The sequence below is a fragment of the Papaver somniferum genome, chromosome 10, assembly GCF_003573695.1.
Source record: "Papaver somniferum cultivar HN1 chromosome 10, ASM357369v1, whole genome shotgun sequence".
NCBI lineage: Eukaryota > Viridiplantae > Streptophyta > Magnoliopsida > Ranunculales > Papaveraceae > Papaver > Papaver somniferum.
Window position 1 is genome coordinate 85,696,812 of NC_039367.1, and position 72,089 is coordinate 85,768,900.

General features: G+C 36.9%; 4 protein-coding genes, 1 long non-coding RNA gene and 2 pseudogenes across 14 annotated transcripts; 3 read left to right on the forward strand and 4 right to left on the reverse strand.

Annotated features, from left to right (window-relative positions):
- Positions 1 to 2,105: 2,105 nt before the first annotated feature.
- Positions 2,106 to 12,213, reverse strand: LOC113317856 (annotated as a pseudogene).
- An 11,539-nt stretch (positions 12,214 to 23,752) lies between these two features.
- Positions 23,753 to 25,772, forward strand: LOC113317309. Its single transcript, XM_026565438.1, has 4 exons — positions 23,753 to 24,091; positions 24,676 to 24,886; positions 25,099 to 25,268; positions 25,380 to 25,772. The coding sequence occupies exons 1-4, from the start codon at positions 23,834 to 23,836 to the stop codon at positions 25,404 to 25,406; spliced, it is 666 nt and encodes a 221-aa protein (XP_026421223.1). The 5' UTR covers positions 23,753 to 23,833; the 3' UTR covers positions 25,407 to 25,772.
- On the reverse strand, positions 25,711 to 28,587 carry LOC113317308 (pyrroline-5-carboxylate reductase-like). Its single transcript, XM_026565437.1, has 7 exons — positions 28,267 to 28,587; positions 28,085 to 28,133; positions 27,534 to 27,625; positions 27,130 to 27,202; positions 26,708 to 26,828; positions 26,399 to 26,504; positions 25,711 to 26,205 (listed from the first exon to the last, which is right to left on the reverse strand). Exons 1-7 carry the CDS (start codon positions 28,465 to 28,467, stop codon positions 26,017 to 26,019), a joined length of 831 nt encoding a protein of 276 aa, XP_026421222.1. The 5' UTR covers positions 28,468 to 28,587; the 3' UTR covers positions 25,711 to 26,016.
- A 65-nt stretch (positions 28,588 to 28,652) lies between these two features.
- On the forward strand, positions 28,653 to 30,238 carry LOC113317310. The gene is made up of 3 exons (XM_026565440.1): positions 28,653 to 28,925; positions 29,003 to 29,048; positions 29,179 to 30,238. Exons 1-3 carry the CDS (start codon positions 28,797 to 28,799, stop codon positions 29,232 to 29,234), a joined length of 231 nt encoding a protein of 76 aa, XP_026421225.1. The 5' UTR covers positions 28,653 to 28,796; the 3' UTR covers positions 29,235 to 30,238.
- Positions 30,239 to 30,951: 713 nt separating this feature from the next.
- On the reverse strand, positions 30,952 to 32,496 carry LOC113317307 (annotated as a pseudogene).
- A 25,265-nt stretch (positions 32,497 to 57,761) lies between these two features.
- Positions 57,762 to 60,416, forward strand: LOC113318965. 4 transcript variants are annotated; one of them, XR_003344977.1, is made up of 4 exons: positions 57,762 to 58,001; positions 58,067 to 58,471; positions 58,700 to 59,156; positions 59,602 to 60,416. It is a non-coding gene; the product is annotated as an uncharacterized LOC113318965 (long non-coding RNA). The 4 variants fall into 4 exon arrangements; XR_003344978.1 differs by having other exon boundaries at positions 58,700 to 58,774; positions 58,950 to 60,416; XR_003344979.1 differs by having other exon boundaries at positions 58,700 to 58,774; positions 58,954 to 60,416.
- A 2,994-nt stretch (positions 60,417 to 63,410) lies between these two features.
- Positions 63,411 to 67,737, reverse strand: LOC113317958. 7 transcript variants are annotated; one of them, XM_026566072.1, is made up of 10 exons: positions 67,523 to 67,737; positions 66,425 to 66,494; positions 66,286 to 66,331; positions 65,610 to 66,176; positions 65,251 to 65,511; positions 64,947 to 65,165; positions 64,756 to 64,848; positions 64,237 to 64,669; positions 64,086 to 64,148; positions 63,411 to 63,933 (listed from the first exon to the last, which is right to left on the reverse strand). In XM_026566072.1, the coding sequence occupies exons 4-8, from the start codon at positions 65,757 to 65,759 to the stop codon at positions 64,514 to 64,516; spliced, it is 879 nt and encodes a 292-aa protein (XP_026421857.1). In that variant the 5' UTR covers positions 65,760 to 66,176; positions 66,286 to 66,331; positions 66,425 to 66,494; positions 67,523 to 67,737; the 3' UTR covers positions 63,411 to 63,933; positions 64,086 to 64,148; positions 64,237 to 64,513. The 7 variants fall into 7 exon arrangements, with proteins under 7 accessions (XP_026421857.1, XP_026421850.1, XP_026421852.1 ...); XM_026566065.1 differs by having other exon boundaries at positions 63,411 to 63,989; XM_026566067.1 differs by having other exon boundaries at positions 63,411 to 63,989; positions 65,610 to 66,182.
- Between the last annotated feature and the right edge of the window lie 4,352 nt (positions 67,738 to 72,089).

The window sequence follows — 72,089 nt, forward strand, 5'->3', positions numbered from 1 at the left end:
TGTGGTTGAAAAGGAAGAAGAAGTTGAAAATATATTTTTCATAATTCCACTGTTCACCGAGTCTGAAATCATACATGAAGTATTGCAGGTGAGCTTTTTATTTCTCATACTTCAGGTTCAGGTTTGATATGTGTAACTTTTAGTTGTTAATTTTTAGATTTAAGTTCTTATACTTCAGCTAAGCCTTTTTTGCTGTTTAATTTTGTTTTTCAGATAATTTTTCGTGCTAAAATTGTTAAAGCAAATAGGAATGCAAATTGTTAGGTTCAAGATACTGCAAAACAACTCTGGGAGGTAAAAACTAAACTCCAAGAACTTTGATTCTCTTATCAATTCTTAACATTCTGTGAACATCTGTAACTCTTAGAAACATGAGGAAAATGCTTGTGAACTCTGAGTTACACTAGGAAAATGCATGTGTAATTACCAATTACAATAGGAAGATGTTGATGATTTTGCTAGATTCAGTGGTGAAATCTAATGTGATTGTGGTTAAAAAGGAAGAGAAATTAGAGCCAGAAACAGAATTAGTGGTTGTTTCTGGTGTTGAATTCCAATATGAATGTGTAACTCCTAGTTACACTAGTCAGTTGCATGTGTGACTGCTAGCTACACTAGTCAGATTCATGTGAAACCGAATATACATTGTTGTATGTACTGTTCATTTAATAATCTTATAAAAACTGATTGCTTGTTGTTATATTTCAGGTTTCTAATAACTTCATAAAATCTAATTTTTTATTTGTTGTATTGGTCTCGCTGGAATTGGAGTTGACGCTGAATACACAAGTCAGATGCATGTGTAGCTCTCAATTACAGTAGATGGATGCATATGTAACTCCCAATTATACTAGATAGATGCATGTGTAACTTTTGGTTACACATGCTAAGAAATTATTGTAAATAAATATCAAAGTAATACATGTATTTTTTGTATGTTTTCTTTTTGATATTTATTTTTTGATGTGTAACTTCTCATTACACATGCCATATGGATGCGTAACTTCTGGATACACATATCATATGCATGTGTAACTTTTACATACACATGTCGTACGATGTGTAACCGTTTCATGCCATACCCATGTGTAACTTCTGGATACACATGCGCATTGCATGTGTAACTTCAGATTACACATCCATATGTTGTTGGTGGGAGGCGGTGGTCGGTAGTGGTGGACGGCGGTGGCGGTTGGTAGTGGTGGCCACCGGCGGTGGTTGGTGGTGGCCGCCGGAGTCAGTTGGTGGTGGTGGTGGTTGAGGGCAGCGACGGTAGTTGGTGGTGGTAGTCGGAGGTGGCGGTGGTTGTCGGTGGTGGCGGCGGTTGGTGGTAAAGAAGGGTGTGACGTCATGTTTACTATATTTTAATAATTTTGGGCTTAAATTTAAGTTTTAATTAATTAGGGGCTTGATAATATATATATAAGGGTATGAACGTCTTTTAATAATTTGAGCCTAGATTTAAACTTCTTTTAATTAAGAGATTCGTATTATGGATAACCCATGGATGGGACCTTAGCCTAATTTTCCCATATTGAATTGAGGTCGGGTCAGGGCACAATATTTGGTAGGGGTGTAAATAATACCCGAAAATACTCGGCCTGCCTGTATCCGCCCGAGCCCGCCTGTACCCGAAGTAGCCAAAAGCCTGTTATGGCCCGTCATGGACCACCCGCCCGGCCTGGATTAAATTATTGGACGGTCTCGGGCTTTGCGATTAATTATGATGCCCGGCCTGATACCCGGCCTGGTGCCCGGCCTGAAAGCCTTCTATGTGCCATTAATCATTTAATATCCTCTTAAAAAGACTTAAAAGTTACAATTTTTTAATTGTCAACTTTGTGTCAAGAAAAATAAAATATATAATTTTTTTTACTTATAATTAACCTTTTCAAAACATTAATGGTAATATATTTTCTTATTAGAAAGTTTATTGTACTCTAATTAATTATTTATTATAGGCTAAAATTAAAAATTTGTCAGTGTAATTTAAATATAAAATAATATTATCACTTACGATATGCGATGTTGGAAAGGAAAGGATATTGTATTTAATACCATTCATTTGAAAATTTAAACTTAAAAAAAAAAAAAATAGTGGCTTGTCCGGCCCGATCTGACCTGCCCGTATTGGGTAGCAAATTATCTACTTGTGCACGGCCTGTCCGGCCTGAATTTGTTTACGGGCTCACAAATATTAAGCCTGAATTTGTTTTCAACGTCACATTTGACGAGATACAAGCTGGAATGAATGTCCTCCAACTAGGCACAAATACAAATAAGTAACCTTCCGACAGATGAAAGAAAATGCTTTCCACCTAAACCATTAGATAAATAGCAAAATAAAAAATTTAAAGAAGCTCTGTTAGACAGAGTACAAAAGACGTACCTTCAGCCAATCATACATAGTCAGAGATGTGGTTGTACATGACCAATCAAGTACACCGTAATTCATACAGGAAGGGAAGGGCGCGGTAAAGACGGAATCCCAAATAATTAATATGTGAAACCTTACTCCATAGCGAATCTGTATGGCCTGTAGAGAGAAAGAAACTGCCTTGGTGAGATAGATAGCACGGAGTGCTAACTCTCCCGCGTGCTTATGTGAAGATTCCATGTTCCAAGCATACTGAGTGACCGAGTAAGTAAAGAGGATGAGGTTGAAGACATAGAATACAACTTTTCCGGTGGGGAACGAACACAGGTATATAATGCGATCAAGCACAATCAAGAAAAAGATGATCTGCACAAAAATTTCGTATTAGAGATATTATTTCTAACACAAAGGAAATACTCGAAGCTTTAAAAAGGAGAGGAAGGTTACCATTAGGATAAACACAAATTCTTTGGGGAATTGATCTTCAAGTTGGTAAACTTCTAGAAATTCGCTGTTATTTTTAATGACAGATTGATAGAAAATGGCAATCAAAAAAAGAACAACCAAATCTGCACAAAATATGTAAGCATACAAGTCAAGTTCTCTTTTCCCACCGCCAATGACAGAGACTATAGGGTAAGGGAATGCAATCTCGTCAAATAAACCAGCACGTTGGGCTTTGATGATCTCTTTGGCTACATCCATTGCTGGAGTTAGTGACTTATACCATTCTGTTGGAGGACACTCAGTCAGATCAGAAGCATATATGACTTCGAAAACTGTCAAAGCTACATTAGGGGTTTCTTGACTTCTTTCGATGCTCTGCACACGAATTCGACTAGCAGAAGTGCACGTATTAAGGTTCGTGTTCCTGCATCTCTCATCGTGAACAATCTTAAGCAACTTATTTATTCCCGACTCGATCCTTTCTGGCTGAATTCCATCATCTGGCCACACCTTAACTACCATCGACAGCTGTACAAAGTAAGGGGGTGATTCTGCTCCCCGTGTCAGTGATTTCCAATGCCTAGATACCAACCTCACCATTGCTTCGATCACATTTCTTACCATTAAAACCAGTCTCTCTGCCCTCTCTGTCAAACTAGATTGCAGCACAACCTCTTCGGGGTAACGACGATGACTCCTAAAGAATTTGAATTCCATAATAGATACCCATTCACCGTCCTTCGCAATTATAGAGCACTGTAAGAGAGTAAACACATACAGAAAGAGAGGCAATGTACTCACGACGAATGAGGACATGATTGGATGACTGGGAAACCCTAATTCATGCAGCAGGTCCCACTGTATGTCCAACCCCCAGTGTTGGATAATGATTTGATACACATAGAGGAGTAAAACATAAACCTCGGTGTAGACTAGCATAATCACCCAGAAAATGTAACTTGGACCAGAATTCACACAGAGAGCATACAAAAAGAGGGCTGTGAGATAGACCATAGAAAGCAAGCTGAAGTTCCAAAGGAATACAATTACGAAACAGCAGTAGCACACAAAATCATTATTTGCTCGCATCTGAGCCCATACGTAACGGAAAACTCTCCCAATCTGCCGGCTTGTCGATTCAGGCATAACAAATTCACTACCAGATTGAACAGAAGAGAATCGACCCAAGTGCTCAAACCTTCTATTCTGACTCTCTATCTCTTCGTAGGCACCATCATCTGCAGAGGAATACTCACTTGTTTCTGAATCTTCATGGGTTATGTTCAGTAAGTTCACAAAGTTCGTCATAGCCTGATTCCCAAGGGACTGTACCTGAGATACACCATCACCTATCAACTGTACAGCAGAAATCAAAGGACTTTCGAACATTCGTTCTTTCTCTCTTCTATTTGAATCCATCAGCAAAGTTTCTTCACCAAGTTCTCTAATTTCACAAATTGGAGAACCAACACCATGACCCATGGATCCCACAGATGACGGACTTTCTACTTTTGAGTCTGTAAGATAATCATTTGTTTCACAAACAAATGAAGAATCAACAGCATAACTTAGGTCCTGTTTCTGGTCGATAAGCTCCTTGTCTAAAGTCTGTGTCCCTCCATTAGTGCGCAAAGAAGTGTATCTTCTTTTTCTTCTTCTGAGGCCTTCGCGTTCAGAAGAACAATTAACACAGTTCACAGTCGAGTTCATACCATGTAGCTGGGTTTGTAGGTTGAGCATCTCTGATTTCATCTTCTCTACTTGCAAGTTGCGCTGACGTTTCTTTTCTTCAGATTTACGAATATACTGCAATTGAGCAGTCTTCCGTGCAGCTTTCTTCTCTTGTTCACGCACTATAGCACCAATTTGCTCTGCCTCGAGATATTTAGATGCATAATCGAATTCTTGCGAGGAAAACATGTAAGACTGGAGCGACACTAACATAAATATGATAATCTCAACCAATGCAGATCTCGACGTAATACGAAACCCGTAATCATATTTATATAATCCAATCATCTCATAGATGTATTCAATCTTTTCAGGATTCTCTCCAGTAACATTGTCTACGAAAGGAGACTGATAGGCAAGAGAAAGAATGATAAGAGCAAAGTTGTACATGCGAAGAAACTTGAAGATTTGATTTTTCCTCTTTAGAATTTCAAGCCTCAACCGAAAGAAGATTAGAGCGAAACCAAGGTAGCCAAGATGCAAAATGTCATACTCTAAGGTTCCAGTAATGAGTATCAATGCAAGCACGACATCCAATAAATGACAATAAGAGTAAAGCCTCAGGTAGTCAAGAAATGTCCATAAACTTTTAGTTTCGAATGAGAGATCTCTCCATACTAATGCACTCCTACATTCAGATATCACTTGATGAAAAGTAACTGACCCGGTTAAACTGGTACAACGATCAGCACGGAGTTTGAAGCATGCAAGCATAAAAACAACATAGTAGCTGACAAGCATTCTAGGATCATCAACTATAACCCCTACAAAAAAGTTAAGACAGAAACAAAAGTTAACAAAAAGGAGTACAATTAAGTACTTTTTTGTACCTAAGAATAACTATATATATATATATATATATACACTTAAAAAAGAAAATAATGTACAAGGCACAAGCTTCAGAAGCCGTCAAACACAGTTATTTAACGGTAATTAAAAGCACTTATCTTAAGAAAATAAATAAATAAAGTTGAGAGTTATGAAATGAGTACCAAGCCAACAGCTTCTGCAGTGGTTGAAGTGAATAACTGAGCTTCTCCAACAGTCATGGCAATGCACTTTTTGTTCACTAGGAACATGTTGATTCCAAGATGTCAGATTCTTCCATATGGCCAAGTACTCAAAGGTGAGAATGGAGGCAAATGCAAAGACAAACAAGGGCCACAGCTTATGTATAACCTGCCTACCCAGAAGAACACAAGCTGCGAGGGATGCAATATAAAGCATAGAAATGATATTCAAGACAGCAAAGCTCGCAAGAAGTAACGCAATCATGTTTATCTCAAGTCCAAATAGGTTAAAAGCATTCTCGGTCCAAAATTTCAAATATACTTTTAGTGTTTTCTTCTGCATGTCCATCCTCTCTTTCCTTGAAGCAAGAATTTGCTTCTTATTCCATTTGTGATTCTCGTCATGACTTTCTGATGTGCATCCAACAGAATTTTTCGTGGTGGTACTACTTCTCGAGCCTCCTGTTGCAGAAGAACCAGGATCTTGTTGTTGAGATGCACTAGAGATGAAAGATGGCCATGATTTGCTGATAACACTCCTTCCCTTCACAGAGAGCAGACTCGAATTTTCTGAAGGTTCACTTTCCCCATCACAGATTGAGATGTTAAATGACATATCTTTTATAGAGAGAAATAGTGGGCAAGGCTCTTCTCATTTTTCCGTATTTACAAGAGCGGTTGGCATCATTTCCATCCAATGGAAGACATTGTATTGGAGAGTACAAGCAATTATCACCAAAACTTTTCCTCTGAAACCCAACTCCATAACCCAACACCCCGGATTAAATTGCTGAAGACCTAGAAAAGTTGACAGCCATGTGTATTTTTGACTAGGAAACATCTCAGCTTGCTTGCCCCACATCTGATAAAGATATTCAGCTATCACTAGAACTCCTGTATACACCAAAAACACTTTGGAAGGAACCCGAGAAGCTTTAGGTAACGTTGAACAGATAACCAGACCAAGGAGATATAAAAGTCCAAATGCACTGATTGGAGTTATAGATGCATAGAATACAGCAAGACACAGAATTTTTTCGCTGTGCCAAATCAGGAGACGCCTAATAAACCCTAGCAATCCCGTCTGTGACAAATGCATGTCATCTTCTCGGTTATACTTGAATATGCTCTGTCTCCTTTCGTAGCTATAAAGTTGCATCACGATTAGAACAGTCAGAGGTTCTCGAATATTTTGCAACAGTGATGTTTCAGGGTTGTAACCCAAGGTGGTAGATAAGTTTATTATTTCTGTTAGCCATGTCGTAAAGCTGGAGAAAATGCTCAAGCTGTAAATGAAGACAAACACTACAACAGAGTACACTTTCAAGGGAAACCATAAGCGCCTTCTTGTCACCTCAACAAGTTGTCTTCCAGTTATCCAAAACAGAAGGAAGAAAAGGAAACCAAATGATATATAGTTTGGTTTCATCCGATACACTGTAATGAGGACTGTCAAAAACGAAATATAGGTCCCATATGAGCGGTAAGCAGACAAAAACATCTGACCAACTGCATTGAGATATGTTGCTATCTTCCTCTCTGACAAAAAATTATGAAAAACAAGAAAATCTCATAAATACTATCCACAAGATTTTGTACTTCCTTACTAGAAAGGAAAAGGTTGACTTCTGATAATTTACCATATGAAGATTTATTGGATCGGCTCTCTCTGCTTTTGGGGGAGGTAAAGACTGAAAGTAGAACAGATTTGTTCAATCCAGCCCTTAAATGCTAAACCCAACTGGAGTACAAGGCATGTGCCTCACAATTGCCGAGTAGGAGAAAAGCATTTCAAACCCGTGGTGATGAACCACACAGAAGCACAAAAGCACTGCTATTTGCAAGAAATCCCACGAGGTAGCAGGTTCCAAGAGACCTAAATCAATTAAAATTATAAGTCACATCAACTAAAAAATATATGCATATGACTTGCAAAGGGCAATCTAAATTGATAAATCCCTTTAAAAATGGTTCTTTCTTTCTTCTTCTTTTTTGTTCTTTTTTTCTTTTGCTTTTTAATTTGGTTGTTTAATACTTGGGAAGATATTGAATTAACCTGTTATCTTAAGAAATCTCACCCTAGAAACATAACTATATTCCATGTTGGCTTTTTATGGTTTGCACAACAAATGAAAATTAACTTAAGCCAATCCTTTATTAGATTAAGTAAAGCCGGATTTATAGTAATCCATATTAAGGTATTTTTGTGGTTTAATCATGCACTAAAGACTAGCTAAAGGTTAATGCTGGATAAGTTCAAGAAAACTAATGAGCTGTCCCACGTAGCCATGAGGTGTGCCTCTCTAACTCATGATGGGAAGGTTAGAGAGACATGTGGCGAGCATGACAAAGACTCTCGTCTAGCGTCCTTAAATAAAAGGAAAATCAGTTCTACCCCTCATGTAAGCATGTGGAAATAGAAGTAGAAGTCCAATTCATTAACTTATTAGTAGAGAGATTATCCATATATTTCTTCTTCTAAATCAGTTCATGGTAATTGTGTCGAAGCTACAGATCATGTTTGGTGCAGTGTAAGTTGTTTATAACTACAGAACATGTTAATACTAGGGTTAAATCATTTTTCGGCATATGGTTAAGTATATATCATGTTTAGGTCTAAGTAATGATAATTAAAGAGCTGAAGATTTAACGTTCCATACCTAACTGTGACAGAATTCCCATGCTTAACGATCCTCTTTTCTTTAAAGCTTTAGAGACCATATTAAGCTGAAGGATGTACATTAGGGCAAAATGTGTCTCACACAGAAGAATCAGGGATTGCCGTAACTTTCTACTCACGTTGTGGCTCATCAGAAACAACAAAAAGAAAATCACTGATACATGAAGAAAATGATTTGAAATCAGTGAAATGCTGCAGATCTTAGACCACATATTATTGAAAAATAAAGATAATCGGATCATTTGTACATGAAACGGTGGTAGGGTAGATATCGAGACAGAAGCAACTCCAACATATATCACATTAGTATATAGAATGAGTAGAGTCTTATTTTACATACTGTAGATGGCATGAATGAATCCAGGTTTAATGGCAAGAAAAAATATTAGTGCAAGAGTGATAGTACGAGAGCATCTCCGTAGTCCCCAAGCTAGTGTAGCGATGATTAATACCTTGGTCTCTTCTCCTTCTGAAATTTGAGAACAAGGTCAAATGAAGGGGGGTAAACCATGTAGCAGCACTGTAATAACTAAAACAAAGCCAAGCACCTACGCGGTGCATCAGTAGCCATTTCTAGGTACCGACTACTCACCTTCTATACTATAATCTTCAGCGGTAGCTCGCCTATCCACATCAGCCATGTACACAAAAACAGTATTGTTCACGAGATTACCAATGGCAACGAGAATTCCAAGACAAAATTGAGCAAGCAGAAAAAAACCAGGAATGGGGTAATGCCAGAAACCAATTGCTTCCCAAATTTCCATGTCCTGCAATTATACACCAAAAGCAACTGTACATTATAATGATGCTTACCTGTTAAATGCAAAATATAATATACCGTGAATGAGAAATACCTCCCAAAATTCCTTATTCAGGTATGTGAATGCCACATTGAAGACATAAGTGCAAGTAGCCCACAAAAGAATGAAGACAAGAAGCAATCCATTTAAGTGGTGTAACTGGAAAAAGGAAGGGAAGGCATATAGAGCGTAGGCAACATATGCGAGTAGCCAAAACGCACATACACTAGTGAAAAAGAAACCCCAAACTGAAAGAGCAACCAGTGAGACCTGTCATTTTGAAAAATGAAAGTTTTACTCAGCGAAATATACATGGGTGAATCGACAAAGTGAATACATTGTATTCAGGAAAAAGGAAAAAAGAACAAATGGAAGTATGTCTATTACCCAATATTAAAAACTCAAAAAACAGGTATTATGTTGTCACTGAATGCATACCGGAAAACCATATGTAAAAAAGTTGATACTAAAAGTTCGGAAAACTGCTCCTCTTAATAGCATATTTGTGTGCCTAACACCAGATCTGCAAATCATAAATTCATCAGGCTTTTAATCAGACAACCAAACTAAACTCAAAATTCACAATTCCAAGAACCGTTCTTATTTTATTTTATTTTATTCCGACAAAAACTAATACTTAAACTCTTTTATGTGAACCAGTACTCTACTAAAATCTCGATATTCCCATAAGATTAGAAACATCACGGATATGGCAATGTTGACAAGAAATAAAAATTAAAAATAAAATAAATAAATAAATGGTACCTTGATCTACGAATGAAAAATGAATGCCTTGATGGGAGAAGCTGCTCTGACAAGCTACTATTTCTTGTAGACATGATAAAATTCATTTCCTCGAGGTCGCACTTTATAATGGATAACTATCGAGAACAAAACTATAAGATTTTTTCTTGTAGATAAACTACAAGTACAAAACAAATTAGAAGTGCATACCATTAAGTAGAAAATTAGAAGAGAAATACAACAACAGATTCTGGTCCACTCTAGGGCTGCAGATACTTTGTATAGCCCAATAAACTCAGCTACCGTTTGAACCATAATTGAGAAATTAATGGGGAGCTGGTATGTATAAAGTAGAGCAACATAGAAGCCTGCATAGGCTAGCAGATGCCTCCACCACCTTGCAGACAACGGAAGCAACGGATTGAACAAAGAACACACATTCAGAGAGGTTTGATAAAAATACTAGTCTGGAAATAGAAGAAGAAAACAAAATAAAATAAAAGCACTTACCAGAAGAGGCCCAAAAAGTTGCTCGTTAGAGACCAGTCCACCAGACCAACACAGCTACAGATAAAGAATGGTAGAGAAACCCAAGATGGATGACTTATCCCAACAACCAGCTGAACAGCAGGCAAAAATAAGCAACAGGCAACCCTGACATGAGAACCTTCCACATGACAGAAAAACAACAAACCGAAATCAAAAATTGAAGAAAAAAAGACGAAAGTATCTCACTTAGTACAGCACAATCATCACCAAACTGATACAAATAAGTACTGAAAAAGAGTCACCGAAGAACTATACATTTAATATCTTGATGACCTAGCCAGCCAATAACATCGGTCTACTTATAAATAGGGATTCAAAAGAGTCGAGGAAATAAAGAAATCAAATTGTTCTGAATATGTATAACAGTATAAGTTCATTTTAATTTTTAATTGTTCAACATGCTACACTAAATACCTGATATAACAAAATCACCAACCATTGAATTCTCATTTAATAACCACATACAGATCAGTGAGTGAGGAGGTATTATAAGATATAGAGGAAACACAAAAGAGACTTTTTATATACAATATTGGAGGGTTAAAAATCCAAACCTAAATCGACAACATATGATGAAAAACTCCTCCAACAGGTACCTCTCCCCGAAACCAGACCAACTCTACTCCAATGAATGTCAAGTAACGCAACCAAAGCCACCAATAACTGTACCACCAAGGAATAAATTATAGTCGAAGATCCCCAGGGTTGCACACTGCAAAAAAAATCCACTTTAATATGCACAAATACACGGTTCTCACACAAAGTAGCCACAATACCTATTGTAACTTATGTAAAAGTACTATTCGCTTATTGATCTACAAGAAGTTTACCTCACAAAGCCAACTAGCTTCGCCCATGAAGCATCAGCTATACTCCATTCCTTCCCTTTAACAGCCCAAATAATATGAAAGACCATTTGTGAAGAGGTCGCTAGTACGCAGAACGCAATAATACAACATTGTGTAAATCGTCTCCGAGAACCCAATCCTGTAACGATGACATTTCATTTCAAATTATAACAACAACAACTCAATCGTGCTAGGCTGCATACCACTTGCACAATGCTGACATGCATGGTGGTGTGGTTCCCATCCATAAACCCTAATCCTTGGTATGGTGCACCCTTAGGGATGAATGTTATAGAATCTGATTGTTATAAGGGTACCATGTCACCAGCCACGAGTAACTAAGTAGCAAATGGCATGTGCCCTGTCATTTCTTATAGCAATAACGATCTCACCATAATCATAAATTGGGCGATATAAGAACTGACCAAGCATGATACTATTCGATCCAAGGATAATGTAACAGTAACATGAAACCAAAAAAAAGAATAACTAAATATGAAGTGAAAATGTTACCAGTGTTTGGAGAAGTAAATTGAATGACCAGAAAAATCAACAACTCAACCAAAGAGATTATACTCCAGTTGAGTAAAGCAGCTGCATCAAAAGTAATTTAGCTACTAGGGTAAATTTACATTGAAAAAATTAGGGTAAAAATTGAGAGAACTTGGGTGAAACTTATCAAATTGGAAATGAGAATGGAATGAACGAATACCTGTTAATAGCAGCAATGGCAAAACAAACCCATGCAGGAAATTCCCCATAACTTATCAGAATCTCTGGCTTTTCACAACTAATAACCCAATTCATGAGCCGGATTTCTCTAACATTTTGACATAAACATCACCCAGAAAAAACAGAAAACTAAAATATGTTAGATTGATAATGATGGGTTTCTTAAAAATAATTGGCGCTTTTTGTGAAGATTTGAAGATCAATGTCGTCTAATTAAAAAAAAGAAACGGAGGATGTGGTTTTTATTGTTAATTTTTCTAGGTTAAAATCGAAAACAGAATTTAGTGTGAAAAACGAGGATCGAGAAGAATGAAAAATAATAAACAATAAATAAAATAGTACTATAAGTTTAAAGCCCGTGAATTACGGGTTTAGAACTACTTCGTGTCAATTAGTTCTATTAATAATGGTACTTAAACCCCTTCATAATGGTACTTTGTGTTAAACTGACATCCTGTGCAAGTCTAGCAAGCACGGCCAGCTAAGGTTATGCTTGAAATGTAGCACATCATTGGCTGGAAAGAAAAAGAAGAAAGAAATTACGGTATATTTGGTCGGATCCCAAGCATCCGGTCAAATACTGTGAGGCAGTACGCCACAGTACCTCGGCACATTGACATTTTTTTTTCTTTTAACTCAAAAATGACAATAGATTGAAAGACAATTACACCAACAAGATGATGGTGACTGAAAAAAGCAAAATACAAAGCTCAATTATAATAGAGCTAAAGTTACAAAGGACCAAGCATGGCTTTCCAATTGCTTAGGACCAAGTTAATAGAGACACCTTCAAAATATTGGAACTTACATACCAGTTGTATATAAGAATTTTGACACTGTCATAATTTCACCCAAACTCCTGTATTTTCCATTAAAGAATCTGTTGTTTCTCTCGATCCAGATTGCCCACCAAAAGGCAAAAGGAATTAGGTCCCAAATCCTTCTTCTCCTCGACAGATTTACTCCTTTTTTTTCTATTCCACTCCCACAACGTCTGTCTTACGGAACTCTGAAATACCCATTGCAAATTGTACCCTTTCAAGAAGTAAAACCAGATATTTCTAGTTGTCTGACAATGAAGAAAAATATAATGATTTGACTCTGCATCTTTTTTACACAAAAGGCAGTCATTGACAATAATCCTCCCCTTTAGTTTATCAATAGTAGGTGCAGCATCATAGCACAGACACCACACAAAAAAGATAACTTTCTGTGGAATTTTTGGATTCCACAAACTCTTATGAGGAAACGAAATAAGTTCATCATCTTCCAAAGCCTTCCAACAACTAGCCACAGAGAATGAGTCACCAAACTGCCATACTCTTTTGTCATCTCCACCATATGTATTAATGACTGGCAGAAGAGGAATGAGTTGAGCTACATCATCAACTTCACTATCTTAAATCCCTACAAAAATTCAGATCTCATCCTTCATTTGAATACATGTTTGCATAGTAGCACATTGAGATTTTTCCTCGAGTATATTAAACACAGGAGACTCCCGATTTTATCTCACTTCTTCTTATCCTCTTTCTTCTTCTCCCTAAAACAAAAAAGAATGAGAACCTTCCCCTTCAGATCTTGTTGGTGTTATAAGTAGAATGTTCGTACTTGTTGGTGTTTTAAGTAGAATGGTTGTGTGATACTAAAAGAGTTTGTTCTCGGTTCAACATTCAATTTTGAATTTCATCCACAAACGAATCAATAGTTGGTAATATTATTTTCAGAGTCTCAAATGTAATTGTTTTTTTTAGATAATCATGAAATGATTAATGTCAGGTTGATCATCTATATTCTATATAACTCAATATTAATATTTGAACATGGACATAGTTAACCACATCTTGTTTATTACTTGTTATATGATCAATTGTTGATTAAATGATTTAAATGTGATGTTATTATTCTTATTTTGAAATTAAGATTTCTCAAACATGATATTGTGATGATGGATTCTTGTACCGACACACCATTGAAACATCGAGGTACATAAATTATATTAATAGTCTTGTATTTGGGTGACAACAGTATATTGTAAAGTACTTCTTTAGGTCCGAAAAATTAAAATCGTACAAGACGATCCTAAATCAAGAAATGGCAATTCACGTCTTGGTTTGGTCACAAATGTGGATTTAATGGGTTAATTTAAGCGGAAGGAAGCAGAAAATATTGAGAAATCATTGTGCGTTGAAATTTGCATTGTGAAGTTGTTGAACTACGATAAAGGCTAGGTTTATGATTGTTAATCTGATTATCTTAGAGATCCCCTTATGAATTGATGAAGTCATCTATTTATAGTTGTAGTGAATGCACATTGATTTCTCATAAGTTGTGGAAGTTGTGAAGAGATGGAGAAGTGATGATCATGGAGATGGTGGTGAAGTTGTGTCCGCTATGTCAGGAAGATTGTATGACCACTACGTACTCCCTCATCCTATCAACTGCACTTGACCGTCCAACTACTTATTACCTTCTCGTCATGGACATGTTTCCACACCGCACGTTGCTGTAAAACGCCAGACTGATACCCGCAATGAAAATCCTTTTATGCAACATATTTGATATCTCGTAAAAAGTAGTGAAGTGATAGACTGCTATTATTAACTCAGTATTTGAATAATTACATTTGATTTTGTTAAGTATAGTAAAAACAATAAGTTTAATGGTGACTTAAATCTCAATAAGTGTAGGAGTAAACTTTGTTTTCATGCCTTGAGCATTGAGTTCTGATGATATCATCGAGCAAGCAATAAACGCAAATTATTAATGGTGATGTTTTGGTGGCCTCGACCGAGAGGCTCATTTAACTCAGGGCATAAAGGAAATGGCTCAGACTTGGAATGTGCGCATAACCAAGGTAGTAGTAGGTAGCAATAATCCAACCATGTGAAGATTAATGACACTAGCACTAAGCTAGCTTCATAAGGATCACTGACACTAGCAATAGGATACCGCTATGATGCTGGTTAGCGCTAGCACCAGTCTTGCCACCGCTGCGATATTAGCCAGGCTAGCGCTGTGGGAAATAATGGAGTTGGCAATAGGCCAAGGAGCTTTTAGCCCTCACTTCATTTCGGATTGATCACTCAACGGCGCTGCCAATAGGCCAGCGTCGTGAAACTAGTTGGCGCTAACGTTAGGCTAGTGTCATATGAAGTATTGGCACTGGCAATAGGCCATTTCCATGATGAAAACAAGTTGACGCTGATCTTGGCCAGCGTCGTGGAAAATTTAACGTTATAACTTCGAGTAGTCATTTTTTTTCCGCCATATGCACTTGGTAACATTGTCACTTGTTTTTAGAGACATGAGCTCTTTCATTCGTGCAAACTTAAATCTGTGTAAGTCAGCAGGTGAATATACATTGATTCTTGAATTAGGCATGTAACCATTAAATAAACTTCAAGTGTTGAAGTTCCATATAATATTAGGAATTTATGTTGTTCAATTAAGAATCTGAACATTGATACATATACAGAAAAAGTTTAAAGAGTTCAGTCGTGGATGTTCTCCGACTTGAGACGAGTTCAATATTTCTTAGATGTGTATATATTGGAGTGGCTACAAGATCAGTACAGAGCACCTGTAGCTATTAACATTGTTTGTATTCTTAATTCCTTTGAGGAATATAAGATAGAGATGCAGAACTCATACTCTTGATACAAGGTCATAAATATATGTGAATATTTCTATATTTTCGCTACTGGGCAGAGGGCGATTTCATAATTTCGCCTTTGTCAAAAATCTACCATCAACAAGTTTTTATAGTTGTTCCAATCTTGATGTTAGGCAAGTGCTCGACAATGGATTTTGATTAATTTTTCAAATAGTTTTTATAAAAATTAAAGACACACAACTAAAGAGTGGTATAGTCGAACGATGGTGGCGTACCACCCGTATATGTCATATCCTTGCTTCTGAAATAGGTTTTACTTTAAGGAACTCAACACGACATTCATGCATAGCCACTTTTTTTTTTAAGATTAAGTCGGCCATGTATATTAATTAGGTAAATCTATTATACATCCTTTAATGTAGATATAAACGGAATTATGTATAAAATTACGAAAATTAAGCCACATTTATAATTCTTCAAATACCTTATAGTTTTTCGTTCGGTACTCATTGAGTTATCTTCTAGTGCTGGAAAAATGTATACCTCCACATGCAAGTTGAGAAAAATGAGCGCCTTTACTCGTGATAGAACTATCAAAATAGGGTTCTGAGTCCTTCTATCAAGTCGATAAAAGTGTCACAATGGCTTATACGGGATGAGGGAGTCTTCTAAATGATTGAAAAATACGTTTTATCCTTCTTTTAAATTGAAGATTTATAAGGGTGAAGGTTGTATCTAGAAAGGATACAAGCAATCGCGGCCCAGTTTATAAAATCAAAGTAAACTAATACATATCCGACATTGATTTCGACATCAAGTTGTTTCATAGGAGTCCTTGATTCCCTAATTAATTGAGAAAGACAAACGAAACTCTAAAAAACAAAAAGTATACTAAAAAATACAAATGTAAGTAAAGCAAAAATCAAATGATAAACTAAGTAAAGGAAGTTCATAGCATAAAAGGACAAACCTAGGTGTTGATGTGTAAAAACGATTTGCTGGTTTTTGAGGAACAATGGAAAGTTGTGCGTATAGAGGATCCCTGATTAAGCAAATTGTCTAAACCTTTAATAGATGCACTGCGTGAGAGTTCTTTGAGTTCGAGAGATCAATATGTATGAATCCGGCCTAAATCAAGACAATGGTCGTTCGAGAGTCAATTCGGTCACAAAGAGGGATGAGGGTCGACTTGTTGGAGGGAAGCTGATAATTGACGAATATGGTATACTATGTGACTCATGGATTGAGCATAATGTGTCTGCTAGGATAACAATAATACACAGATGTCGAGTCTGATGAATTGTGACATATCATTATACCAATTAAGGTACCGATTTAGATTGACGAACTTGGGTCTAATGAGATTGCTCAATCATGGACCTATTCTGATATGTCGAGCATTTGACAAGAAATCATATATTGTTGAGTTATGTAGAATACTCATTCATGATTTACTATGTCATGAATTGTCGAATGAAAAAAGTAAGAATTGGAGTATTGGTAAATATTGGATGATCAATAGTTGTCCAATGAAATATTGGATGGCGGTCCAATGTCATGTTGCCTCTCGGACAGTAGTTGAGCAACAAAGATGTTGGTAGTAAGATAGAACATTAAATATTAATTAAAATATTGATAGTTGGATCAATCATGAAAATTATTGATGTTTATCATAATTATCATAAGTCTGAAACCCTAATTTTAGAAAGCTCTGGATCGGAGAGTTGTCCAATGTGAGTAGAGATATTAACCAACTAATAAGTATGAGCATCGTTCATTGGTGGTGGAGAGACCGATTGAGAGGTGTATAGAGAATTGTCCAATTGGTGGAAGAGGATTCACCAAAATATGGAGGATTATCCAAAATATGGAGGATTATCCAAGTGGAGGATTGTCCAAAATGGAATAAGAAACGTGGGACCATCCATCCATGATGGCCAAGTGAACCGGCCAATTCCGGCCATGGTGGTGCACGGATCACCATTTGACGACCGTCCATTTATGGGAATTTTGGTATTTTTTGTTGGATGTTTGTGCAATATTTTGTATCTCTTCAGAAGAGTTGATATTGACCGAAACTCACAATTTTTGCATGGAAGAGCAAGTAGGGTTTTTCTCACATGTCCAATATTTTAGAATATTGAAATAATGATTTTTAATATTTATTGGTGAAAAAGACCTAATAGTCGTGGGATAGGCTTTTTTGGAGAATTGAGCAATATTTGAAGAAATATGGAAAACTAAAAGTTTGCACGAATGTGGGAGTCAAGAGTTGTGGAAAAATAATAATAAAAAAAGAAGTGGAGAGGCGTGGGACCGGCCACGGCCGCGGCATGGTCGGCCGGTGGTCCGGTGAGTTCAGTTCCTTGCACCTTTTTATTTTATTTTATTTTTTTAAAAAAATCCTTTTCTGTTTGGCATAGCTCTCCATATATCCACATTAGTCCATATTTTTGGGTGCTCGTTCGTACATCATTACTAAGTACACTCACACTATTTTCTCCAGGCTTACCCGGTGGTGGCCCATATGTCCGAAAGGTAGATATTTATTACTAATCCATGGAATTCAGTTGAGAAAGGCCGTGAATTGAAGTAATAAAATTTTGTGATGAAAATATAAATTTTCTAGGAATTCAATTGATGAATATTGCACTAGAATTAATTAATTGATGGCTCTATACTAGCAGGCAATCTGTCTAGGAGGATTATATTTATTCGTGAATCGAGGTATGAGATAGTGGAAGCATCATACTCGTTCTGATCATTTGTTTTGCATAACCAGGGAAGACTGCGACATCCTGAAGACGTTATTGCTCTATACTAATGGTCAATCCATCTAGGAGTTGTCCAATCATTCTCGATTCCATACAGAAGTGTGTACTGGAATTGCTCAACATAAATGATGAAATATGCAGAATATTGAAAGCTCGGCTAAGAGGCTTTAATAATTACATATTCATGCATACTCTGAAGAGGCTACACACTCAGTCAGACATCATCGTGACATGGACTTTCATGTCTAAGTTTTAAAATATGATTTCCATACATTCATCTGAAGCTAGATCAGAAATATATAAAATTATCATTTTACGATTTTAGCATTCATCAAGAATCCACCGTCAACACTAGGGGTTTCATATGTTATAATGGGTTAGGGTAATACTGAGTTTTATTTATTGTTGGCAACACAAATGTTTTTTTATTTTTCATACAGTCAATCTCGAAAGATCTAAGAATACACAATAGAAGGAATAAAACATGAATACAAGAATGTTAAAAAAATGAGAGGTTTAAGAGCCAGAATAAGGAACAAGACCATTAGAAAGAAAAAATGATCAAGACCACTCCAAAAAGAAACTCGAGCCCGAAGGATGGATCCGATAAACCACGACCCATTTTGAATTCAAGCAAAACCTAAATATCATTTTACCTTATATCTCCACAATAATGACGTCTTGAAAACTCAGAAATGAACTGATAAAGTAAGGATCTTGAAAAACAAGACATGGTCAAACAAGGAGGCGTAAGGAGCTAAGATCCAAAATAAGATCATTAAAAACAAATTTGGTAAACACAAAAGCATAAGAAAGAAATTTAAGAGAGTTAAGCGAAACCAAAACCTAAAAGAAAGATCACTGAGAAAAAAAAAAGTTAAGCGAAATCAGATGAAGAAAAAAAATGGAGGAGACACAAGCCTGTCTGATTATTGAGAAAAGAAAAGAGATTTCAAACAAAAAAAGAAAACCCCTTTTAAAACTCGAAATGCAAACCCTTAAAAAACACATCTAGACGGATAAAAAGAACACCAAAGAATTCAAGAAGATTCATACAAAAGAGGAGAATGATTAAGAAGAAATATTGTCTGAATCAGAAAAAAAAACAAAGCATATATAAGATTAAGAGAATAAATCACCAAACATCACAAACAAATTGATTTCGAGATAACCAATTTCCCCAAAAGTGATCATGAATAAAGTTTTACTTAAAACCCTTCAATAAATAGTTCTCAAATGCTTGAAACTGAAAAGACGAGGGCACCCAAATACACCACAATCTATTATTTATCAACCTATAAGTATGGTATCTTAAGTGATCGTCTATGGACAATGTCGAGACAATACAACTAAAGTCTTATACCTTGTGTGATTGTATATGGACGAAGTTGAGACAATACAACAACAAGATATTTACTTGACAATAGTTACGGTAAAAACCGATTCACTATTAGGATCAAAGTCAAGTAATTCGGATTAACGTACAAGTGAAATTTACTTTAATTATAGTAAAACAATTATAATGCGGAATAATAAAATAAATGGCACAACAAGTTTTTATTAACGAGGAAACCGCAAATGCAGAAAAATCCGGGGACCTTGTCCAGTTTTGAGTACTTTCATAATTAAGCCGTTATATGAAATCTAATACCAACTTCGTATAGTTGAGACCAAGCAGACTACCCCTAGATACTTAGTTTTGTCAGTATCGATCCCTGCGTATTCGACTTCGAGAGTCGCGACGTGAATCACTAGTCCTTTGGATCGTATTCCAAACAGTAAAGGATGAAAATATGTTTGGTAACAACTCTATTCAATCTTAGTGATAAGATAATGAGTTTGACAAAGACTCTTCTTTTTTATCTAATAAACTCCTTTGTCGGGTTAGACCAATCCAAACTTTGATTACCGATATAATCAAATTCAAGATTTGCAATCAATCAATATATAACTCAAATAGTAATTATAATTTGATGTCGATCTCAGACAACTTCACTATCAAGTTTATCAAACATAAACACGATTCTAGTTGGATCCCAGACGATCAAGATGTGTGTACAAGATTCACAAAGATACAAAAACTAATAAGAAAATCTTCTTCGTCTTCAAATCTTCAATCGTCTTCTTAAAACCTGCACAACACAAACTTGAATCCTCTTGTGATCAATCACACACAGATAGGAGTCTATTAACAATGGATTATAAAAAAATGTCATTTAGATCCGAATACTTTGATCAAGTTTGAGTGACCCTTATGTCAGAAGAGAAGGCTCTCAAGAATAATCAAACTAGGTGCAATCAAAGTTGCAAAAACTGTTAGTCAATCAAATCAATAATCGAAAATTAAAATAACAATGCAATTACCTAGTTTCCCACCAACAATACTCGCAGGTTAAACTTTTCTGATATACTTAAGTGTTGAATATAGAAAGTATCTAATCAGAGAGTAGGTTTCTATCACTATATAGTATTTGCACCAATAGAGCTCTGCGTAGTGTCCTCTTTTGAGCGGCTACTTCACTAAAGGCCAATTTCAACCAATAGGTACCAAAGGTTTTATCACAGTTCAACGTCGGAGTTCACATCGCTTAGAGTTAAGATAAATATAATAAGGAATTAGTACATTGAGATTTAGTTTAGTGACGGGGTAATTCATGTCCTTATGTTGCCCATTGTCATCATTCTCTACGATGAAGTAGTAACTCGATATTTACGGACCTTAAGTATCTTTGGAAAGTTTTTCGAAATTGACACCGCATTACAAGAAATTTATCAATACTAAATTATGAGGTTAATCTTTTTATTTTATTATTGCAGCATCGTTAGTTACATAAAAATTGATGTTACCGTCTATTCTACTTTCTTTCAAGATTGTGATTGAGAAGGCAGAGGCAGAAAATGCATCATCACTAGATCAATCAATAGCTCCCTAATATATTTAAAGTCATAATTACTTTAAGAGATAAAGTGGGAGTTTGTGATTCTTGTTATCACAATGAGAATCCAGATTGAAGATGACATCATCCAAGTTACTTGACTTAGAACATATTTGTTTTTTGCTAACTCGACGTATGGATCTGACTCGACCCATGACCCGACATGAGTCAGATGTCAGATCGTTTGTTTTTTAGTTTGAGTCAGATCTGTCTCGTTACCTGACTTTGACCTAATCCCTAACTTGGACATATTTGAATCACGGATTAAAATGCCCCTAACTCATGGAACCAAGCTACCGACTTGTATATTTTTCAGTCAGTTGAGTTAGATCTGACTCCAGAAAATAAACATATTGAATCAGACGCGTACGAGTCAGATCCAAAAAAATAAACAAACATGATATTACATTATTGCTCTACATCGAAGGAGGTGAAGGTATCAAAGATAGAGCTTTTGGTCATCAGAATTTTACATTTTATTAGGAACTTTTCCAATTATTTCAAATATCTGTTTTGAAATATGGTTATCATAAATAACGACATGATCCGATGGCATGGTTAGAATGACATTATCATGACATGGTGGAGACATTTTTCTAAAAAATCCAATCCGCAATGAATTTGAAGCTAATTTTATGGTGACATGTTCTTCTTATAAAGCTCCACACTCCAACCAAAAATGAGTGCAATCTGAGATGTACATGACCATTATCTACCATTGTGAATATTAATCGTTGAAGATTGATTAAAATTAATATTTTTAGATGATAAAATTTCGCGTTTCAGAATACTCTCATTTTTGATAGGAATGTAGAGCTTTATAAGAGGAATATGTCACCAAAATATTAGCTTCAAAATCATTGTTGATTGGATCTTTTATAAAAAAAATTGTGCCACCATGTCATGGTAATATCACTGTAACCATGTTATTAGATCCTTCCGAGTCCGACTATGTGCACCCCCTCCTAACCCGGGGTGCACATTCCTCCCTTGTTTATTGGTTTATACTTAACTCTAGTTATTTCTTATTTCTATACTCAGATATTAAATACCATGTTGAGAATTGGAATGTGGGAGAAAAAAGTTTATGCGCAAATTCAAGTTCCCTCTTGTCTCTTTGAGATTTTTCTCTATTAAAAACTCCAACCCAAATTTACTCTCTTTTTTGGAACACTTTCTATGTTACAAACTAATGTAAAGATTTGGACTGGCAGTTCATTTTGATGGGATCATATCTTTAAACAACTAATGGTATACCTGTGATTTTGTATTAAGATTGAAATTTACCGAACTCTAATCAGACCGAATGACTCCATCTTGATGGGATCGTTGATGTTTACCCTTACTCTCTACTGTATTCCAAAAGTTTTTGCTTCCTTTTGTCTATCATTAAAAGTTGATTTATCAAATCATCCGTCAAAATTGTAAGTTATAGAGACACATCGTTTTGAACCAAACCACTACTATCATTTTTCTTCTTCATCTTCTTCTTTTGTTAAACATTTATTAATCAATCTTTATTTTGATCTATTCATCAATTACATTTGCTCCCATAATTCTACTAAGATCTGTTTTATTATCAAAATTAAATTGAAAACCTTAGGGTTTTTTTTTTGCTTGATTTAATCGAAGAATTCTAATCAAGCAAACTGTAGTTTTTGATTGAACTTATTTTTCTTTATGCAGAGTTCAAAATCAATGGAGAGAGAAGACGGAAGTTGGGTTCTATTAGTTTTCGATTTTTTAACTAAAAAGTGATTAACCAGGGTTACATACAAACCAATAAACAAGGGAGGACTGTGCACCCAAAATTAAGAGGAGGTGCACATATTCGGATTCAATCCTTCCTCTCAGAAATATTAGACTTTATATAATGTATATTACTAAGTTTTCATCAAAGTATATAACGTGCTATTCTGATTTTATCTTACTAGAGTGAGTGTATCGCAACCATACATCAGTTTAATTTTTCGGTTAACCATAATATTATGGCCTATGTCAATTCTAAAAGTGAAAATTAAAACTAAATTTCTTAGATTAACCTAATCAAGTCCGAGTTGTAAGCCCCAACCAACCTATCAGCCGATTGCCACAAAAAAACTAGGTGTTGTAAATCGGGGTGATACCTACAATATATTTTTGCATCTGACTAGCGAACCAGGTCGGATTCGTCCCCTGACTCGCCACGAGTCAGCTGTCAGCCCACTTGTTTGTTTACATCTGATTCACTACCTGACTCAAATTTAACCCTTAGCTTAAGTCGAGTGACAAAATGTCCTCAATACGACCAAACTAGTGACTCGCATATTCTTAAGTCAGTTAAGTCACATATAACTTAAAAACAAACACATTGAGTCAGACCTAGCTGAGCCAGGTGATTTTAGGCATATTCGCACTAGTTACATGCAGAAAAGAAAAAAAAATGATAACGACTTGCATGTGGGTTCTTTGAAGGATAATATGGTAATCTGAACAGTTCCAATTTCCGAACAAAATCACACCATACGCTTCTCATCTCTGTTTCTCTCTCCCTAGACTCTCTCTGCAGCACTTTCTCTTCTCTCTCAAAACAGAGAGGGAAGAAGAATGTATCAGTTAATCTCAACGTCATTAAACAACAGAATTTTAAATCTTCCCGCCATTTCCTTGGTAACCAGAACTAAATGCATCAAAAATGAGATCAAATTCTGGAAAAGAAAGTTAATTATAAGAAAAAAAGTATTATTAGTAAGTTCAAATGATTCACCAATTGTCGAAGAAACAAAAGATGAAGTATCCAAGGAAGAAGATATCAACAAATCTGTTCGGTCGACATCTTCGTCAATTGATAAAGACCTCAAAAAGGTATTTATATTCTTATCACAAGTTCTGTCGTGTTGATTATGTAACTAGTAAGAACTAACTAAGAACAAGTTAGCTAGCTAGGATTGTAGTTAAGACGTTTAGACTGTTTATAGTGATAAAGAACTAGTTCTCGGAAAATTGCAGTCAAAATTGATTTCATAAAGATGCAGTGTACTGAGTGCAGCACTTCACCCCAGTTTTACCTCATTTATGCGGTTGGAAGTCGGGACCTTTATGGATAAATGGAACTGCTGTGTTGCTGAATGAGTAAAGAGTAGATTATGGTAATGACTAATACATATTTGAAAGTCTTAGTCAGTTTTTAGCACCTTTAGTATGACTGTGTATGGGGGTACACTCATAAGGCATAATGAAAATGGTAATAGCAGTCGACCTTTCTGAACAATGCGCAGTTGATCTTCTAGATTCGACTGTTTAAAATTCTAATATCATGGAAATACAATTAGCAAATATGTACTGGCAGCTGATGCATCAGCATAGCTGCATAGGGAGAAGTGATTAAGCTGTTTCTAAGTTTTCACAAGGTTGACTGTTATTCATAGAAATTTAAACACTTTAAACAGGCTGTTCAGAAGACTGCTGCAACATTTGCACCTAGGGCTTCTACTGCAAGTAAAAATCCTGCAGTGCCTGGAAGCACTTTGTACACCGTCTTTGAAGTTCAAGCTTATGTCTCGATGTTGTTAGGTGGGCTACTTTCGTTCAATGTTGTATTTCCATCCAACGAACCTGACTTATGGAGACTCATGGGAATGTGGTCATTTTGGATGTTCAGTAAGTTTTCCTCTATAAATCTCAGCACCGTTTCTTAGAAACTGTAAACAAGAGCAAATTTTGGCGGGGTAGTTGAATATTTCGTGTTTCATGTTCTTTCTGATCTTTTTGTTTTACTACTCTGGGATATCGATCTTCATAAGAATGTTAAAGCTGTGCAAAGGAAAGTTGTCTTTAATATTTTCCTAACTTCAGGGCTTTTGTTTTTGTAGCAATTCCATCACTTCGTGCCCGTGACTGCTCAAAGAATGAGAAGGAAGCTTTGAACTATCTCTTCATACTTGTTCCTTTACTAAATGTTTTAATTCCATTCTTTGTGAAATCCTTCTCAACCGTTTGGGCGGCAGATACAATTGCATTCTTTGGGATGTATGCATGGAAGGTATGATCGATTTCCTTGCCAATCACCAGGAGAACTGCTCATTTTGGTTGCATGTGTAAAATGTTGCTGCAGAAATTAAACCATATAAGTTGTTGTTGTTTGTGTCTGTAGATGGGGTGGCTTCAAAAGACGGAGTAAAATGCTTGCTTCTAGATACTAAGGCTAACTCTCAGCAGAGCTCTGATCAATATCCGATCAGACTTGTACATCAGAATACACACCATCAGGGTTACATACACCATTTGAGTTACTTGAGCAGATGAAAGAGGAGAACGGGGTATTGAATGGAGACAAGTATACACCAACGTGCTTTTCCACCAGAGACATTCACTTAGTTTTTTCTTTCTGTTTTCTGCATGAAACTGCGACATACAATTGTTCTCGAGCTACAACTTTACAATCCCTGTACATGGCAACTTCGAAGTTGATCTTTTATGGCCAGTCATTGAAAATTCTAATAGAGTCTAATATTCTAATGTAATGTTAACCGTTGTTTATTACAAACGAAAGAGACCCATTTATAGACAAACAGGACAAGATACCCAAGGATAAGCCTAACATCAGTTATTTATAACTTCTTAAGGCAATTACTGCAAAATGTTGACAGCTTCAAATGGTAACCTAATATGATACCAGAACTAAAAAAATGGTAAGGAGCCATAATCAATTGTATCTCAGATGTTTCTTCTGATTGGACACGTAACCAGAATGGTGGTGGGAACCTCGCAGAGACGAAAAAGGGGCAAATCTAGTTCTTAGACAACTCTTTACTACGGTTGGCTGCAGCAACAACTGCGTTCATCAGAGTCCCACGAAATCCACCCTTCTCCAATTCGTGAATCGCAGCAATGGTGGTTCCTCCAGGTGATGCAACATCATCTTTTAGCTGCCCTGGATGCTTACCAGTGTTGACGACCATTGCAGCTGCTCCCAAAACCTAGTGATTGGAAAAGAAAAATTAGCATAACTAGTAGGCCTGGTAACAGGGAATTTCTCCACCTACTTCGAAGTAATTTCATTTCTTTCTTTTTCTCCTAAACACCCTAGTTATTCTGATATTACATTTATAACCTGGTTAAAGGAAGTTTTTCGCAGAAAAACAAAAACACATAGTATCAGTTCCCACTTACAGTCTGAGCAGCTAAACCTGCTGCAAGGTCTCGTGGAAGACCTGCAGCTACTCCACCATCGGCTAGAGCCTCTATTGCCAGAAAAATATATGCTGGGCCACTTCCACTGTAAAGTAAAACAACCCTAATCAGATTTATCATTCAAAAGTGAGGTTATTTTTCAAAAGAAATGCTATACAAAGTGGCAAGTCATGACGTATAAAAGATGTCTCCACACAGAAAATACGATAGTGAAAATTCTACAAACAAGGTGCTGCAGCACAAGTACTGAAGGTGCATAAAACTATCATTAATCCAAGTGTCACATACCTCAATCCGGTGACGGCATCAAACATTTTCTCATTAGCTCTCCAAGTCTTACCAATTGCTCCAAAGAGACTATCCATAAGCAATCCATCTTCTTCTGTTGCAGTTCCTCCTAAGCTAATAACTGCATATTGTACACCAGTATTGACTTGTGGCTTTGATGTAAAGTATTAATACACAAATCAAGAGTAAGAAGACTGCTGTGAGATAGAACCATGACTTCACATATCAACTCATCATAAACAAGTATAGTAAATAAAGAGAAACGCAGACTCGGCCATGATTTACTTTTTATACTAGTTCAATTCTAAAATGGACATCTTGATAACCTTACATCCAGGATCAAACAACCATCTCATCCAACAGAGTTTGATTAGTTTCACTAATAAGTATTTAGAGAAGGAGAAAAAAAGAAGCACTTTTACCTGATGCTGCCTGACCTACAGCAGAAGGAGTATTTGGCATAACTCGAATAAAACGAGTATTCCCTGACCATTCCTGCATCAAACACCAATTAGTTTCGCTTTCATCAGAACAGAATTATTAATTAGGATCCCACATAGGGTACAAAGGTAAAACTGAAAACGTCAATGCAATAGACACGCGGGATTATATGAAATCCTCACAACAACAAGCATCACGCGAAAAGAAAAATATAGAAGTGATGAAAAGAATTTGGACAAGAGAAGGAATTAAAGAATAAAATGGTAAAGAACAGAGAGGTATGACGAAAATGAGTATGAAGAATTGTTGATTGATAATTCAATCTGTTAACAGATACTTGAATAACAAGAGTTTAATAAACAAAAAGAGATTTTCAGATGCTGACCTGTAGATCACACAATTTAATCCCAGCGGCAATTGACACTAAAAGTTTATCTCCTGTAAGCGAAGGTTTCAGCTGCAAAACCACCTCCTTCACTGCAACATTGACAATTTTAGTTACAAATCCAAAATAGAAGAGGAGAGAGAATACAATTACACATAGTGAATGGCGATCTATGTCCTGTAACTACAGAAACTGCATTTTGTATGTGACACCATATTAGTGGACATGAACACCTTATAGTTCTTGGTTACAACTCAAGCCACCAACCAGATAATGTTCATACTGCAATTAACCATTCTAGGTTGATTTGCTATATAGCCAACCTATGATACAAAATTAGGAAGACGCTAAGGCCCTATTGTGATGACTAAAAGTGATTCCTGGTGGTCAAACTCTCCTGATTTCACTAGAGTTTCTTCCAAATCACTCCATTAGCGAACCATGAGCATAGAAAAGATACTAGTATAGCAAACGAAATGCATCCCAAAAATATGTATAGAACTAGGAATTAAGCAATGAACGTAAAAGTAAAGAACAAGATAGAGAAGTACCCATCTGAGGTTTCACTGAAAATATGATGACGTCACTGTGTTCGACAACCTATTCATTAAGATAAAAACATTGTTGGATTATTAAATATGTGTCTCGAGTAACCAACACCTAAGATTAGTTTCCAAGTAATGAAAATGGTGATTCCAATTTACATTAAAAGGAAGAATATACAGAAAAAGACCTGATGATTATGTTCAAAGACTTTAACCCCAAAGGATGAAAAAACATCTCTACGATCAGAACTTCTATGAGCAGTACTAATTCTTGAAGCAGGTAAAATCCCTGATTTCACTACTCCTCTAGCTATATTCTCTGCCAATTTTCCAGCTCCGATAAACCCCAACTTAAATGTATCACTAGGAATTGCCACTGAAGAAACCATTCTCAGGTTTTTTTTTTGTTGCGACTGTGTTGGAAACAATTTAGGGTTTTGTTTATAAACCCGTAGAACTCTGATTTTTCTTTTTCTTTTTCTTTTTTAACTTAAAGCAATTTTTGAATATTGTTGGTGCTGGAGTTTGAACTAGCGACCTCTCTATCTACCGAGTGGTTCCACTTCCACTTCTCAAATGAGTTGGGTTAGGTTAGGTTAGATTCTATTCTGGAACCAGTGAATAAGAAGTACCAAGTTAGTCCCAATCCCAAATTTCTCATCCCTTTTCGGAAAAATAGTGTGGAAATTTTTCTTAACCAAAACATCTGGGATTGATTATGGAGGAATTACCAAAAGCGAAGAATGAAAAACCTACTCAGCAATCTCTACATCAAGATGATGCTGATGAGGAAGATGAAAGTGTTAAGCAACTCGAGGAATGTTCTGTTCTCTATTTGACTTTACAGGTAAAAACCCCTAAGCTCATAATTCAATATTTATCAAGTAAGTGCTTTAGAAATCTGAGATTTTATTGTTCATGTAGGATTGTCTAGTTGAAAATAACAGAAACTGGAAAGCTTGTCAAGCGGGTATGTCTTCTTTTTTCATCATATTCTAATTTGGTTTAGTCATAGTTCTGAATTTTTCAAGGGTTGTAGTTTCCAGTTTTTCATAAACCTTAAACCCTTGTCATCTTTTTCTTTGTTTGGGTCTATGCAGAAGTTCAAGCTTTGAAAGCATGTCATGAGAGGAAGAACAATAACAAGAAGAAGTGAAGTTACTGATTGGAATTGTGTAGGTTTTTGGTGATTTTTACTAGTTGTAGAGTCTTTGATTCTTTCGGACATTTTCAATTACAGCACCCTTGTTAGAAGAACGCTGAATACAGTATGTTTAAATTTTGATTCAATAAGACTGGCTTTCAGTCATTGACGTACAACAACAATTACTACATGTACTGTTAAGAGCAGCAATCATTTCACAAACCTGAAAGTTTAAGCTTGTCTTGAAAATTAATCAAAATGAACATTTACTTGGTCTGATACTCTTAAACTGTGGTTTGAAAGCAAAATTGTTTAAGGTAACTGATGAGTAGAGAATGCCCCAGCACCATGTTGGAAAAACAGAACAGAATAACAAGGCGATAATAGATGAACTCAAATGAAAGCAGAAGATAAATCAAAACTACCATTGGATTAAAAAGTGAGTGTAGTTTTGGGAGGGGTATTCACAAACTTCAACTGGAGTGGAATTAGAGTAGAGCATTTACATAAAAACCTGCCCATGTATTTGTTAATATTTATATGTAAAGAAAGACAACAAAAAGAAGAAAGCCTCCTCTGCAAAAAAAACAAGAAAAATGGTTTCTTCATATCCGATACTTCAACTTGATATATGGAAGCTAGGTCATTATCTCTCCCCGGACTTTTTCTTTCCTTTTTACTTTGTTCTGGATTAGTAGATGCGAGTTGAAGCAGCCCTTTTTTTCTTACTCTCTTAGACAGCGCTGAGTGGTTAGTTACAATGTTCATTTACAAGCATGGTGTGACAAAGTGTTTGCAATAGGGTATGTCAACAACTCAACATGGTATTTTATGCACTTGAACTGAAAAACTCGGAAGTCAAGATCCATTCAGTAATAAAGTATATGTGAGACTTTCCAGATTGCAGCCCGAAAAAACAACATTCAACTCCAAACAAAATAGGGCCTGCAGAGAAGATTACTGAATACCTCAATGCAGACAGGAAGGAATAATGAGATGCAAGGGTGTAAGGTCAACCTGGCTTGATGACTGCAAGGACAATAAATCAGGTAATCACGGTAAAGCAAAAAGATTACATCAGGAAGGACCAAGAATAGTATGAAGCACCCACCAATATTACGGAAGAGGGTTCTGCAAGAGACGGAACAACAGATGCATGATTTTGTTCAGTGAGCACAGTACGTTCGACTGCCTCCACCTCCGGATCTGTGGAATCAGAAATCCCGTTTTCCATCCCTTGTGGCACCGACTTGGTACTCCCTCCTTTTGTTCCATCAATAGCTTTGCATTGTGACTAGTGAAATCAATAAAAGAATTTAAGAATGAGTAAAATGAAATTAATAATGTCAGTGACATCCAAAGGGTCTGCTGAGACATGCGTGCATTCGTTAGTAAAAGCATTCCCGAGTAAAAAGTAGTAACCCAAGTATCTGAAATTTTTTCATATGGTCCGTGTACAGTCCAAGAGAGCATCTATATTCCATTTGGTTAACAAGATTTGATCACTATTGTGGTATAGTTCTACAGTGAATATACCAATTGGGACACCAAAAATCAATCCCTACGATTCACATTTATTTTATATATAGCTCTTTAAGTTTATTGATGCATTGTTTGCGCGAGCGCTATGTTTATGGTATACCACTTAGTTTACCCACCTGACAGGGGCACCAGACTATACTGCAAATGAAAAAAAAGCAATGGGGGCATCTGAAGGAAGTTATCTCACTCATACATTTTGCAGGTCTTTGATGCGCACAATGATGATCGTTATATTCGATTTTCATGCTCTAGCCATAGCTTGTACGATTCCCCAGTAATTGAAGCACATGCATCCCAAGTATCTGCATATTTCATCACCTGCATCCAAATGAGCGGGAAGAATAATAAGAAGAACCATAGGATAGTAGAGAATGAGTCCTGCCAATATTCAGGATTTTGGCTATTGATAAGAAGGAATTCGTTGGACAGATGGTACATTTGCAGAGATGAGACTGTCAAAGTGCAACTAAGAAAGGTACTATGCAAGGGGGGTCTTACCATATCGGTAACGGCTTGACTTGAGAGGAACTCAAAGACACCATCGCTAGCAATCACAAAGAAAAGATGATCTGGAGTAAGCTGAACAATTTTCACTTCAGGAACAGCAATAACACCAATCTTCTCAGCGAAACTGTCTCCCAAACTCCTAGTAAATGCAGTTCCTGGATACATACCATCTTGTACCCACAGCCTTGGAGGATCACCTCCATCACTTTCTTCATCACCCCAATTCTGAATATCTGGATCCTTAAGACCTTCCAACTGATCAGCACTCAAAAAACTCTAGCTCCACACATCTTCACTCTCTCACATTCATCCTTCCTAAACGGTGTTTGATCAATAGATAGATCCTCAGCAGTAGCACCACTCCCATCCTTCACAGCAATAACTGCCCTCGAATCACCCACATTTGCAACATAAACAGTATCACCACTAACAAGAACAGTAATTGCAGTGGTACCACTCATTGTATCATCAATTTCACTCTCATGAAGTTCAGAATTCGCAGCCAAAAAGGCAGAATTATGAGCTTTTACAGGATCCTCCACCAAGCTAGTATCATTTTCAAGTATCTCTATTAATCTCTCCTTCACAAAATTTGAACATTGGGTGCCATATTGACCATGCCCATCGAAAACACCAAAGAAATGAAGATTCGGGTTCCCTTGAATTCCAGTTTTAACTACATGACTATCTTGATTTTCTTTATCAGGAAAGTCAGGGTAGTATCCTCTGTGTAACAACAGAATACTCTAAGTGGAAGTTATGAAAAGGTACATTAACCATCTCAAATGTTTTACTCTCTGTAAGAATACTTTGATGATAATTTCCATTGTTACCGTTCTCATTGTTAGTACCATTTAAATCAACATCTCCTCGATTAGCTTCAGGATCGGCATTCGATGAAGCTGGGTAATGACTACAACATTTTCCATGGATACAACCCATGGGCGATATGTATGAATTAAGGGTTTCAATACCCTAGAAAAACAACCTAAAATGTCAAAGTAAACTAATACCCTGCAAGAAACCCTAAAAAGAAACAAACCAGGAAAGAAACAAGTACCTTTTGGGATTGTACGTTTAATTCCAGAGAGATGAATTCATTTGCAGATAAACCCAGAAAACCCCTAGAAGGAAGAAAGAGTATGTACATGGGGAAGTTGGATTGAAAGGGAGCAGAAGGAAGGCATTTTCATTTGGGTTTTTACAGGTGCCAAGAAAAAGTCTGATGATGCGTGAGAGGTGATGACAAAATCCCAAAACCCTGGGTCGTGTGAAGACTTACCGGGGGTTAGTCGTGGGAGAGTTCGAGAGATTTTAATGTATTTAGGTTTTCTCCTGTTAATCCTGAGGGAGTTTGAGGGAATCTCTCCAAATTTCCGTTAGTCGTGGGGGAGTTTAGAGGAATCTCCTAAACTCTCTAGAAAACACTTGTTAGTCGCTGGGGAGTTTAAAAAAAGCTCTTGAACTCCCTGTTAGTCATAAAACCCTACAATACTAGGGAGTTGGTTGCTTTGGGGAGTTCGAATGAGTTTTTAGTGTATTTTGGTCTCACACCAAATCTCTCAAAAGAGTAGAGATTTGGGAAGGAGTTTGGTGCGTAGAAAACCATAGGAGAAAGAAGAGGAAACGTTTTTTTCCAGGTATGTGTTTTTTCTTCTTTGATATCCATGATTGTTTATAATAGTTTGATTTGTGTACTATTTTGATTGTTTTTCATATCTTTGATCTCTATAATTGTTTATTTTGATTGTGTGTATAGTTTTTTTTGTGGGTACTCTCTCTCTGTCAAAACCCTAATTTGTGGTTCAAAAGATCTTGGTAAGAAATTGCATGATTTGATTATAATGATATCTTTAAATTCAACCGTTGGAATATGATGAAATTTGAGTATGTCGTAGTTTACCTTGTTATAGAAGTACAGTAAAATTTTCACGCGGATCAGGTCACGTTTGCTACTGCAAAGCTTGCACAATATATGACTATGGTCTGCTGAGTTTAAATCCCGAATAGGGGACTGATTCCTATTTATCTCATTCTCCGCTTATCGTACAAATCTGAAATTGTAGTATGATTTTTGTATATATGAAGGTTACATACTGTAGAAATTTCATGAAGTTCTGATCACTTTAGGTACACCAAAGTGTGAGAAATCCGGAACTGAATTCTGTATGCACGTATTGAAAGTAGTCGGGTTCTGAGTAATGTATCTTTTTAATGAACCGTTGGAATGCTATGATTTTTGAGTGTGTTGTGGAATATTGAGTTGTAAGTGTACCATAAAAATTTAAAGAGGATCAGATAAGTATTAGTACTGCAAAGATTAGACAATCTGAAACTGTGTTTCGGTGAAACATAATTCCTTTACAGCTATCTTCATAATTTGTTATGTCATCATGCATTAATTGGCTTGCTACTTTGCATGGGTGTCATTGAGAATCACTATCACTTGTTAAGTCCTCTTATTTAGACACATACTTATCTTATATTCTATATGCCAAAGTTCAATACAGTGGCGTACTTCATTCCGTATTGGCGTGTTTTATCCAATTCATACGGTGCTTTTGTTATAATGATATCTTTAAATTCAACCGTTGGAATATGATGACATTTGAGTATGTCGTAGTTTACCTTGTTATAGAAGTACAATAAAATTTTCACGCGGATCAGGTCACGTTTGCTACTGCAAAGCTTACACAATATATGACTATGGTCTGCTGAGTTTAAATCCCGAATAGGGGACTGATTCCTATTTATCTCATTCTCCGCTTATCGGACAAAGGTGAAATTTTAGTATGATGTTTTTATATATGAAGGTTTCCTACTGTAGAAATTTCATGAAGTTCTGATTACTTTAGGTACACCAAAGTGTGAGAAATCCGGAACTGAATTCTGTATGCACGTATTGAAAGTAGTCGGGTTCTGAGTAATGTATCTTTTTAATGAATGCTATGATTTTTGAGTGTGTTGTGGAATATTGAGTTGTAAGTGTACCGTAAAAATTTCAAGAGGATTAGGTAAGTATTAGTACTGCAAAGATTGGACAATCTGAAACTGTGTTTCGGTGAAACAGAATTCCTTTACAGCTATCTTCATAATTTGTTATGTCATCATGCATTAATTGGCTTGCTACTTTGCATGGGTGTCATTGAGAATCACTATCACTTGTTAAGTCCTTTTATTTAGACACATACTTTTCTTCTATTCTATATGCCAAATTTCAATACAGTGGCGTACTTCATTCCGTATTGGCGTGTTTTAGCCAATTCATACGGTGCTTTTGTTGCAAGGAGTTGCTAAGGGATTTTCCTTAATTAACAATTTGGATAAGAGAAAGAGTATAACAGATGATATGTGGGAAAATGTTCGTGAACAAAGGGAGTTAGAATTGTATGGAGACCGTTAAATTGAAGGGAAAAAAAATATCTCGTTGCACACAATAACATACTATTGATACAGAGATATGATTATTTTCATTTATTTTTTTCTTTTGATTAAAGATCAATGTTAAGGGTTTATTGTTTCTTAAAAGAGAATGAGTTAGGAGTGAACTCTCTCAAACTCCCCCAAACTCCCTCTAATAAACTCTCTCAAACTCCCTACACTCCCCCAAACTCCCTGAACTCAAAAACACAAAACTCTCTCAAACTCCCTACACTCTCTCAAACTCTCTCAAAATCTCTGAGATTTAAAATACACTTAACTCCCCCGAAATCACTCAAGGACTAACCCCTGTTTAAACAAAGTCTCAAACCGAGATTTTCAGGGCAATGGGTTTTTGGTGACTCGACAAATAGAAAAAATGTTTTTTCCTTAATTAAGAACCCGCGATTGGGGATACTAGAACTATTTGGGGATATAAATTACTTCCCCTAACCAATAGTGTCTGCTAAGTGATGATTTTTTGGTATGAAAATACTAAAATATCCTTTGGTTAATTAAAAAACATTATGAAAATACTGTTATACTGTTTCTACTAAAACTTAAAATCAAAAACCAAATAATTTATCCCCCATTCTCCACAAATCAGTTCCGGCACTCTAAGAGTTAGGTTTTTGAATTTTTTTTCTTCATCTTCTTCATCGTTCTTCATCCGTTCTTCATCGACGATTAATTGTCGATTCAAAAATATCTTCGTCGATTACTCAATCTATCTATAATAATGCCTCCACGAAAGAAACCCCCGCAATCAAAATAGAAATCAATTGCACAACAAAAACAAGAAGAACGAAGCAATCGGATTGCCGAAGAAGAAGAAGAAGAGAACTCGGACAATCAACCTCTCGTAAACATGGATTCTGTGAGAAGGTAAGTGATTTCGAACTAGTTTATAAGTGTTTGAATCGATTTACAGCAGTGGGTTTAGGTTAGAATCGCGAACCCTAACTCAAAAAGTTGAGTTTCAGTGAGTTCCGGCATTGAAATGTGTATGAATACAATGCCGGTACTTAATAACGGCATTGAATTTAGGTTGAAGGCAATGCCGATAGACAATTACGGCATTGATTTTAGTATGAATATTATGCCGGTATTGAGTTACGGAAACACCTGGAACTGAATGTTTTGTCATGGGATTGAGTTTTGGTTGAATACAATTTCGGTAGTCTGTCACGGCATTGATATAAATTTATTCGATTAGTCCGGCAGTCCACTTTTAGTATACATGAAACCCTAGGAATTTGTTATCAGTACCGGCATAGAATTTAGGTTGAATACGATGCCGATACTGGATTACAACATGGATATGAACTCTTACCTATGTGCCGGAAGTGCTCATTTGGTATCCAGTAACTTCTTTGGAATTACTTAAGACTACCGGCATTGCCTACAATTATTCGATAATGCCGACATCTTGTCCCGACACAGTTATTTTGTTAAATTACTATGATGTTTATTGGTCCCGGCATTGTAGAATAATTGTAGACAATACCGGTACTGATGATTCTAAGCCTTTTTTCAGTATATCTATGCCGGCATCAAATATGAAAAAGAGTTGTCTTATATTCATTTCGTGTGTCTTTTGCTGTAAGGCTAGAGCCAAAGAAGCTAACAAAGGAAAAACTAAAGATGCTGGTATTAAGAAAAGAAAGAAGGACGGTCTAGGTACTCCTCAATCTCTACCTCCTCGAGGGAAAGAACAAGGTCGCAACAAGCGTTTGGGGGAAGGCTCTAATAAAGGGAAAAAACGGGAGAGTGGTGACTGTAGGCGACTCGTAATTCGTAAACCTACCGAAATAGTTGAGCACAATGAGCCAGATGATGAGCAGGATGAAGAGGAAATTGAGGAGGAAGATAATGAGGATGATGCAAGTCAATTAGCAACCCAAAGCCAAGATTTAGAGGAAGATGGTGGGCCAAGTCAAAAACCGACACAAGGCAAGGGTAAAGGCAAAGTAAAAGTTAAAGGTTCGCACCTTCCTCATATTAATAACATGATACCTGACCTTGATCGTGGTAGAATTTGGGGTGAAGCTGACGATCCGAGAATGTTATTTGGCTAAAAGGACACATGGGCTAGTACTATCTATCAAATCTATGTAAGAATATTTTATCTTGTGCATATGTTTTGTTTTGTATTTATGTGAAATCTCTTAATCGTTTTATCTCCTAATTGTAGGATCATAAGAAGGTTGTGTGTGTTTGCCGAAACCAAGCCGCGTCTCATTGGGATTTGTCCATGGAATGTGAAGAGGTCCAAACATTAGTAAGGGAGTCTGGTCTATATTGTTTGGTTGAAAATTATGTGAAGTGTGATTCTGTGACAGTCAATTGCTTCGTCGAAAGGTATCATGGTGAAACTGATACCATGCACTTCCCGTTTGAGGAGATGACCTTGATCCCTGATGATGCTCAGAACATTCTAGGCTTGAGTGTTACCGGCAAATCAGTTGCAGAAGGAGATAACTTTCCGGACCTAGAATGGTCGAAGTTGCATGCTCTTACTAACAAGTTGTTGGGTTGGGACTATAAAACTTCTGTGGAATGTTTCTATGTATCTAAGAATAGTAGGACAAGGACCATCAAGATGAAGTTTCTTAAGGAGAAGTTTGAAAAAACGCAGGAAAGAAGTTTGAAGGATGTATGGGACCCTGCACAAATTCGTTATACAGCCGCTGCGTACCTGTTAATCATCTTGGACACTAAGGTGTTACCTGAATCTAGTGGCAACAGGGTCAGTGCAAACCACCTTCAGTACTTGGATCCGTTGGAAGAGGTCTTTACCTATTCTTGGGGCACCGTGGTAATGGCACATTTGATGGAGAAGATGAGAAGGGCCTTCAAGGCTGTTACAAACCAATTTGTCGGTAATTTTACTCTACTCCAGGTAATTTTGTTTTTTAAACTTATGTTCTTATGTGTATTTTCCACATCTACCCTTATTATGAACTTAGAAACAAAGTTTATTGCTTCTTATATGTATCATTCCACATTGGTATAGGTGTGGGCTTATGAACACTTCCCAACATTGTTCAAGGACTACCCCTTCTTGAAGATAAAAAACCTTTCCGAACCCGAGGATCCTAGAGCTAAGAGATACGAGTTCAACAATATTCCGAAGCCCGGTAACAATCGTCGATTGACAAATATGTGATTGGCTTTGGACGCGATGACTACCAAAGAGGTTGTGTTCAACCCTTATAAGGAGGCTATAGAGAACCACCAAATTGTGAGGTTTTATAAAGTTGCATTTTACAATGGATCGTTGTTTTATCCAAAGGGATACGTTGTGGCTGATCCCCGATGTGTCATGCAACAACTTGGGTATAAGCAATTACATTATCCAGATACAACCTCTCTTGAAAGGTAAGAAGTTGACCGTTCTCAGAGCTTTTCAACTAAGCTGAAGTTGAGGGTAGAGTATGATCCAACTCCAGAACCAACACATTGGAGGGATAGGGAACCACGTCGTTTGGTAGATATTAATAACTGGGAACTTGCGAAAAACGGTGATGAAGCTCACCCCGACTACATGTATTATTACCTAGAAGGGTCACATTTATTTGTCGTGCGCCCGGACAACGTCAAAGTTCCACCCCAGGAAAACCCTCCCGCTCCAACTCCTACAGAGGCACCACCTACGATGACCCAACTTAATAAGACTGTTGGATTGCTAGTAAGTATTATTAATTCTTTAGTCAATTAATGAATACATAATCTTATATTACCATATATATATACTAGTTATGTGTTGGATGTATGTAATTAGCAACATCGGCTTGGAAAGTTGAAGAAGATGTTTGGTTGCAAGTACAAGAAAGGAGAGGTGTTATCCCTTGAAGAAATGAAGGAAGTCAAGGAAAATCTTGATAAAATGGAAGACCCTAGTGCAAAAGCTTTGTTCGGGCAAACGAGGAAGGTTGCCGTCCATAAGAAGCAAAACACCAAGTGATGAACTCTTTAGTTGTGTTTCTTCATTTGGATGGTGGTTGTTACGTTTTGGATTATGATACCTGGATTAAGAACATTTAAGCACAATTTAGTTGTTTGGTTTATGTTTAAAATGTTTAGATTTCTAGTAAAATGTTTTTCTTGTAAGTTTTATTCCCACCAAGGTGTCGTCATTGTAATGTTTAGGCTGCACAGATCCGGCATTGTTCCGGCGTAGATTATTGATTATAATTCCATGTCGCAACCGATACCGGCATAGAAAGTTTTTCTAAAACCATGCCGGAAATTGGAGATGAATTTTCCAGGTTCCTGTATAGGTTCCTGTATCTGTTTTTTTTTTTTAAACTTGGATAGCTTACTAGAAACTCGGCATGGTAAATTAGATATATTTATATGCCGGCACTCTGAAAACCCTTCGAAATTAAAACTACAATGCCTGGATTGATCATAGATCCGTTACGAATGTTTTTTTTATTTCGTTCCTAGGTTAATCTATTACATTACATTTGAAACTTTAAATTAAAACATACTAAAAAACACGAAACTTTAAATTAAAACATACTAAAAAACATTGAATGGAGTAATTTTGGTTAAAGATGATCTCATTATCTATTTTCATCCTTTTTCAACAATTGCGGAACCTTTGAGCCTTTCGCGAATATCTTCGAAGACATCGTCTGGAACCTCGATGTCAAGGACTTCATTGGTTCATCTTCTCTTTCAACATATTCCTTTCCCTTCATATAACACCCATCACACCCATCACACCCATCAATAGGCTTGCATTGGCCTTTGTGTTTTTCTCTTGATTCTGATAGTTCAACAGCTTTGTATAGCCATTGAAACTCTTCGCATTTTGGGTGATTCAAACACCTTAGAAAGATTCTTCCATTTTCAGCATCATCAGCTTTTGCAATCCAAAACCGGCGTGTCCCATCACAGTTTCTACACTTCAAATAAATAAAAGGACAGCGCATGGCCAAATGAGAAGGTGACTTGCAAATTTGACAGGTGCAAAGATGACTATGTAAGAGAAGATTATATTAGTGATACGTCCTAGTAGAGAAGATTTTAACTGTCCATATATTCTTAGTAATGTTGAATCTACTTAGTTGCAGGTAGATCTTGATGGTGGTTTGGAAATAGAGCTTGTTGATGAACCTCCCATCGCTTGTGAAGCTTTAACCGTGCTTGCTTGATCTATTTTTTGAGGCTTGCTTTCTTGAGAGAAGGATTTTTGTTATTTCGTGGGTGCTTTGTGTAAATTTTTCCAAAGGAATGTGGGGTTTTTATATAGAATGAAGCTCCAACGGTCTTATTTTTCAAAAAAAACTAGCAGTTTTTTTGTTTTGAAATTCACAGGTACCGACATGGTCGCAGAAGTATAATAACTGCCGGTAGTGAATTTCGGCGTTGTATGCTGTTGTTGGAACGATGCCGGCATTAAATGCAGATTTGGCTCAATCTATGTAAAAAAGATCAAATACCGGCATGGATATTTTACAGTAATCAATACCAGAAACTGGTACCGACGTGATAGTTCATATTTACGCCAATGCCGACACATGTGATTTCTAAAAAACTAGTCGTTGAGGTTTTTCTCTATATAAAGAGAGCTAATACTTGGACCCAATTTCCCAAAACTCGTGTGTTCTTATGAAACCCTAAACCTTAGAAAAGTCATCTATAAATACCTTAGTATAGAACCTACTCCCACATATAACAAATGGAATCGTTTGACTCCGAGGAAGATTTAGCTATCACCCAAGCATGGTATGCCGAAACTCGTCCTTCAACTATAGATAACAATACGCGGGGTTCCATGTGGTTGAAGATTTTTAGCAAATTTACTCACGATTATGGTAACTGAAAGGAAGAACTGCTCAACAAATCGAGCAACGACACGACATCATCCTAGATGCGGTGGTTGAGTATTTAAAAATCAAACACCGGATCGCGCACGCTACCCACAATATATTTTCCTTTCAACAACTCGTAAGTATCTTTATGATTAATTCGACACAATCAACTCTTTTAAATTTTTATGTAACAAACTAAGTTTGTGTGTTGTTTTTGTAGTATGAAGCCGTAAAAGCGCGTTACTTACAGGAAAAGGGGGAAGCATTCATGTTTGATGAAAACTGAACCACATGGTAACTAAAGTGACGAAGTACCACCAGCTGGGTGGATCGGGGACGAACTCTTCTTAAGAAGATTGATAGTATTAGTGGTTTTTGGTTAGGTTTTTAGTGGTTTTTGGTTAGGTTTTTAGGGTAGTTTTTGGTAAGGTTTTGTAGGTAGATCTCTATATAAACCCTCACGAGACTATAACTCGTCCACTTGGGTCACCAAGTGGTTTAAAGGCTTGATGCACGTGCTAAGTGCATCCGTGCTTCCTGCGACAAGGATTACATTTGAAATAAATTATAGTTCTGGCTTACTATGTTAACATAATTTAATGTCGTTATAATGCCGGCATAGACATTAATATAATCCTATGCCGGAATTGAGTGTCTAAATGTTATGATTTCTCTGTATAATAAACCATATTCAGGCATAGAATGTATCTACGTCTTCATGCCGGCACTACCTACCGGCATTCTTTTTGTCCTCCGTTCAACGCCGGCATTTAACATCCAATGCCCAACAACTATTTTTTTAAACCATAAACATGTAAAGGGAACTGCCGGCGTGGATGTTAGGTCACTGACAATGCCGGCATGATAAAGTGGAAAAAGAGCCGTTGTGTCCTCATCTATTTAAAGAAATGGATAAACCCATTGGACTTCATACCTCAAAAAAAAAAAGAAAAAAAGTAAGCTCCAACACATATTTTCAATGGCAAATCCAACACCAACTACCGATTTCATCGTTGGAAAAAGAAAAACTTAAGAAGGACATATTATCCACTCCGATAGGAAATCAATAATCATCCACCACCAACTCAATTGCCATTATGCAAGAAAAACTTAGAAGGAAGGAAGTAATCACCAAGTCAATTACCGCAATGGAAGAAGAAATACTTAAAAGGAAAAGAGAAGAAGAAGAAGCAGCAATAAACCAAAATATCGCAAAGAAACTAAGGAAATATACGAACGTGTAAAACAAGCGAAGATAGAAGCGGATGTTGAGGAAGAAACCGAACGGATTAAAAATTTCTACATAGTATAGGATCTCCCGGAAGATCACCGCCCTTAAAACTTTTTTGGGGTCTTGTTAGTTGTGGTCCTTATATGCCGAAGTTTGAGGACGGTAAGTGCAAGAAACGCAAAATGGATTACGGGGATGAGTTTGTATCAAATCGAACAAATGCACTCATAAAATTATGTCGCAAATACAACGAGTTTCTCGCAAGATACATAGGGAATAGGTATCAATCTCAGGACGCATATACCAATTGGAGAAAAGAGCCTTTTAGGCATTTCGAAGCTGTTTTGTTTGTTGAATCTCGTTCCAAGAAACGATGTTAGTTGCAATTAGCTTAAGATCTTTCATTTTATGTGTAATGTTGTTTATGTGGTTAATGTGTTTAAGTTTATTTCCATAAAATTAATATGAAGGCCAGTTTGATTGCTTAAACCTTTGGTGGCTACTTCTTTTGGTGGTGCATAAGCCGGCATTGAAAAATAACCTAAGACTAAACCGGTACAAATGCCGAAATTGATTTGTGATCATAATTCTATGTCGGTATCCCAGAATTAATCTACACTGGAATGCCGGTATTAAATAATAACCAATTCAGTACCGTCACAGGTGTCGATGCTGAAGTGTTATCAACGAGCAATGTTGGTATCCTGGACTCAGTATAATCTTGGTGTCAGAATGCCGACATTATATTGTCCCATGTTTCCATGCCGGGATTCTGACGGTTACAAACTCATTTAAGTTATATGGTGGTTTCAAACTCCTTTATCCTATTTATATGACGGTTACAAACTATGTGGCGGTTACAAACTCCTTAATTCTATTTAAGTGACGGTTATAGAAAGGAAAGTATTCCATCTTTCCACTTTTATTTGTTTTTACTTATCAGCTCTTCTAAAAGAATTTCCAAAACCACTAAACTCCTTTATTTTGTTTCATCTAAGAAGAATGGGTCGTTGCAAACCTCGTGAAAAACCCAAACCCAGTCCTGAAGAATCTGTTGATGATGATGGTAAATCGAAATCAAATGCGCAAAAAGTGCACGAAGAAAAGATAAATCAAGCAGCTCTTGAACAAGATGATGATGATGAGGAAATAACAAATTTGATGCGATAAGTGGTGTCTATGTTGAATTGAATTTTTTTTAGGGTTTATCCCATACTAGAAAACACGAATTGAAACTTGCTTGTTTAGTCTTTCTACTACACTAAAAGAAAATTTTGAAATTGTAATTTAGTCAATTGAAATTCAGTTACATGTTTGTTTCGCGGTAGAATTCAATTTGAAAACCATGTCGGATTATATGTCTTGTATCCCTCTTTTATTGCATGAAACTGCCGGCATATATATTTAATTGCATACTATGCCGGTTTTGTGTACCAGTTTTGTATATTTAATCAATTTCATGCTGACTTTATGTGCTTCTTCTGTTAAAAGCTCTGTACAAAATTCTCCCACTTCCGGCATAGGTTATCTCTAGTTTACCAAGCCGGCACCGCTGCCAGCAATGTCGATATGTTAACAACCATGTAGGTTTTCATTCACTTAATTTCTTAAGCCTCTGTATAAAATTCAAGAAACCGACATTGAATTTTAATTATTTAGTACGCTGGCACATCTGCCGGCACTGATTTTATGTTTAATAGACATGTCGGCTTCCTGTGTATAACTCAGCTGACATATTGGGACGTAGAGCTAGAGCAGCACAAATGAAGAAAGGAAAGGGAAAAGTTGTTGAAGAAGTAAAACCTAAGTATTCTCGGGCTCGACGTAGTCGTTCTGATCTGTATCGTGCTAAGGTCATCATTCAGGAGCCTATAGGGGATACAAACATCAGTAATGATGATGATGAGTGGGAAAAATATCCTCAACCGGCCAGAGCAGGTGGCTCATCCTCACAAGCAGGTGGCTTAGGAAAACCTGATGTCCGAGATGAAGCCCCTAAAAAACAGGAAAAGGGACCCCCAACCCACCATCATAAAAGATATGACATGACTCCAGACCGCCATGATAGAAAACAGTGGGGTCAACCGATAACCCGCAATTCTTATTTGACTACAAGTACTCTTGGGCTCGTTGGATCTATCAAACTTATGTAAGACGTTTGCATCTTGTTATTTTATTATTTATCTGTGATCAAGTGAATTTAATTTAGTTTGGTGTGTTTTTATAGGACCACAAGAAAGCCTTCCATGTTAGCCGCCATCAATCAAGTGATATATGGCCTTTGGAGTTTGAGTGTGCCGAAGTTCAAGCAATAGTCAGAGCATTTGGGTTGTATCCGACGGTAGAAAATTATGTGGCCACTGATCAAGTCACGGCGAACTGCTTTTTGGGGAGTTTTTTTGGTGAAACTGATACCATGCATTTTCCTTTTGGCGTGATGACCATTATCCCTGAAGATGTCCAAAGAATACTAGGTCTAGAGGTTCTTGGGAAAGCCGTTAAGGAAGGAGATCACTGTAAGGACCTAGAATGGGACAAGATCTATGAGTTGACTAAAAAGTTGTTTGGGTGGGACAAGGAAACGACTATGGAAAATATTTACAAGACAGACCGTTCCCGGACAAAGACTATCAAATTCTTCGATCTGTTTCGATTGTTTGGGAATACGAAGGACAAGGAATTGAATCTCGAACAAATTCAGCAAACTGACACTGCTTATCTGTTGTTCACCTTGGGCTCCGTTATATTCCATGACGCTAATGGTAACAAGGTGCATATGAACAATCTACAATACTTGGATCCCTTGGATAGGCTCCATGAGTATTCATAGGGCACTGCTTTCTTGACACATTTTTTGGCAGAAATGTGTAGAACTTCTAAGGCTAACGCCTGGAAATTTAATGGTTCTTTCACTTTGATTCAGGTATAGTGAACTAGATATTTCGTCATCATTGTCATAATTTTTTTAGTTTCCAATTATTTATTTTCTTATACATTTCATTGGAACGATATTTCATTGGCATAGGTGTGGGCTTATGAGCACTTCCCAACATTGTTCACGGGGTACAAAGGGTTGAGGTTAATGCATGATTATCAACAGCATGAGCCTCTAGCTCAGAAATACTTCTTCAACAATGCTCCGAAGCCCAATAACAAGAAACCGTTATTATCAATGAGATTGGATTTGGACTCCGTGGCTGCCCAAGATGTTGTGTTTGAACCATATAGGAATGCCAGAAGAGTTCACTTTACAAGGCGTGACAATGTTTCATTTTACACCGGACCGTTATTTCATCCAAAAGGAGTTGCTATGCACAACCCTCGCGTGTAATGCGCCAACTTGGATACAAGCAGAAAAATCTTACGGATACATCTTATCAGAAATTCTCTCATGACTTTCCTCAACCAAGCAAATGAGAACCATACTCTGGTAGTTTACGACCCAAATCCCATTCTTGCATATTGGAGGAAAAGGGAAGAACGAGGACTTGTGTTGGATAGGGTTGGTTGGGAATTGGTGGAAAACGGTTATGAGACTGAAGCAACCTTTCTCAGAGGTCATTGGAAGTACTCGCATCCTTATGTTGTACGCCCGACTACTGTAGAAGTTCCTCCACAACCAGATCCTCCCTCCACTACTCCAGCTGAAATTACTGTACCCGGCTACAAAAGATCCTTACGTTGTTGGTACGTACTTCTTGTTCATTTCCTATTCTTTTAATCTATATCTAGGAACTTATATAAGTGTACATACTAAGTACATGTTTAAAAATATGACCACAACGTCAGCGGATAGGACATTTGTCAAAGTTCTTTAAGAAAAAGAACAAGAAAGGAGAGGTGTTGACCGAAAAAGAAATGGAGAAAGTCGAGCAAAAGATAGACAAAATTGAAGATCCAGAGGCAAAAGACTTGTGGGGCGAAAGGACGAAGAGGGTACACAAGAAGCCAAGGACCGAGTGATCGTGTGTTTCTTGTGTAGTATTAGTTTGGTCTTGAACAATCGAGTGTTGGTTTATGTTTGTTTATGTGTCTTGAACAATGTGTTTGTTTGTGTGTCTTGAACAATTTGTTTGTTTGTGTGTATTGCTAAACTATTTTCTTGATTTGGTTAATGTTTGATTTGTTTTCGGTTTGGAACCTCTTAACTTTGGAGTTTGTTTTTTTAAACAATCTAGTGTTGTTATTTGATTTATTATGCTGATAAACCAGTGTCAGATTACCTCTTTTACAGAGTTTGAATATGCCAAGATCAAATAAATTACAGAGTTTTTCTATCAGAACCGGCATGGTCAAAAAGCGTAAAGTCCATGCCGGAACTCTGAAATTTCAAAATAAAAAAATTACAGAGTACCGGCATTGAAGATTTTTTGGCTACCATGCCGGTAGTCTGCATTTTCCAGGCGCATAAATTTTTTGGTTAGAGTACCGGTACGGATTATAATTTAATTTCAACGCCGGCACATTTACTAATTTCTCTGGATATTTTCCTAACTTTCTGGCGTTGTTATAAAAGTTTAGTTCTACGCCGGCACTAGTTTACGGCGTAGTAATACTGAAACATAATCATGCCGTCATTGGCATCAAAATATTATTTAATGTTTACAATTCATACTTCCAAAAAAAACAACAAAATGCTGCGTATTAGTGAACCACATATATCCAAATTACTCATCATCGCTTCCACACGTATGAAGTTGCATCTTCTCTTGGAGAGTTTTTTTTTTATAAGGCCAACGCATCCCTAAATTGGTGATTCTCCTCATACAATGCCATCCATTCCTTCCAGATATTGGGATCTATATCCTTGTTTTTAATCATCCCAAAAATATGTGGCATTGGACAATTTTCCTTGAGTTTTAGAATAATGAAATGATTACCGTTCACGAGCGCCAAAACAACTCTTCTCTTCTTAAGGGATCCTTCGCATTTTTGCCACTTTGGTGTAAATTTTGCTTCTACGGTGGGGGTAAAATAATGAACAACACAATTAAATGTATCCGCCGTTAGATGCCCACAATTGAGAAGGAAGGAACTTCATCTCATGCTTGGGCCCTAACACTTGAGCATACATATTATCAAACCCTTCATCATCACCAACCAATTGCTCATAAAAGCTCTTCTTTTTCATAAGTTGTTCGGTCATCCTCTTTCTAGCATATCGGTATGGTGTCATACCTTTACTAACCGCCGTCTCAAAGATTCCTAATTGTTCGGTTACGTCATGATATCCACAATTTCCATTTTCATCGACATCATCCGTATATACAATATACTCGCAAATAGCCTCAGGAAGTTGCTCTACATATGACTCTATTTTGGTATGGTAATGTCTATAAGTCTTACCTGTTTTGGAATCCTTAAACATCTTCATATTACCAACTTTTAGCTTAATTATATCCAATCCATCCTCTTCAATCTTTACACTTCCAATGTCTTCAGTATGTGATGGGAATCCGTACTTCCTTCGCCTACTCCTTCGTTTTGGAACCGAAACTACATCAACTTTGGTCGTGACTGCAGAGTTGTCACCATCACGTTGTTGTTGACTAGATATGGGTCGCTTACCTTTGCTATCACTTATTTTTGGCGTGGTTTCGGAATTTTCACCTTGAATTTTCACCTTGATGTAGGTTCCCTATTCGGCCTTCCCTTTTTGTTTGGCATCGCCGCCTCGTCACCTTGTAGTTCTTTGTTACTTGATGTTGGTACCTTTTGCGGCCTACCCCTTTTCTTTGGAACTTCCGCTACATCGACTATGGGTGTGGCTTCGGAATGCTCACCTTGTTGTTCTTTATCGCTTGATGTTGGTACCTTTGACGACCTACCCCTTTTCTTTGGAACCTCCGCTACATTGACTATGGGTGTGGCTTCAGAATGCTCACCTTTTTGTTCTTGTTCAATCGATGTGGGTACCTTCTTCGGCCTACCCCTTTTCTTTATTACCTCCGATCCATCGGCTTTTGGTGTGGATACATAATCCGCCGTTTGTTGTTGACTTGATAGCGGTTCCTTTCTCGGCCTACCCCTTTTGTTTGCAACCGGCGCTTCCGTGAAACTTGCTTCTGAAATCTCACAAGTGGTTGGATCTCGTTTCTTACTTGCCTCGAGTTCACATTCACGTTGACTCATTTCTTTTAATTCTTTCCTTTGTTTTCTCCTTGCAGTTTTGGTTTGTGGTCTTCCGGGAGGATCTCCCTTTGTTGGCTCTTCACTTTGTGCGATCCATTGGCGAGTAATTATCCTTAGTTGGCTCAACAAGACTTTCCGGCTATACGAGTTTCCACGTGAGTAAGCTTCGAAGAAATCCTTTGCTTCGTTAGTATCCCATGGTGATTGTCCGGGAGCTTCCGTAGAGGGAGGGGTGAAAGATAGTTGCTTACAAAACGGATCAATAACCTCAATAGGTATTACTTCTTCATATTTCACAAGCATATGACGACACATAAACCCCAATGAGGACATGTCGGGACAAATACACACATCACCCGGTTTTCCGTAGTTTATCTCCTTTTCCATTTCTCTCATCATATGTTTTATTACCCAATGAGAGGCGTTGAATTATATTCCTTGGAGCAACTTACCATATTGAAGAAATGGAGTCATCCTTTCCATTGAGCTTTTCTCAAAAGCCTGCTTGATCCTATCGATATCACTTTTAAAGTATTGCTTCATTGCCTCGGTGACCGTAACCACGTTTCCTTGGTTAGACTCGATGATACGTTTAGATCTCCCATGAGAGGATTCCGCTATACTAGTTGCTTCATTCCCATAGTGTCTATACCGGTTTGTCCATACACACACAAATTTTTTCTTGAACTTATCCAACCATTGATTCCGATAATACGAGACGGCAGTGGGATAAACTTCGTTCCAATTGGAAATAAACTCGTCCAATCTATTTTCGTACATATCCTCGGTAAGAAACCAATAAACTTTCTCCCAATCTCTTAGAAATTCCAACCACTTTTTATGATTTTCATTATGTTCTTTGTACACTCGCTTTTTGATCTTGTCTCTTTCTTCTTCTTCTTTTTCGGGTGATAGTTTGTTCGTGCGAACGTCTTCCTCTAGTTGAACAATAATTCTCTTCTTAATTTCCGCCTTAGTGAGCCTTTCAAATGCCTTAGACATGTCCAACTTGAGGGCAATTAGACCTTTGGTACTCTTTGACCTTTTCATTGAATGAATTATTTCATGCACTATAATAATATTGTCATTAATATATCCTTTGGGGACAAACGCAACTTGAGTTGAAGATATTACTCTTTGCATCAAAGGCTGCATTCGTTTAACCAACAGTTTAGAAATAATTTTATAATTAGTGTTACAGATCCCAATAGACCTATAATCAATTGGAGTACAGGGGTTACTGACTTTTGGAATAAGACATATAGCTGTTGCATTAAGATGATTAGAAAATTTTTTATGAACGAAGAAATCTTGCACCAGCTTCACAATAACCTCACCTACTACTTCCCATTGGGTTTGATAAAAACCAGCAGGGAAGCCGTATGGACCCTGGGAAATCCAACTAGCCAAAATCTTAACTACAAGCTTAATCTCCTCCTCAGATGGCATATTCATGAGTGAAATATTGTCTGATGCAGTATTACTACTTCGAATATGAGTGAAGAAGTGATCTGGCAGTTGTGGTGAAGTAGTTATAGCAATTGAGGAGAAATGTGAGGTGAGAAAATTTGATAGTTCTTCCCTAGTATGAAGCCACACTCCAGTAGGGGTTCTTAGAGATACAATATTATTCCCGTCCCTTCTCCTATTATCCATAGAATGGAAATAAGCAGTGTTATTATCCATATCTTTAACCCACTTATCTCCCGATTTTTGTTGCCAATACTCAGCTTCTAGTTTTTTCCAGTGTTTTAACTGTTCTACTGTAGAGTGTATTTGAGAACTGTTTAGATCATTATATGGGAGTGACTGGTAATGATCTTATTGATTTTTGAGAAAAGCTACCTTCTTATCTATTTGACCAAAATGCAATCGTTTCCATCTTGCCAGACTCCTCCGAGTGGAAGAAATTTTGCTGCCTATGGCTGAATCTGCAGATCCCCAAGAATGAGCAATAGTTTGCGAACATGATGGATCTGAGAGCCGACATTTGTAAAAATTCCGGACATTAGAAGATTTAAACATGTCTGCTTCTGTTTTTAAAAGAATTGGACTATGGTCCGACCCAAGAAACGGTAGCTGATATAACTATGAATCGGGAAATTGAATCTGCCACTTATCATTATGAAGTGCAATATCAATTTGAGCCCTTTTATATCCCTTACCATTATATTGGTTTTTCCAAGTATGTTTTTTCCCTATGAATCCTAAATCCATTAACCAAGCCTCCTCTATGATATTACATACCCAATTATCAATAGGAGTATGAGTAGAGGACTGACCTACAGGTTGAAGATGGACATTTAGGTCTCCAATAAGTACCCATGGCTGAAAAACATTGTCATTGAGATCTTTTAGAAAGTCCCATTGCAATTTTTTCCTATCCTCATAAGTCGAAACATACAAACAAGAAAGCAGCCACTCTTACTTAGCCGGGTTTGAAGTAACCAACAAATGAATTATGTTATCTTTGACACATACTATGTCACAAGGAAAACCGTCCTTCCATAAAAGAATTAAGCCTCCATATCTACCTATTGAACTTAGAATATAAGAATGTGGATAGTAGTAAGGTTGAACGAGGGCTTGAGCTCTTTCTTTTCCTATTTTTGTTTCACAGAGAAACACAATGTCTGGATCATGATCTCTAATTATGTCCGTCAAGTAATCCCTAGTATCTCTTGCCACAAAACCTTGAACATTCCAAGTTAGTACCTTCATGCTTCTACTTTATGTAATTTCAATGGATAAGCAAGTATAAAAGAAAGTATCGTGCTGGATATGTAGATAATTATGCAGATGAAAATAAGTATGACAATATGGGATATGGGATTGTACCTGGTCACCAGAGCCGGATGCGTTGCTGCCAAAAGCCCTTGAGTAGTTTTGCTCTGAAACAATCCCATGATGAGATTGATGAGAACTTGGGGTATCACTTTGATTATCCAAGATTAGGTGCTGATTTTCTGAAGATTCAGCAGGAACCAAAGAGGAGAATTCACTCATCTGATTTTGTTCATAAATTTGATAAAGTGATTAAATCGGACCCTTACCCCCCTAGTAGTATGAACTATTGCTGGATATAAATTATTATAGTTATAATTATCCATTGAAGGATCAAATTCCCCCATCTTAAGATATGCTCTCAGAAGATTTGGGTCTACTTTGTTTCCTAGATCAGAAGAAGGATTAATTGAGAAAATTTCTTTTTCCAGATTAGGATGATTAATATAACCTAGTAGATTAGCATATTCAATTTCTTCCCTTGCACCAACTTGATAGACACTAGGGTTACTAGTTACGACCTTCGCCTCTCTCCATTCTAATTCGCTTTCCTCTTCTAGAACCCATATTCTCAGTTAGTATATCTCCAATAACAGTAACTTGAATCATACCTTGTAAGTTACCCCCCACCGATGTGACCGGCGCAGCTTGACCCACTGAGTAACTCGCTGATTAGATACCCTTTCCACCTGGATTTTGTTTGTAGTACAGATCACCATTGGTGCTGAAATTGAAGCAGAATCTTCATTAAAAGCCACAACAGCCATCCCATGAGTATTTGCAGTTATTGCATGCATTGGATTATTGACATTAAAATTTGCATGTTGGTTCTCCATGTCGACCTGCATATGTAAGAAACCGATAGAGTGATTTTTTGAACCTCTATTGTCATGATTACTCCAAGATGGTGGGTCAAGAATAGAGTTTGAAGACAGGTATCCTTTCTGCTGCTGTAGAAGGAAGTCCACAGTCTCCGCACACTCGCTTTCCTTATGATCAATCGTATAAAAATATCCATAGAGATTAAATGGTTGCTTCTCATAAAAAATTTGAATCCGTACCTCTTCTCCAACTGCGTTCTTCATCCAAAACCCTTTTCGGAGTGGATCTCTTACATCAACTAATACTTGAACCTTTTGAACCTTACCTTTAGGTACTATACAATCAGGAGGGTCTAAGGCCCTTACATCACCCATAGCAGAACCAATAGTCCTTACAATTGGTGGATTAGCAAACTCAGTCTGCATGTTGTATAGTCGTAACCAAAGTAGTTGCTTGGTGAGATCAACCCGACTTTTAGGTATATTAGAATTCCATGGCTCCATAACTAAAAGATCACCTTCCACAAACCATGGTCTTTGCTTAAGGGATAACTCATACTCCTCCTGGGTATAAAATTTGATCATGTGATAATCTGGTTCTTCTTTTTTAATGAAAATATCTTTGCTCTTTATCCATAGTTTTTTGAGTTCTTTATCCAGTTCTCCCACAGAGAGATTCTTATCCGCATAGAGCTTATCCAAAAAAGAATACTTCCATTGATTTGCACCTTCTATAAGATCTTCTTGAGATAAAACCAGTTGTTTGAGAGCCTTTAATCTGTCAGAGAGAGATGTTGAACCCATTTGTTGATGAACCTGTTGAACTTGGTTCTCCATGAAAGGGTTTTGTATGATGAGAGTAATAGTGACCAACCCCAAAATGTACAAGATTAAGGAAGACATCAAAAGATAACCTTTCCTGCCGATGAAACGAGTAATGAATGTTGTACACCTGGTAGAAGACTTGTAGCCTTGTCGAGAGAACAAGTGGAGAATAGCCAAAACTATAGGTGGAAATAATTATCTTTATTTTAATAAGGGAGAAGAAAGATATCTTATCCTTCTGAGAAAATATTTAGTAGGGTGGGTGGTTTTTGTTATTTTTTTTTCTTGATCGATAATTTTTGTTATCTTCATTTTTTGAATTTGTTTCCGACCATTTTCAAAAATGGCCTTTTTTTAGGAGAATATATACAATTTTCATTGGATGTCAATGTAGTATTACATAGGAATAAACCTCTATTTACAGTATAGGGTGTAAACTGTGGTTACATACAGATGGGCGGCACACATGGGCCAAAGACCACTCCCCTTTGTGCGATTCAGCATGGAGACTGAGTTCATCATCTTTGGTGAACTTCATGATTTATGTTTGTTTCTTGGTAGGATTTTATCAGTGTTGGTGAAATATCTTGTGCTAGTGTTTCCCATGGAGATGGAGTTCATCATCTTTGGTGAACTCCATGGTTCATTTTTGTTTCGTGGTAGGAGTTCATCACTGTTTTTCCTATAGAGATGGAGTTCATTCCCTTTAGTGAACTTTGGACTTTGTAGTTGTTTTCTTGTAGCAGTTCAACGTGTCTTATGGACTATTTGTTGTCGCTTGTTATCAAGTGTTTCCATGTTCTTATACAATAGAATAGAAGTTCATTGTGTATTTATTTATTTATTAATCATAGATGGTTCTTGTCTTGAGTTCATTTATAAATTTCATTTTTCCTTTTTCTATGTAGATGAGGATGGGAATAAAGCTAGTAAAAAGTCAAATATAAAGTTCAAGGGTAGCTTTGCTGCTTTCATTGCGCTTGCTGACAGTATTAGAACCCTGAAAGAATGAGAAGCTTTAAATGCAGAGCAGATTGCACTGTTGAAAAAGAGTCGGTTTTGGAATGTGATGCATGTATTTCTAGTAGACAAAATTGTAACACTGAGTGGAATAAGACAGTCAAATCTTGTCAACTCCTATGGAAAACACACAGAATGATTCCTAGTCAAGAGTGTGTGTTTGAATTCACATTTGGGGAAAAAACATATATCCTAAGATCTTCTCCCAAAGAGTTCTCAATAATGTATGGCATTCTGTGTATGCAAGAAGGAGGAGTATAAGATACATTTATAGATTCCAAACCTATAAGCGATTGCAGAAATGGAAGGTTCTATCAAACACATGGATTCACTCCACCTGACAGAAGAGAGTATGACATAAGAAATGCTGAATTGAAAACTAATTAAGATCCTTGAGTTGGTTAAAACTAAAACACATAATGAATATCTTGTTATATTGATGGAACTTTTCTTGTTGCCAACAATTTTTATTACTACTGGTGATGGAGGTTCCATCCATTGTAAGTACATAGGCTTACTAGAGTCTGGTAGAGTGTCATGGACTCATCTAATTCACAAGTATATCATGGAAAATGTAGCAAGAGAGTCTACTGAAGGATGTTACATGTGTTTATTGGTGAGATGAAATGTATAACTGCATATTATAACTAATTTGTTTATCTAGTGTTGGTGATGTTAATTAACTAATAAGATTTCTTTGGTTTTTACAAACTTAGCTTCCTGAGTATTCAAAAGCATTGATACCCAGGTGGAAAGTCAAAGATAAAGACGATGAGAAAGTTTACCGTCCCGGGTTCGCAAGGTGGAAAATCAAAGACATCTGCAAGTCATTGGAAATGAATGTTTCTCAATTTGGAGAGGTAAAGTTCATTCTTACAGAAGTTCATGATCTTTGATGAACTGTAAACTCTGTAGCGCTTTTCTTATAGGAGATCATTTTGTCTGTTGAACTGTCATGTGTTTGTCATTCTTATGTAGATAGGGTTCATCTTGTTTGGTGAACTCTTTGCTTACTTGTTTTTTTATTATACAAGTTCATTTTGTTTGGTGAACTCGTGGCTTACTTGTTTTTCTTTTAGGATTTCATTCTTATTGAGATTTTATTTCCTTTTGTGCAGATCACAGAAAATTTCTTGCAGAATTACACTTCAATTGAACAAAGAATACTAAACCAAGTAAGGCCGAAGACGAAAGTTGAGTTGCTCGAAAAAGAATATGATAATATGATTTCTCAGATAGAAACTGAAAAAGCGGGGGTATAACAACCACATCCAATATTTCGATTAGCAATTTGTATGGACTAATTCCAATATACTTTCTAGATAATCAACTAGACAGTCAGACTCAATATGGAGAAAAGTATATTGAGGAGTTAATATCTGTCTCACTTGATTTTATCTTTACTCAAGCAAATAGAAATCAACGAGTCTTTATCAAATACAAGGATAATAACTTGGATGGTACCAAAGACCAATATCCAAGTGTCAATCAATTTAAATCAACAACCAAAGGTTAGATATTCTAATTGATTGATCCTAACGCACAACCTGTGATATTTCAATTATATAACGAAATATAATGCGGAATAAAAATAACACAGACACCAGAAATTTTGTTAACGAGGAAACCGCAAATGCAGAAAAACCCCGGGACCTAGTCCAGATTGAACACCACACTATATTAAGCCGCTAAAGACACTAGTGATTAATGGTTATTTTCAATGATGTTGTAGTAAAAGATTCGTTGAGACTTGTGAAGGAAGATTTTTTTAGACTTAATTTTTATAAATAAAAATAACAAACTCAATTAAAAAGTGTTGTAAAAATTATGGAGAGACCGGGGCTAGGATTCCACCATTGGTCGATATTAGTGATTTAATAAAACAACAATTATGCAACTCAACATTCAAATTGATTCTAATAGTATTGCCTAGACATGTAGATTTTCAAAAGAATAGATGTTAATCCAAGCATAGAATGTCAAAACCCTAAAGCAAGCATATTTTATCAAGAGAAAATACACCTAACTAATTAAAATCATATAATCAAGTTTTAATTCAAAGGAAAAATCATAATAGAGTTGTTATAATTAATTAAAAATAAAAATGTATCACTTTTACCGAAACAACGGCTTCCTCCATAGCCCCAAGGATTGGGCATACTGGAAACACACTCAGAATAATTTTTCATTGCTCAAAAGTGTTTACAAGTGATGAAATGGGAGAATATAATGATTAAACCGGGTTTTCTATAAACGATCCCCAAACTCTCCATCCCCTCACTGATACCCAAGACACTCTTATTTACACTGTGAAGCCAATCTTAGGTCGACAATCATCTCAATTACTCCAAAAGATCTTTGCAGTTAATGAAAGTATTTCACGGGAATATTTCCTCTCCATTTTCACACGTCTTCTGAGTTGTATGGTATATCCAAATCTTCTCATTTAATTGAGCCAAATAATGAAGAGAATATCTTCAATTAATTCTGTGAATAATTCCTTCTCTGTTTTCGAAAATATCCAAAAGTATACGATTTCCTTCCATTTAAGACACGTACAAAATCTTACTGTCATGGTAAGAAGATAATCATGTCTTAAAGACACAAATATCCCCATAATATCATGACCATAATCTCACACAGTTGAGATTTCTTTTCCCGTCAAATATCTTTCCAGTGAAGAAGAAGATGGGTGCCCCCTATCCGGTCATGGGGTGCGAATAGCAGATGCCATGAGGGGTGTCTCTGATTAGCTGCTTGGGTGCAAATATCCTTTGGGCACCCCTTATCATTTGGGCGCCCCTTATCCAAAAGTGAGAGTCTGAATAACAGGTTCCTTCCGGTGCTTTAGACGACTTTTCGAGCCGATTTTTCCAAGAATGTTTATTTCCAAAAATACCTAAAAACACATAAAATACCATAATAAGTACAAAAATCGAGTACCAACAATACATGAAATTAAGGACAACGTAGACACAAAAATGTGTCTATCAACTAGCCTACTACAAACTAACTTCGGTCTGGACTGTAGTTGAACCCTAATCAATCTCACACTGATTCAAGGTACAGTTGCGCTCCTTACGTCTCTGATCCCAGCAGGATACTACACACTTGATTCCCTTAGCCGATCTCACCCACAACCAAGAGTTGCTACGATCCAAAGTCGAAGACTTTAATAAACAAATTTGTATCACACAGAAAAGTCTATGATAATAGATAAATCTGCCTCCCACAGATAAATATATGAGTTTTATTCCGTATTTTTATAAATCAAGGTGAACTGGAACTAATTGATAATCCGGACTTATATTCCCGAAGAACAGTCTAGTATTATCAATCACCTCACAACAATTTTAATCGTATGGTAGCGAAACAAGATGTTGCGGAATCACAAACGATGAGACAAACATGTTTGTGATTTCTTTTTATCTTTCCCTATCGGAGATATAATCTCAAGTCAATTATTCAATGAACTCGTACGATAGAAAATGACAAGATCAGATCGCTCAACTACAAGAGAAGTAGTTTCGTTTGGCTTCACAATCCCAATGAAGTCTTTCAGTCGTTAACCTACAGGGTCTCGGGAAGAAACCTAAGGTTAAAGGAGAATAAACTCTAGAAAACTAACCAGTATCACACAGGAGGTGTGGGGATTAGTTTTTCCAATTGCTAGATGTCTCCTTTATATAGTTTTCAAATCAGGGTTTAGTTACCTTGGTAACAAAGCATTCAATATTCACCGTTAGATGAAAAACCTGATTTCTCCAAACTAATATCTTTCAACCGTTAGATCGAAGCTTAGCTTGTCATACATAAATGAAATTTGTTTCACTTGGGTTTGAGTAACCGTACCTAAACATGTACACTTGGTTGGTTCACAAATAGTTAACCGAGGTTAGCCATATGAGTACTTTCATATCAACCATATTCATCTTTCTCATAACTAGTTCAAATGACTCATGAAAACTAGTTGATAGAGTTGTTCAATTGCTTAGGTCTTTATTCATAGACAAAATTGAAACAAAATCGGTTTGATTCACTTGAATCAATTCATGAACAATATAGCCATGGTTTGCAAAGATTGCATTCCTTATTGATTTATTGTTTTAAGTTCATGAACTTCCGATTTGAGAAATAACCAGCTTGGGTACGCGTACGGGTATGCGTACCTTAGCTACCGGATTTGAGTTTAAAAACTCAGCAGAAATTTACGGTTCGAAAACTTCCGTGAGTACGCGTACATAAGGTGACTGGTTTTTCCAGTTTATAAACTATAAAGTGGGAATTATATAATTGTCTCTCTTTTTCATGGGTTTCACAAATAACAATAAAAATACCCCTCTCCATCTGTAGGCCCACGAGGGGTCCACTAATGTTTTTATTTTATTTTCCAATTTTACCCATTATCTATCGAAATGATCTTCCTCTTTCATTTCAGATCTAAAATACGTCCTTTCTCTTTCCAGTTTTATCACCACCATCATCGTCTTCATCGTCGCTACCACCACCACTACCACCTCCTCCTCCGTCGTTGCGAATAGATTCAGGAACACCTCCTTCGTCATCACCTCATATACTTCCACCAAATCCACCACCACCACTACCACGCGACATCATAAACAACCTGTTTATATCCATGAATCAACGAGAAACCTGTTTGATTATGAAACTGGTATGATTTTAGGTTTTGATTTTATTTTAATTTAATGATATTAACTAATTTCATGGTATTTGCAGAGATCGTTGATCTTTAAGTTATCTGGGTAACTTATTTCAAGTTGAAGTTTCAAGAAGTAATGATGATAATAGCGGTGGCGCTGATGGTGGTTGCGGCGGTAGGAGAGGTTTGGTTTGTTGATTCGTCTACAAAGTGAAAGTTATATCAATTTCTAAATTATTGATGAAGATCAAAGGGGATTGCAGTGATTATCTTCTTCCTCTTGTTTAAGTTTCTGGTGGTGGTGAAGTTAGAATGATGAAATTGACGATAAAAATCATGGTGGTTCTGGTTGTTATTGTGGTGATGATGGCGGTTGTGGAGATTTGTTGTGATTGTGGTGGTTTGGAGATGTTTGTAGTGGTGATACTTACGGTTACTATCACTTCCTTCACCAATGCCACTGCAAAAAATATCAATGCAAGGTATGTTCTATTAGAAAGCTATTTCAGTATATTCTTTGGAAATCTTAAATTCAGAACTTATTTCCATTGGTTTTGATTTGGGCTTTTGATTTTGGTGTTCATTTTTGCAAATAAGAACAAATCATTTAACCAAGTTAGGTTTTTAGATCAAAATTATTTGTTCCATTTTCCTAATTGAGAAGGTGGTCTCATTTTTATGCTTTTTTCTTGTGTCCATTCGTTGCCTAGGTGATAGTTTGCAACATTGGTGTTGCTGCTAGTTGTTTGTTGTGGAAGGGTGGTTGTGCTGGTGGAGTTTTTGTGGTAAGTACTAGCTCTTCATAACAGGCTTAATATTTGATCTACTAACAATGGAAAATTTACATTAGATTGATGTTTTGTGCCAACTTTGGTACTAATGGTATTTACTAATAATCGATATTTTGTATTATGATCATCTGGTGATATAGCTATATATTGATTTAGATCTGTTTGATAGCCAGTTGCAGCTATACATCATCTCTGCCTAATAAGATGCATGTAGTGGATGCTGAAAAGTTACTAGAAAATGCATGTATATATATGATTTTTGACTTTCTCTTGATGACTCAAGATGAGATGTTCCTACACATATCTCAGCAATTACGAGGAACGCTTTCCCCGCAAAGACAATATCTTGAGTTCTGCAACTTCTGCTTGATATAAGGTGGTATCATTTTTGTGCTTTTGTCTCTTGTATCCATCTGTCGCTTATGTATAAAATGCTTTCTTTGCTCACTAGTGCACAAGTAAACGGGTTTCCGAACATTACATTTTCATATACTTTTCTTGGTGATATCTACTACTAGTGACAGCCTATAGAAATGTATATTTAGGATCTAGAAGTGGTTTATTTGCTCACAATATTTCAGTCCTTGCTTATAATTTTTATATTTTTGTGTACAGACATTACTTGTTACAATTTTATTTGGTATAGAAGTAGTGAATTTTGATAAAATTCTAGTATATTATTGAACTCTGGATGACACTGTCTCTCATCCTTTCTATATGATGGCCCGAGTTATCTGTTGTTTTTTTCCGCAACGCTAAAGATGATTAAGCCTGCATTTTCTTGTTGGAACCTGACTTTATACTTCTGTTTTTGTACTCAGTTCCTAGTATCAGGCATTCCAGCAAATGCTCGAATTGGAATCCAACTGTTGCACTTCACATCGTGGTAGGTACGCTCTAGTTCCACCAATATAGAAATCTCCATGCCTAGGTCGGTGGTTAGATGCTCGCAGCTTAAACCTTATTAGAGATTTCGTCTCACATCTATACTTTTGATTTCTCTACACAGTCACACAGTTTTACTAGGAAGACATGTAAATGACTTATGTATGCTGAATTTGTGGTGCAACGGTAGCACAACTAACTCCACATCAGAAGATGCGTGTTCGATTAACGTCAGGTTCACTAATTTTAGTACATCAATTTTTGGGATCAACTTTGGTTGACACTAGATTTGGGGTCAACTTTGGTTGTTGATACCATATTTTGGGATCAACTTAAATTATTGATACCATAAATAATATGAACATTTTCTGAATTGTTTATTTTAGGGATCAACTTTTGTTGTCGAGATCATATTATGTATTTATTTTTTTTAATAATTTTTACGGGGATCAATTTCAGTTGTTGACACCATATTTTGGGGATCAACTTCAGTTGTTGACACCCTATTTTTTTGTTTGTTTTTTTGTTTTTGGGATCAACTTCGGTTGTTGACACCATATTATTATTATTTTTGTTTTCTGATTTTTGTGTTTGGGATCAACTTCCATTATTGACACCATATTTGTTGTTATTCTATTATTTTATTTTTTTTGATTTTTATTTTGGGATCAACTTCGATTGTTGATCCATATTTTGGGGATCAATTTCAGTTGTTGATGCTATTTTTTTCTTCTTATTTTCTTATTTTTGTTTTGAGGATCAACTTTGGTTGTTAACACAACCTGCGGTGGTGGCGGCGGCGGCGTTGGTGGAAACAACGACGGCGGCGGCGGTGGCGGAAACAACGCCGGCAGCAGCGGTGACAGCAATGATAATGGTGGTGGTGGTGGTGGGAAAATATTAGTGGCGGTGGTGAAATATTAGTGGTGGTTGTAGTTAGTAAGTGGTGGTGTTGGTGGCGGTGCTGGTGGTGGTGGAATGGCGGTGGTGGTAGTGGCTGTGAAATAAGAAAAGAATTTGTCAATGGATAAGCATAAGGTTTGTAAATGAAAATAATTATAAGTGAGGGTATTAAGGTAATCTATTTATTAATGGATAAGGTTTTTAAATTATAGGAGTATATTTGGTGTTGTATAAGGATATATTTGTTGGGTGTCAAAACAAGGGTATTTAATTAATATACCCAACTACAAACTCCAGTGGAAGTTTTCGGTCAGAAAACTTCCGCCGGTACGGGTACGCGTACCCAATCTGTCTCCTTTACCAATGTCGCATGCACAAGTGCACACAATTGGTTTCCGGCACATGGATTTATACACTAATGTGCGAACACACTATATATGCTATCCATAGTTGGTTACATAATCTCAACTCTACATTTCAACACACTATATATGCTATCCATAGTTGGCACATGGATTTATACACTTATTCACGACTATCGTCATCAAAGTTATTTTCAAGATTGAAACGTCATCATGACTTTCGTCATGGATAAAGATGAAAAGTGGTTAAAGCGAAAGCTTACAAACACGTATTTTGAGAAAAACATAGGCGAGTAAACTCGGCTCGAAATAGCAAATGTGTATGCACTATGAGAAAAACAGTGATAAACTACTCCCGAAAAGAGTTGCCATACATCTACGACGACGTTTATCGATAAGTTGCATAAGGGGTTGTAGAAAATCCTCAAATCTTTATAAGCCTTCAGTTATAGTCGTAAACATAGTTGTCGATTATTTTTGTACAATGCTTGCTTCAGTTGTGAATAGAGCTGGCAAACGGGCGGGCCGGGGCTGGCTTGTTACGGGTTACACGGGTACGGGTTTACACGGGCCAAAACCTGCGGGTTGATATTCTTCACGGGTGGTCATTTCTTCAACCCGCGCCCGTAACGGGTAAAGCTTGCGGGTTCACGGGTTAGCCCGGCTTGTTTAATTAAAACTTAATTAAGCTAATTTGTGACAAATTACAATTTGCAAGGATAAGAATCGTAAACACCAACTCGCAATTTACAAGGATAAAAATCGTAAACACAACTCAAAACTGATTTTTGATTCTTATAATCCCACAATTCCGTTTTCAAACTCCCCATCATCACTGCTCAGTTTCCAATTTCATCTTCCTCAAATTCCCATGCTGCTATTCAAACTAAAATCAGACGAAAACTCATTTCAGTTAACTACATCAACAGCAACATCAGCTACACTTCAGGAAGCAGCAATCAATGATACCAAAGCCCATTATTCCTTCTCCTACTCTCTTAGCAGCTCCCACCAACAACACCCAATGGAAGATAACAACAACAACAACATAAGATTTGGAGAGAAAGAACAGAGGTTCGATTTTAGTAACTATAATCCCAAGAGTATACAAACAAAACCAACATCTATAAGAAAATGATGTTCCAAACATTAGATATACAAGGGGAGAAAAAAAGGCTTTACCTCTCTGTATTTTTGATTGAATGAACAAAAAAGAACAAAAATTATTTTAGGAATTCAATACATCTTAACCCAATAACTTAAATTGAATCAAAACCCTAGTATTCTTCTTCTATCATTAACTCAATTCTCTTCTCAATTTCATAAAACCCCAAATTCAATTGAAACCCTAATTTCTTCTGGATTTTTCAATTCCAGTACTTCATTGAAATAAACCTTAACTATTAGTATGATAATGTTCTTCTTCATGTTCTACTTTTAAAATCCACCCTTAATCACTCACTTGCACTTCCAATATCCAACTCAGAACCCTTAGCCGACTAAAACTCCACCCAGAAACAGAAAGAAAAAGAAAAGTGAAGAAGCAAATCCTCACATCAGTTACTTGAGATTAAATCCATTATTGTTAAGCTTTAATTTACACATGCAAAGAAGAACATACGCAGAGAAGAAAGAAAAACGAAGATGGAGGTGGTTCTAAGAAGGCGCAGAGACAGAGTGGAGAAGGAATGAAACAAAATGAAATCTTTTAGGTTTTTTTTTGAGATTTATACCATAAATGAACGAATATGATTAAATGTAATAATCGTACGGTAGAAATTAATAGGACAAGACGGGTTGACGGGTTTAACCCGCGGGTTTACGGGCCGGGACGGGTAAACCCGTTTTCTCACAAGCCGCTATTTCTCCAACCCGCGCTCGGCTTGTTTAGGACCAAGTCAAGCCGGGTTCGGGTTTTCACGGGCCGGGTACGGGTTAATCCGCGGGTTTCAGCTTGTTTGCCAGCTCTAGTTGTGAATATCTTTCAAAATTTTCTTTTTTTTACTAATACAACTCATATATGTGTTGTGAAAATAACTACTACACTACACGTGTTGCTGGGGAAGAAAATTTGTTGACAACCATGGTCATAGTTGTATGTTTTTTCTTTGACAACAATTACTAGAGTTGTATGTCACTTTCCTTGACTACTTATGTATGAGTTGTATCTCAAGTATTTGACAACAAAAGAAAGTGTTGCAAGTTATTGTCTTGGCAACTCATTTATGAGTTGTATCTCATGTATTTGACAACAAAAGGAAGGGTTGCAAGTTATTTTCTTGACAACCCATGTATGAGTTGTATCTCAAGTATTTGACAACAACAGGAAGACTTGCAAATATTTACTTGACAAGTATTATTAGAGTTGTATGTCAAATCTTTGACAACCAAGCTACGTATAGCAGAAACATGTATTACAATCCACTTACAAGCTTTTATAGCAGTTGTGGTTCTTTATCATTTGTGGAAAAAAAATGAAATTGGCGACCGCGTTCAAATATACCAGCATTATTCATCCAAATGTACCGGTTTAAGATCATTAAAACACTAAACCATTTCACCATAAAAATAATGTACCAGCATTCATTCAAACACTTAAACCCCTCAAACACCTAACCAGTTTTAGATCATTCAAACACTAAATCATTGGACCATTCAAAATATCCAGTGACACTCCTAAAGAAGATTAAGAAGTCAGATGGCTAGTCAAGCAATATCAGATCCTTGGCCCATGAGATGTAAGTTCCTATAGCATCATGGATACACTTCAACTCATTGGTTTTCCTGTAGAGAAGAGCATCATCCACACGAGAAGCTATCACAGATACCTTGTAAGCTCCAAAACCTATTGGCATTCCACGGATTAACTTCTTTGGATCTGTTTCAGCAATAACTGCATCAGCCACAATCTCGCCCTCAGTGTACCAACTGAGTAACCTGCAAGCTCTATTATTCTCTGGCACTCCCACTGGCTGTGGAACCACATTTGCTCTGCTCAATGGACTGCCATTTTCACGGACAATGTTAGCGCTATCATGGTTGTTACTGGCATTTCCAGACTACAAAAAACATACCACAGTTACAAGAGAATTTTACATAAAGTAAAGAGAAAAAAAATGCCATAATGCAAAGAAGAAACAAGTAAACAAACTTACGTTTGGACTGGCCTTTTGCAATAGTGATCCATCGTGGCAGCAGACACATCTCGAGCTCCTTTCCTATATAAAGACCAAACCAGCTGTATAAGGGGCAAGTTTGAATTCGTAAACTAAGAAAAGAATACAACATCAATAACAAAATTTTCACCTCTAACATCATAAGTCTCCCATTCATTTCCTTCATACTTTTCCGACACTCGTTAATGATCTTCTTATAATAGGAGTTGACAACCATCTTTGTCTTTGTTGCTCCAAACCCTATTCCTTTGAGTCGACCTGGTTTGTCATCACCAAGAGCTTTGACAAGAAGATCATCTGTCACAGATGATCCACCAACATCAGCACCAGCACCAGTATCTGCTTCAGCTCTTGCAATTTTGTCCTGTATTAGTGTTAAACATAATTAGTCATATTTATGAATTAAATCATTCAAACACATAAACAAAGAAATAATAATTCTCTTGGGTCCTCAAAAAAGCCTCAATAACCCCTGGATTTGGTTCCTTTCCTTCCTTCTGCTTGTGACCCGTTATCCACAATTCAACTCTATCAATCTCTTCAGTAGTCTTCCTCTCCTTTTGCTGCAAACAAAATGTAAATTCAGTTGGTTAAAAAATCAACACATAGTTTTTAAACATTCATACTAGCAAACACATAATGAACATACCATTTTTTCCTCCAGACGAGCATAACCCTCCCTGCTGATCGTGTGTGGGGTGGTATGCTTCTGCCGGATTTCCTGCATTTTGAGTCTTTTTGCCTGACAAAGTAATGGAATATCGTTAAGTAACAAGACATAACCAACAAAATGATTGTAGAAGGACTTAACTTAAAAAATTACATAATATAAAAACTTACTCTGAATTCCTCCGAGCAAACAGTTTCAACGAAATCCTCCCACTCATTGTCTGACATGTTCTGTGGTTTAAGTTCTTTTATCCTCTTCTCTCTTTCTTCTTCTTCCAACTCATCAATGACTAATATCTTGCCTACTTTCCTAGACCTAGCCTCCTTAAGATAACAACCCATCTTCCCATAATAGTAATCTTTGTAGAAATCATTAACAATGAACCTCATCTGCAAATAACAGTGAAGAAGTTGAGATTAATATTGAAGGTTGAAAGAGCTATAGCGGTAAAAAGTTGAAGAGTTAAGAAATTACCTGGAAAATCTTCCATACATTATTTTTGGCTTCTTTAGGGATAACTCTCCAGTCCTTGAAAGTTAATGGACTGTTTCGCCTAACTAAAACTCCCAACACACTTGCAAGTTGCACGGAAGGGTCACCAATGGGCTGATCTTTACTGTTAAAGATAACAGTGGCCTTGTCTGGCTTTTTTGTTTTGTCCTCAGTTATCCCTAGTGAAGCCATCCGTGTTGGGCCACGAGGAACACGCTTTCTCTTCTCTTCTCCTTGTACAACCTAAGTGTTATCACAATTATCATAAAGAGTTAAATGTGGATTAAAAAACTACCATAAAGAAACAACTTAAATTAAATCAGCGACACAAAGAGTTATACCTCATCTCGTTTTGCATTTTCATTTGCTGCGATGTCATTCTCTTTATCATTCGCCGTTTCCTTGTATTCACCTTCCCCCTCTTCAGTAGCAACAGTATTTTCTGGTTCCACTTCCTCTTTATATTCATATTCTTCTTCTTCTTCAACCATATCAGAGAAGGTATCATTTGGATTCCTGATTTGCACATTGGGACATGGGCCTGAATGGAACAATTTCCGCTTCACTGTCCTTTCCTTCTCAATAACTTCCTTGGAGCGTGCAATTTGAGATGATCCTGATGTGGACTGGACTGGTTCAGATTGTGCATCGCTTTCCTGTTCAGCTAAACCTTTCCTTTTTCTAGGTGATGATCGTGTTGGAGTACTCTTTTCAGTAGTATGATCTCGTTCCTCTGACCTGTTCTTAAACCTAGGGGATGTCCGTCTTGGTGTCTTTTCATGTTCAGTTGGTTAATGACTTGGAGATTCTTGGATTGCAGGTAGCTCTGAACTCTTCTTCTTGTTAGGAGTTGTTTGTTTGATTTCAGACTTTGAAGGCTGCGAACTCTGCTTCTTTTTCAAAATGTTCTGCAACTTAAATAAGTTAATAACATGAGTTTGGTAAATAAATTGAGTTATACAAATAAAAGAAACTGAATCAAGATATTTTGGTAAACTACAAGAGATGTCTTAGTACCTTATTCTTTGGTAATGGGACAGACTGGACAGTTTTGGCTTCCTTGCTAACTTGCGACATAAACTAGAATAGGTTAAACAAAAGAAGATGGTAAATCATTACACTAAACAAGAATTATATGCTGACGATAAGTCTTTACCTTCTTCTTGGGAGTTGGAACAAAGTTTTTGGTCTTGTTCTTCACCATTTTTGATTCACACGTACAGCTACTGCAAAAACAGAATTAAGAAGTCCAAAATTAGAAACCAAAAACATCAAAATTCTTCTTACATAATTGGACCACCAATACATGATTCATCTGGAATAATTGGAACACCCACATATAATCTAGCAAACATCAAGAAAACATTATATTGATACCAAATTATAAGGATTTTTAAATGAGCTGGTGCACTCACTTTCTTATGAGTAAGTTGATTGCTTAAGAATGAAGCAATTGTCTCGCTCATAAGAAAGAGAGTGCTCTAGCTCTCATCAATCCTTAACCACCAGATTTCTCATACATATATCTATTGAAACAATAAAAAATCAAGCAACATTAACCACCAAGATATATAACTTTTGTAAAATCTGAATACACTAAATCATACACTAAATCATACACAAAGAAAATATCAAACCCCAAATCAAACTAGGAAACAATCCACCAAGCAACTGACACTTGTTGGTTGGAATACTGAAGCCCTGTACAATTCTCAGTTGAGAATGAGCCCGGGGTTCAGTAATCCCACCAGCAGGTCTTGCAGATTCACTTGGAAATGAGAAAAAGTCATTCTTAAAACTGAATAAACCCAATCATATTGCAAACAAGCATGGATATCAAACAAAAATGGAAATGAGAATGCAAAAAGATAAATCAAAGTTCTGTATAACTCTAACTCTAAAACCCTAAATCAATCAACATATACTCAGTTCATCAAATATCAAACTATAAATCAATTATCATGTGAATCGGTCCTGTACAAAAACCCTAACTCAGGTCAGAAAATAACTCAAAATCAAAATAAAAATCAAACCCAATGAAACATGAAAAACACTAAATCTATCTCTAAATCAATCCACATATGAATCGGCTGTAAAAAAACCCTAACTCGGTAAGAAAATAAAACCCTAAATCGAACACAAAGAAAGTTAAAAACTCTAAATTCAACTCTCAATAAACCCACAATTCAAAGGCTAACAAGAAATCAAACAGCAAATGAAAAAGAAAAAATCCCTACTCAGATGAGATTTATACCTGAGGTTAAGCGGGGATTTATGAGTTTCTGATTGATTAGGTTTTGAGTTGAAGTTTTCTGAGTTTGAGTTGAAGTTTTTCTGAGTGTCTGATTGATTAGGGTTTGAGGTGAAGTTTTTCTCTTTGAAGTTTTTCTGAGTTTGAGTTGCAGAGACAGAGAGAAAGAAAGAGGAAGAGAAAGAAAAGAGTTGTGTGCAAATTTTGGATAGTTAGGTTTATTTTCTTCTGATGGAGAAAAAAATGTTTTGGTCAATAGTCAATAGTCAAAATCTAGAAGGATGTGTGAAAATTTGGGAGGGCTTTTTTGGTGGGAAACATGGGACATTTTCATTGGTTTGAAAAAGAGCATACAGATTGAGAAGAAAACACAATTTGGTAACTGCTGACCGTTAGATTGGATTGAGAATTTATTGCCTTAAATTTGGTTCGTTGGATTAAAAAAGGGATATTTTCATTGGTTTAAAAAGGAGCATACGGATTGAGAAGAAAACACAAAATTTGGTATAACCAAACAAGGATGGTGACCGTTAGATTGGCTTCAGACTTGATTTCTTTAAACATGGTTCGTTGGATTAAAAATGGGACATTTTCATTGGTTTAAAAAGGAGCATACGGATTGAGAAGAAAACACAAAATTTGGAATAACCAAACAAGGATGGCGACCGTTAGATTGGCTTGAGATTTGATTTCTTTAAATTTGGTCCGTTGGATTACAAACATCTACAATAAAACCATGAAGAAACCCTAAATTAGTCCACTTCGAGAAAGAAAATGGGTCGGAGATCGAAACCTGGACTCGAGAATAAGTCTGAAACTTCGTAAGAACGATGAATCCAACCATTTACGGTAAGATTCCATCGTATATTCTCAGAAAAGCTCAACAAACCCTAAATTAGTTCACTTCGAGAAAGAAACTGGGTCCGAGATCGAAACCTAGACTCGAGAATAAGTCTGAAACTTCGTAAGAACGACGAATCCAACCACTTACGGGTACGATTCCATCGGATATTCTCAGAAACGCTCAGCAAACCTTAAATTAGTAACTTCGAGAAAGAAACTGCGTCTAAGATCGAAACCTGGACTCGAGAATAAGTCTGAAACTTCGTAAGAAGCATGAATCTAACCATTTACGGGTAAGATTCCATCGTATATTCTCAGAAACGCTCAACAAACCCTAACTTAGTTAACTTCGAGAAAAAAAGTGGGTCCGAGATTGAAATATGGACTCGAGAATAAGTCTAAAATTTCGTAAGAACGACGAATCCAACCATTTACGGGTAAAGATTCCATCGTATATTCTCAGAATCGCTCAGCAAACTCTAAATTAGTCAACTTTGAGAAAGAAACTGGGTCCGAGATCGAAACCTGGACTTGAGAATAAGTCTGAAACTTCGTAAGAACGATGAATCCAAACATTTACGAGTAAGATTCCGTCGTATATTCTCAAAAACGCTCAACAAACCCTAAATTAGTCCACTTCGAGAAAGAAACTGGGTCCGAGATCGAAACCTAGACTCGAGAATAAGTCTGAAACTTCCTAAGAACGACGAATCCAACCATTTACGGGTAAGATTCCATCGTATATTCTAAGAAACGCTCAACAAACCCTAAATTAGTCCACTTCGAGAAAGAAACTGGGTCTGAGATCGAAACCTGGACTCGAGAGTAAATCTGAAACTTCGTAAGAACGACGAATCCAACCATTTACGGGTAAGATTCCACCGTATATTCTCAAAAACGCTCAACAACCCTAAATTAGTCAACTTCGAGAAAGAAACTGGGTCCGAGATCGAAACCTGGACTCGAGAATAAGTTTGAAACTTCGTAAGAACGATGAATCCAACCATTTAAGGGTAAGATTCCATCGTATATTCTCAGAAACTCTTAGAAAACCCTAAATTAGTCCACTTCGAGAAAGAAACTGGGTCCGAGATCGAAACTTGGACTCGAGAATAAGTCTGAAACTTCGTAAGAACGACGAATCCAACCATTTACGGGTAACATTCCATCGTATATTCTCATAAACGCTCAGTAAACCCTAAATTAGTCAACTTCGAGAAAGAAACTGGGTCCGAGATCGAAACATGGACTCGAGAAAAAGTCTGAAATTTAGTAAGAACGACGAATCCAACCATTTACGGGTAAGATTCCACCGTATATTCTCAGAAACGCTCAGCAAACCCTAAATTAGTCCACTTCGAGAAAGAAACTGGGTCCGGGATCGAAACCTGGACTCGAGAATAAGTCTGAAACTTCGTAAGAACGACGAATCCAACCATTTACGGGTAAGATTCCATCGTATATTCTAAGAAACGCTCAGCAAACCATAAATTAGTCAACTTCGAGAAAGAAACTGGGTCCGATATCGAAACCTGGACTCGAGAATAAGTCTGAAACTTCGTAAGAACGACGAATCCAACCATTTACGGGTACGATTCCATCGGATATTCTCATAAACGCTCAGCAAACCTTAAATTAGTAACTTCGAGAAAGAAACTGCGTCCGAGATCGAAACCTGGACTCGAGAATAAGTCTGAGACTTCGTAAGAACGATGAATCTAACCATTTACGGGTAAGATTCCATCGTATATTCTCAGAAACGCTCAACAAACCCTAAATTAGTCAATTTCGAGAAAGAAACTGGGTCTGAGATTGAAACCTGGACTCGAGAATAAGTCTGAAACTTCGTAAGAACGACAAATCCAACCATTTACGGGTAAGATTCCATCGTATATTCTAAGCAACGCTCAGCAAACCCTAAATTAGTTAACTTCGAGAAATAAACTGGGTCCGAGATCGAAACCTGGACTCAAGAATAAGTCTGAAACTTCGTAAGAACGACGAATCCAACCATTTACGGGTAAGATTCCATCGTATATTCTCAGAAACACTCAACAAACCCTAAATTAGTCAACTTCGAGAAAGAAACTGGGTCCGAGATCGAAACATGGACTCGAGAATAAGTCTGAAACTTCGTAAGAACGAAGAAACCAACCATTTACGGGTAAGATTCCATCGTATATTCTCAAAAACGCTCAGCAAACCCTAAATTATTCAACTTCGAGAAAGAAACTGGGTCCGAGATCGAAACCTGGACTCGAGAATAAGTCTGAAACTTCGTAAGAACGACGAATCCAACCATTTACGGGTAAGATTCCATCGTATATTCTCAAAAACGCTCAGCAAACCCTAAATTAATCAACTTCGAGAAAGAAACTGGGTCCGAGATCTAAACCTGGACTCGAGAATAAGTCTGAAACTTCATAAGAACGACGAATCCAACAATTTACGGGTAAGATTCCATCGTATATTCTCAGAAACGCTCAGCAACCCCTAAATTAGACCACTTCGAGAAAGAAACTGGGTCCGAGATCGAAAACTGGATTCGAGAATAAGTCTGAAACTTCCTAAGAACGACGAATCCAACCATTTACGGGTAAGCTTCCATCGTATATTCTCAGAAACGCTCAGCAAACCCTAAATTAGTCCACTTCGAGAAAGAAACTGGGTCCGAGATCGAAACCTGGACTCGAGAATAAGTCTGAAACTTCGTAAGAACGACGAATCCAACCATTTACGGGTAAGATTCCATCGTATATTCTCAGAAACGCTCAACAAACCCTAAATTAGTCAACTTCGAGAAAGAAACTGGGTCTGAGATCGAAACCTGAACTCGAGAATAAGTCTGAAACTTCGTAAGAACGACGAATCCAACCATTTACGGGTAAGATTCCATCGTATATTCTCAGAAACGCTCAGCAAACCCTAAATTAGTCAACTTCGAGAAAGAAACTGGGTCCGAGATCGAAACCTGGACTCGAGAATAAGTCTGAAACTTCCTAAGAACGACGAATCCAACCATTTACGGGTAAGCTTCCATCGTATATTCTCAGAAACGCTCAGCAAACCCTAAATTAGTCAACTTCGAGAAAGAAACTGGGTCCGAGATCGAAACCTGGACTCGAGAATAAGTCTGAAACTTCGTAAGAACGACGAATCCAACCATTTACGGGTAAGATTCCATTGTATATTCTCAGAAATGCTCAGCAAACCCTAAATTAATCAACTTCGAGAAAGAAATTGGGTCCGAGATCGAAACCTGGACTCGAGAATAAGTCTGAAACTTCGTAAGAACGGTGAATCCAACCATTTACGGGTAAGATTCCATCGTATATTCTCATAAACGCTCAGCAAACCCTAAATTAGTCAACTTCGAGAAAGAAACTGGGTCCGATATCGAAACCTGGACTCGAGAATAAGTCTGAAACTTCGTAAGAACGACGAATCCAACCACTTACGGGTACGATTCCATCGGATATTCTCATAAACGCTCAGCAAACCTTAAATTAGTAACTTCGAGAAAGAAATTGCGTCCGAGATCGAAACCTGGACTCGAGAATAAGTCTGAAACTTCGTAAGAACGATGAATCTAACCATTTACGGGTAAGATTCCATCGTATATTCTCAGAAACGCTCAACAAACCCTAAATTAGTCAACTTCGAGAAAGAAACTGGGTCTGAGATTGAAACCTGGACTCGAGAATAAGTCTGAAACTTCGTAAGAACG

Excerpts from the sequence above, each read along its gene's own strand:
- LOC113317958 (XM_026566072.1), bottom strand. The coding sequence starts at position 65,759 with ATGGTTGAAGAAGAAGAAGAATATGAATATAAAGAGGAAGTGGAACCA. Across the intron at positions 65,512-65,609 it reads AAAATGCAAAACGAGATGAG|GTTGTACAAGGAGAAGAGAA; the intron begins GTATAACTCTTT and ends GATAACACTTAG. Across the intron at positions 64,670-64,755 it reads CTCGTCTGGAGGAAAAAATG|CAAAAGGAGAGGAAGACTAC; the intron begins GTATGTTCATTA and ends TTTTGTTTGCAG.
- LOC113317310 (XM_026565440.1), top strand. The coding sequence starts at position 28,797 with ATGGAGGAATTACCAAAAGCGAAGAATGAAAAACCTACTCAGCAATCT. Across the intron at positions 28,926-29,002 it reads TTCTCTATTTGACTTTACAG|GATTGTCTAGTTGAAAATAA; the intron begins GTAAAAACCCCT and ends TTGTTCATGTAG. Across the intron at positions 29,049-29,178 it reads CTGGAAAGCTTGTCAAGCGG|AAGTTCAAGCTTTGAAAGCA; the intron begins GTATGTCTTCTT and ends GGGTCTATGCAG.
- LOC113317308 (XM_026565437.1), bottom strand. The coding sequence starts at position 28,467 with ATGGTTTCTTCAGTGGCAATTCCTAGTGATACATTTAAGTTGGGGTTT. Across the intron at positions 26,829-27,129 it reads TGTAGGTCAGGCAGCATCAG|TTATTAGCTTAGGAGGAACT; the intron begins GTAAAAGTGCTT and ends TACAATATGCAG. Across the intron at positions 26,505-26,707 it reads GATGCCGTCACCGGATTGAG|TGGAAGTGGCCCAGCATATA; the intron begins GTATGTGACACT and ends TTTACTTTACAG.
- LOC113317309 (XM_026565438.1), top strand. The coding sequence starts at position 23,834 with ATGTATCAGTTAATCTCAACGTCATTAAACAACAGAATTTTAAATCTT. Across the intron at positions 24,887-25,098 it reads GTGGTCATTTTGGATGTTCA|CAATTCCATCACTTCGTGCC; the intron begins GTAAGTTTTCCT and ends TTGTTTTTGTAG. Across the intron at positions 25,269-25,379 it reads TTGGGATGTATGCATGGAAG|ATGGGGTGGCTTCAAAAGAC; the intron begins GTATGATCGATT and ends TTGTGTCTGTAG.